Source organism: Vigna unguiculata, chromosome 11 (genome assembly GCF_037176805.1).
Source record: "Vigna unguiculata cultivar grain cowpea cultivar isolate G323 ecotype 2 chromosome 11, ASM3717680v1, whole genome shotgun sequence".
NCBI lineage: Eukaryota > Viridiplantae > Streptophyta > Magnoliopsida > Fabales > Fabaceae > Vigna > Vigna unguiculata.
Genome location: NC_140802.1, coordinates 9048977 through 9121065, shown reverse-complemented (window position 1 = coordinate 9121065; position 72089 = coordinate 9048977). Strand labels below are relative to the sequence as shown.

The 72089-nt window shown below is 30.9% G+C and overlaps 4 protein-coding genes across 5 annotated transcripts; 3 read left to right on the top strand and 1 right to left on the bottom strand.

Annotated features, from left to right (window-relative positions):
* Nucleotides 1–3050: 3050 nt before the first annotated feature.
* On the top strand, nucleotides 3051–4772 carry LOC114168821 (chlorophyll a-b binding protein 13, chloroplastic-like). Its single transcript, XM_028053782.2, has 3 exons — nucleotides 3051–3325; nucleotides 3710–3871; nucleotides 4205–4772. Exons 1-3 carry the CDS (start codon nucleotides 3188–3190, stop codon nucleotides 4712–4714), a joined length of 810 nt encoding a protein of 269 aa, XP_027909583.1. The 5' UTR covers nucleotides 3051–3187; the 3' UTR covers nucleotides 4715–4772.
* A 17768-nt stretch (nucleotides 4773–22540) lies between these two features.
* LOC114168872 (Tetratricopeptide repeat (TPR)-like superfamily protein) lies at nucleotides 22541–26273 on the top strand. The gene has a single exon (XM_028053840.2). It carries the CDS (start codon nucleotides 22729–22731, stop codon nucleotides 25861–25863), a length of 3135 nt encoding a protein of 1044 aa, XP_027909641.1. The 5' UTR covers nucleotides 22541–22728; the 3' UTR covers nucleotides 25864–26273.
* Nucleotides 26274–49101: 22828 nt separating this feature from the next.
* On the top strand, nucleotides 49102–50423 carry LOC114169062 (squamosa promoter-binding-like protein 4). The gene is made up of 2 exons (XM_028054082.2): nucleotides 49102–49532; nucleotides 49895–50423. Exons 1-2 carry the CDS (start codon nucleotides 49168–49170, stop codon nucleotides 50100–50102), a joined length of 573 nt encoding a protein of 190 aa, XP_027909883.1. The 5' UTR covers nucleotides 49102–49167; the 3' UTR covers nucleotides 50103–50423.
* Nucleotides 50424–51894: 1471 nt separating this feature from the next.
* On the bottom strand, nucleotides 51895–56109 carry LOC114169482 (putative protein phosphatase 2C 39). 2 transcript variants are annotated; one of them, XM_028054645.2, is made up of 5 exons: nucleotides 55829–56109; nucleotides 53927–54172; nucleotides 53368–53644; nucleotides 52351–52505; nucleotides 51895–52219 (listed from the first exon to the last, which is right to left on the bottom strand). In XM_028054645.2, exons 1-5 carry the CDS (start codon nucleotides 55859–55861, stop codon nucleotides 52082–52084), a joined length of 849 nt encoding a protein of 282 aa, XP_027910446.1. In that variant the 5' UTR covers nucleotides 55862–56109; the 3' UTR covers nucleotides 51895–52081. The 2 variants fall into 2 exon arrangements, with proteins under 2 accessions (XP_027910446.1, XP_085525227.1); XM_085669101.1 differs by lacking the exon at nucleotides 55829–56109 and adding an exon at nucleotides 55627–55721 and having other exon boundaries at nucleotides 53927–54173.
* Between the last annotated feature and the right edge of the window lie 15980 nt (nucleotides 56110–72089).

The window sequence follows — 72089 nt, the reverse complement described above, 5'->3', positions numbered from 1 at the left end:
AAGTGATTAGGTAGTATAATAATTATTTCCTTCTCAAGAATATTAGCCATTCATCAGTCCATAAAAGAGATATATACTCACTATCTAACCTTGGTGATACCGAGTAAGTATTGAATAATCCCAAGTTTTGCCTATGAATATCCTAGTCCAACACGTTATTCTGAACTATCCAAATATTCATCTACTTAATAAAATTTCCTTAGACCCTACCATGGTCCTTGCCTTTCATCTTGTAGTGTACCAAGTTGTGACTTCCCAAGTACAAACACTCTAACATTGGTTTGATCTCAACTCATTAAAATCATACTTAACTCTTTCTTAACTGACATACTCTTGGACATTTTCAAAGATCATAAATTGTGATGACTATCAAAATATGTTATTCTTGACCAATAATGCAAACATCATCCACAAATAATATAAAATGTCTATAAAACTTATAGGTAACTTTCTTTTATCCATATTCATTGAATAAAATAATATTTACTTTACTTTATTTTTATATTTTTTGAATTATAAAATAATGATACAATAAAATAAGAATCAAAGCAAAAAATTTAAATAAATAACTATATATGAATTGGAATGTTATAAACAAATATAATAAAAAAATATAAATTAATATAAGGACCCGTGCATAACTAGAGATAAATGAAATTAAATGAATAAATATGACCAATATGTAACTCGATCAGTGCATAATTGGAATAAATTGAATAAAATAAATAAACATAATAAATGCATAATTAGAGATAAATTAAAAGAAATAAGTAAGTAGGTGTGTAACTAGAGATAAAATAAAATAAAATAAAATAAAATAAATAAAGTGGACAAATGTGTAACTGAAGGGTAAATTAAATATATAAATAACATTAGTATGTAACTAAAGGTAAAATTAAATAAGTAAAGAAGATAACAATTGAATGGAAACAAATAAAATAATATATAATTCAAAATAAACAAAAGATAAATATATAATTGAAGGGGCGCACCGAGAATAGTTTTAAAAGGTTGAGATTTCTTCATATATATATATATATATATATATATATATATATATATATATATATATATATATATATTATTCCAAAGTTTCTTTATCTCTCTTTCTCTTTCTCTCTCCTCCTTTCTCACCTAACTCACATTTTCTTCATTTTTTCACTTCATTTAGCTTTTCAATTATCCATATTTATAAGCCATGCACATGTGTCAACTTCTCCTAAGTAATGAATGCATGCATTAAATGTAGTACATGTGCATTAAGTCATCTCATCTTTCCTTTATCATCCTTTTTATTCATTTATTTACAAGTCATGCATGTGTCATTGTCCTCCAAGCTCAAGTCAAAGTCATTATGCTTTCATTTAATAAAGAGATAAGCCTTATATCTTCTTCATCTATTAAGAAGTGAACTTTAAGACTAACTCAACCCCCATAAAACTGGCTTGTAAGGTCACCACTATATGTCCAACAAACACAAATCTCGCTAGAATAGGTTTTAACCATGACTTTAATACCATATTAAGAAGTGAACTTTAAGTCTAACTCAATCACATAAAACTGGCTTGAAGGTGAGATTTTTACCCACTTATATATATTATGAAATTGCCTTATCTCTAATCGATGTAAGACTTCCAACATCATTTAATCTTATCTCATTCTTTCTTTTTTTCTACCTAACTTTCTCTCTTCTTTCGTTTGCACCTTTCTATCACATTCATACATATTTACAAGTTAAAGTTTTAACATTATAAGAAAATATCTCATTAGCAACCAATTTTAATGTCCAAAAGTTGTTAGTCACTATAATGACCAATTTAGATACAAATTTATAAAATAAAAAGTTATTAATTATTAAAATAATCACTATTATGAATAAAAAATTATAATACGTCATTAAATTAATATTAATTATGAAATAATTTCTTTTGTCTAATCATAATCTATTAAAATTAAATCTTGTTTAGGTTAATATATCTCATATGGTATTAGTTCACATGAGCGATTTCATCCTGACAAGCACATAAGTATAATATCGGTTTATACGACCAATGTCACCTCAGTTCATCCAATACATATTTCTAGTGCAATAATAATTACTCAAGATAGAAATTATACCAAAATTCTAGGATTGTGAAAAAACATTATCAAACAAATAAAAACCCAAACAAAAAATGAACAATTTGATAGAACAATTTCTCTTCAAGAGAACTAATAAAGTTGCCAAGTGCTCACACATAATAGAGAAGGAATTAAGAGATGCATAAAATAAGACACTCACTCTAGATTTAATTATTATCTGTTCAAACTTATTCAGGACTTGTTGTCCTTTATATTGTTGAATCTGTTCTTGAAAAATGAAAAACGGGATTAAAAATTTAAAGAGAAGCGGAGAAGATTGCAGAGAGAAAAAGAAGTGAAAATTTTAAAGACGTTTACAGCATAAAATGAAGAAATTGGAAAAAAAAAATGGAATTGGCCAAGGCCCGTGGACTTCACATTTTATGTTTGTCTAATTTATTTATTTATTTAAAAAAAAAAAAGAAGAAGAAGCTGTTTCTTTAACAAACAAATATTGACAGCATCTAAGCTAAACATTAAAAAAAAACATTTATTTGTAATACATTATTATTAAAAATTGTTTATGTTTTGATATTATATTTTTATTTCATATCACAAGTGCTAAAGAGAAACTTCAGCTAAACATGTCATCTGTGATTTCGTATACAGAAAGTTTAAAATCATTTTGATAAAAACACAAATATATATGTTCCTGTAGAAAGTGACAGAATATCTGAATATTTTTGACAGCATATTCTCTGACTTATTAAGAAATTACTCGCATAAAATATATTTTCCAAATATACATGTACAAACAAGACAAGTATTTTTTTTCAATATTATTATTAAGCAAAAGATAAAATGTGGATGGAAAGATGAGTTGGAGATTCTACAAATCTTTTGAAGCTTTCTCATTGGTTGCTCCAAACAACACAGTCCCACCACAAACATGTTGTCTTCATAACCACTCATGTCCCTCAGATTTTCTTTCCCCACACATATACTTCATGCACACATCCTCTTCCTAGTTTCTACCATCTTCTGTTGAACCATTCTTGGAGTCTTATTCTATTTAACCAAGTTAAAGGTTTCAACTTTCAGCTGAAGAAAAAAGTACTCGGAAGCCATGGCAGCAACATTAATGGCAGCCTCAGCAAGCACCGGCACTGTCCTTAAACCAACACCTTTCCTTGGCCAAAGTAGAGCAACCAATGCCAACCCTCTTAGAGATTTTGTCTCCATGGGACATGGGAAATACACCATGGTACTTTCCAATTCACACACATATTCATATATTGCAGTTGTTTTCTGTTAAGAGTTTATTACCAAGTTGGAATGTGAATGTTACTTGTAGAAGATTTGTAAAATAATATCTGTAGTTAGATTTGTTAATTTATCAAGATGTAATTTTAATATGTGGGAGTATATTAGTTATCACTGTGTTAGTCATCACTATACTATTTACAGTTTAGAAGAATTTTTCTAACAAGTTATAATTTAGATTTGTTTAGATATTCTGGTATGAAACTATAATAACTTTCTAGCATGGTTGTTAGAAGAAAAGGAGGAATTTTTTCATACTTTTTCATACTTTTGGGTTGTGTAGTGTGGCTTATATGTAGTGTTATCTGTGTTGATGAATGAGCAGGGAAATGAACTGTGGTATGGACCAGACAGAGTGAAATACTTGGGACCCTTTTCAGCTCAGACTCCTTCATATTTGACAGGAGAATTCCCAGGGGACTATGGATGGGACACTGCTGGATTGTCTGCTGATCCTGAAGCATTTGCCAAGAACAGGGCTCTTGAGGTCACTCATTTTTTCTTACACTACTATGAAAATATTTCATAAGGTTTCATGTCAGCACAAACAAAACCATTCATCAAGTTTCTTTAACATGAAAAATACTTGCTTTTCTGACAAAGCATTGTAGGCTCTAACCGGTTTTTCATCTAAACAAAGAAGCAATATCAGTAATGTTCCTTCATACACACCATAAACTGCTCTCTGCAATAAAACTCATATTTCTTAACTGAATCCGTCCCCAAATTTTTTAGTTTTGGATTCAAGCCTTTTGTTTGATGGAGAAATGATTAAAAACATGGCATGTTGAGACATACTGAAATTGTTATCTGAAACAAGGTGATCCATGGGCGTTGGGCCATGCTTGGAGCACTAGGATGCATCACTCCAGAAGTGCTTGAGAAGTGGGTGAGAGTGGATTTCAAGGAGCCAGTTTGGTTCAAAGCAGGAGCACAAATATTCTCAGAAGGAGGCCTAGACTATCTGGGGAACCCTAACCTTGTGCATGCACAGAGCATTTTGGCAGTGCTAGGGTTCCAAGTTGTGCTGATGGGTCTTGTTGAAGGGTTTCGCATCAATGGGCTTCCTGGTGTGGGAGAGGGCAATGATCTGTACCCTGGTGGCCAATACTTTGACCCTCTTGGACTTGCTGATGATCCTGTGGCTTTTGCTGAGCTTAAGGTTAAGGAGATAAAGAATGGAAGGTTGGCCATGTTCTCCATGTTTGGGTTCTTTGTGCAAGCCATTGTCACTGGGAAAGGACCTCTTGAGAACCTTTTGGATCACCTTGACAACCCTGTGGCTAACAATGCTTGGGTCTATGCCACCAAGTTTGTGCCTGGCTCTTAGATTGCTTTTTCCTTTGTTTGGTTTTATATGAATGACATGATGTGGAAGTTTCCTTGTAGATTAGTACACTTTTTATGGTTCATTTTTTAACCCTTTTGTTCATTCATTTGAATAAATGAATGAGATGACACATCGATCTTAAATCAACATAGAAAGTGATTTTTTATAATCTGTAACAAACTTGGAATTGGAAAAAAGAATGCCAAAGTGCATCTGCATCAGCTAGTTTTGAACAGCTTGAAGGTGGTTCCTTGTACTGTGGTTAATCCAGATAAACAGAAACTTTGTTGAATATCTTAAGCCCAGAAGAAGCCCAGAATAACTTCGTCCAAATATATTCATCAATAATAATTTTTGTACTTTAAGACTTTAGAATAGAAAACTTTTACCAATTCCTGGAAAGTGAATCCTTCACTCCTAAAGAAGTCAAGAAGAATAAACAAGAACATTCAATCAAACAAGAACATTCAACCAAAAAAATGACTTTTGGAAACCGAAGCATATTGGCGAACTAAATTTGCTTAAAACCTATTAGTTTCTGTATGCCGTCTTTTTATACAATAGAAGCAGGTTCTTTTTTATGTGTATGATAGTTTTCCGAAATCTGTAACAACTTTTGTTGGTTCTTTGGATGGAATAAAACTAGAAAAATGATATTTTGACAAAAGAATTTTTGACAATTTTTGACAAACTTTCTAATAAAATATTATTTTATTATTTTATTTTGATTAAAAATAAAAAATTAATTAATTTTATTTTATTTATAAAAACTTTGTCAAAAAGAACCTTTGTCAAAAAATTGTTTCCCATAAAACTAAGATCAATTTTATCATTCCTTTCCCTTTGACAATTGTTTGCCATAAAACTAAGATCAATTTTATCATTCCTTTCTCTTTGAGAATCTAGGATGACACATTTAGGTTATATTTTCCAATTTTAATCTTGCAATTTCACATTCAAGAAACATTACTTTTCCTTCTAAATATTTTCAAGATCGACACCCACAGGATTTCCCTTTCAAACAAGCCTTACAATCATAAGAGGAGTTTATAAATCATTTCAAGACCTTCCACATTAATTTTAAGGTTTGTGTTTCTCTCTTTCAATTACTTAAGAGTATTCTCAAGCCACTTATTTTCTCCCTTCATTTGATAAGAAGAGTGTTTTTGCTTCTTCATGCATTTCATTAAAAGCATTAACAAGTTGAGCATTATTTACATGTTTAGAAAAAATTGAGTTACTTACACTTCTTGATTTTAAATGTTGACCCACAAGTAAATATAAATTTTGCTTCTTTTCCACGGTCACTAGATGAAAATGAGGAAGATGCACTATCCTCCTAAACAATGCATCCTTTCTTCTTCTTATAACCCTTGTTTTTTGTCATCAACAAGGTTAGTGTATAGAGATTTTATATTCAATTCTTCAGTGTAAAATTACTTACCTAAAGCCATGACATGGTTGATGATGTATGTGTTGGGAAAACACATTGTCAGCGAAGAACATCACTATCTTTACTCCCAAGAATTACCTTACTAACAAAGAAATATACCAAAGAAAAAATCATGACAGTAGTCTAAAAACAACCAGAGAATAATGCTATGTGAAATTTTGTACAACAAATAGACTAGTCTTTCGTGTCTTTTGACCCTAAGTACACTCACACTCTCCAAAACAAGAATTTAATCCAAACCTCACAACACTCTACTACAAGAGTATAAAAAAAAGTTAAATACAAACTTAAAGTTTTTTTGACTGGGCCAAGGAACACCATAGACTTAGAGTCTATTATATAGTCACCAACACCCACTCCCTAGCTTATCCTAGGTGATGTAGGACTTACCAAGGCGTATTGTTTTCATCAATCCAATAGTATGTGAATCTTTTCTACACATCACATATGGTTTTATCCTACATCATTTTGAACATTTCGTACTCTTGAATCAAATTGTTCTTTCTTGCCCTCTTCACCTCTTTTGTTCCTTCATGAGTGACCTCATAGACTTGTCACATTTCTTTTGTAATTTTTCATATAGAGATCCCATAAAACTTGTCCAAGGTGAGTGCAAAAGCTATTATGTTTCTTGCCTTGACCATGATGAAACTTCAGAAAATATTTTGGAAGTGTCAAGATAAAAGTATATAAAAGATTTGAGAATGTCAAATACATAAAATATACTACAAATTAAAAATATATATATTTATATATTAATTTACATATATAGTAAAAATAATTGGGAGAGAAAGGGGTTTATAAACCTTAGACTTCTAAGCTCTCATTGGACTTACACTGGCCTTGACAATTTATTGTGCTTCCTTGTTCCATTTGTTGTTCAATGTGAAAATTCTTTTTCCTCGTGCATATTGTTAATTACATGTATAGGAGTAAAAGGTCAATTTATAACAACATCACAAATTCCTTTATTAGTGAATTCCTAAAGCATTTGCATTATAGCTTTCTAAAAGTGAGATGATTTTTCGGACATACTTCCGCAAATGTTTGATTTTGTAAAGCCATATCAAAATATCAGGATCTTTATTTTGATTAACTTTTAAAAGCGAATTCTAACAATTGTTAGAAATAAATTGATGGTTTAGCTAAACTAAGAAGGGAGTGAATTAGTTTTGGAACATTTTCAAAATATTTTCCCTTTCTTCAAGTTCTTTTAAAACTAATCTAATTTGAAAAATTGAAGGCAATAAAAATTAAGATTGATAAAATAATTCTTAAAAACAATATAGAGAAGACAAAGGAAGAGAAAGATTGAACAAGTCATTTATGCTAGTTTAGATCACAAATGATCATACATCCCGTCTTAGTTATTCAACCTTAGAATAACTAGATTTCACTAACTTCAAAAGTTTGCACAAGCAATTTTCTAGTGAACTCCATGGCTAAAATATAGTCTTCATGTCATAAAGATTCTCTATGTTATTGGTTTAATCTGACACACCAAAGCCATAGTAGATTCATTCCTTAATGAAGATCTAGTTCTAATATTTATACAACCCAAAAATAACATTCAACACACTATCTAGTGATAGTCAGATAATCATATCAGTGTAGAGATTTAACATAAGTTCATAATATTATGTATAATACTCCATTCTTTTCACAAAATAAAGTAAAGAGTAGTTCCAAAAGATAAAGAAAAAAGTATTTGTTTGCATAATACTATATACTATAGCTATAATAAACTATCTCTAGATTGCCATCCCTCCATGAAACTCTTAGTGTTGCTCCTTCTCCGATCCTACAGTATTCTCTGTTATGTTGAAAATCACGGTCATAGAAAACATATAACAATAATACATAAGAACACACGACGCAAGCTAAAGATAATTTAGAACTTATAAGTTTTAAATAAAAAGAGAATATATTAGCAAATTCCACAGTTACTACATAGTTGTCAAATTCATACAATCATTCATTGTATACCAAGACTCTCACAACCCACTCATGAACTAATAAAAGACACATCCTCTAGAGGACCGATGTATTGACTAGCACCTAAAGACCCTGCATTTGTTTATGCTCTATCACTCCTGTCGCACAAAATCCATAATTATAACATATATGAGCGCCCTGATCCACAAAGCGTGGCAAGGTGAATTCTATATCTCACGAGTTCGACAATTATCGACACCCTTGATTTGAAGGTCCCTCAGACTCTCACAACTAGTTCTTTTCATCTATATGGTTCCAAGTACTAGTAGACTCAAGATGGTCTCTTTTCAGTTCCTATTGCCAATATACCCCACACAAAACTCGTTCAAGATAGTATTCCCTCCCTAGGAATACATGCCTCATCAATTCATCCATATACATCATGATTCACATCAATTATCACCAAAATAGCAACATAGTCACAAGGGAAAATATAGAAAAACACAAAATATGGTAGTAACCGATAGTAATGTAGGACGCCCAACGTTCTCAATTCAGGGGCTCACTAGCAAGGGAGTGTTCAGTAGTATCCTACCTACGCCCAACACTGAGGACCCTTAGAGCTCATTAGAAGATGAGCTCCCAATGGTGCTCAAGTAGCACTTAACATTATGGACCCCTAAGCCTCACTATGAAGTGAGCACCCATCGATGCTAATGTAGCGCCTAACTCCCTGGACCCTAGAGTTCTTTAACTTAATGTTTGGAAGTAGCACCCAACTCCCACTCCTCACCGCCTAAACCCTAAACCACTTAAGATAACGGTGAGAAACGCATAATTCAATATGTGTAATTCATTACAATCATACCTCTATGCATTATAAAATACCTTAGTAAATACTTATTCAAGTTTAACAAGTACCATTATAGTCCATTATTCAAACACAAATATTCATTCTCCGTTCAAAGTCTCAAATCACAAATCAACATTTACAATTTAGTTCTATCCTAAACTAAAAACACATTGAATTTCTGTTGACAAATTCAATTCATCAATTCAACACTCAAACTACAAACACCAAGCAATTAGTTGAAGCCATATAATTCAAAAGGCAAATATCACAACTAGTTTCCCTTACCTCTTTCAGAGCTTTTTACTTAGAGTTTCTTTTTAAGCTCTACATCCTACAAGATGCTCTAAAAACACAACAAAATCTTAGATTAATGATCCAAGCACATCCTTAGGATCACAACAAGACAAGGATTGCTAAATAATATCCTAGGGTCACATGCAAGACCATAAAATCCACGTGCAATCTAATAAAAAATGACTCTAAAATAGGGCATAGATTAAACTTACCCTTAGGAAATTGATCGGCTAAAAATGTTGCCTTTGTTGTTAGGATCACAGAGGTATGTTTGAATCTTGAAAACGATGAGAGGTTGAGTCAAAACTTTAGAGAGAGGGTAGAAAGATTCTATAGAACATCCTCTAGAGAGATAGAGGCACTTTATAAAATGAACTAGTTTCTAATAGAATCCTATTTATATATATTTTCATTTAATAATAAAATATTATAGTGTTCATTTTAAAAAGCCTTTTTTCTACTCTTAACCATTTTCTAGGACTTCAAAACATAATCTTCTCTCTCTTCTAGAATTTAAGAATGAGGTTATGTTGGAGAAAAATTTAGATGGAAAACAAATCACAAAAGATGCAAGTGTTTTTTACTTCAGATGATACAACACTGTGTAGTATGAATTTACGTTTGATATAGCATAAATGATCTCAGATGATAAAACACATAGAAGTAAGCTAATCTCATATCACATGAAAATCTTATAAATGTTAATTCTATGTTGCAAAGAGTGTGTTCCCCTTTCATTTGTTAAAGAAATGCGTTGGTCGAATGACAAATCACATCAGAAGATCTCTCGAGTAAAGGCCTAATGTTTATTTTCTTCACCAAATCCATGAACAAAGCATTTTCAAATTTGGAAGAATTGTCAACTTTGTACAACATTGCAGTTTAAGATGAATAAAGTAAATGCACATTACCCAAGAAGGAAGAGATAAACACATAGCTTTTGAGATGTTGAGAAAATGAAGGAAAAACATTAATTGCTACATGGAGCGCATTAAATGCACCCATAATTATTAAGGTAGTCAGATAAAGAAAGATGTTCATAGGAGTTGAAGTTGCTCAAGAACCATAAAGTATTCCACAATAGGTACTTTCTTTTGTAGATTGTATAAATCCTTTTAAGAAGAAGAAAGATAGAGAGACAACGCCTATAGTGCAAAAATATTACCAAAATTTTCTAGGTCGACAAAAGCTTCGAAAAGTGGACATTACTAATGTTCATCTTAACAACCTATAAGGAAGAGTACTTCAATCTCTTACACATTATTCTATAAAGAGTGATTATTCGGTAAAACAAAGTAAATTAATCAAAGCTTAACTCTTTTTCTGATACACTTCATCAAATAGAATTATCATAAACTGATTGTTTAATATGTAAAATTATTGCCTAAATATTTCCTATCATATGATATTTAAAAAAGTGTAAAAATATTTTAAGAACATAATTCAACCATTCATGTTTGTGTTTTTCCTGTTTTCACATAGGTAAAAAGAATTTGGTGTATATTTGAATTGTTGAAAGGAAATGGTGATATTAAGTATAAGTTGTTACCTATATTCAATTCCATGGCTGATTATAAATATTGTTATGCATAAGAATGATTTATGTGGATTCAAATGTGTTCCATACAAATTGTCATACTATATTATAGTGGTTACCTTTGTGACAATGTGTGGTTACTTATGTGTGGTTTGTGCATGAGTTATTCATGTGAATTAAAACCAACATTGTTGCTTGACGTGTTGACATTATATCGAATTATTTATACTCATATCCATTGGTGAATACTGATTAATGCTTTGATGGTTGATTAAAAGATGTTCAATGTTAATCATAATTGGTTTCCCTTAATTAATCATGTGTTAGCTTTTTGTGTGAATTTATGTACATGCATCCAAATTCTATGGCAAATGAGTGGAAACTTATTAGGTAAAATATGTGGGAAATATGCTTGGAAAAGATTGTGACGTTTTTTATAAAATAAACCCATGGAAAATTACCAACTGAGACAATATAACATTTTTCATAAAAAAATCTTTGTCCAAAATTACCCACAAAAAGTAAAATCGGTGGCAAAGTTTTCCCACGAGTATATTACCCACAAATGTTTTACCATGAGAAATTTATGGAAATAAATTATAACTCATGAATTTTGACAAAAGAAAATTAGATTTTTCTTGTAATGAATTCAAGGTTGAATTTCTTGAAGAAGGAGTGTATGATGACATCATGGATAAGACCTTTTCAAGGACCACAAAGGAAGCTCAAAGTTAGAATTTAATTTTTATATTTTTGTGTAAGTTTTTGTTTAAGGTATTTTTTAGGTCTTATAGTTGTTATTTCTCTCTATTTGTTTGTATGGAATATTTATTAGGCTTCTATATGTTTCTAGTTTTCTTGTAATTAGAGAGTTTCTACTCTAGTTTTAAGATATTGTTGGATGGGTCTTACTAGTGTTTGAATCCATGAATAGGTTCATAATAGACACAAAATTTCTCGTAGTATGAAACATTATCATATAAGACTTGATAAGTTTGGTATGTTTTATAGTGAGGTTGTTTTTGTTTTTATACCTTGGTCATCTATAATCATTGCTTGATAAATCATTTCCTAATATAGTTTTTCGTAATGCTCATATAATCTTCATGATGGTTTTTGCAAGATTACTTTTATTTGCTTTATTTGTTGTGTTTATGTGTTTTAATAGAATGTTGTATTTTCTTTTTCGACATGAGCTATATAAATATAAACAATTTACTATCTATATGATAAATATTGCTGTTTGTTTCCTTTTATTTTTTTCATTGTAAAACACTACAAGAAATTATGATTTACCTACAGATAATTACATACAGATTTAGATTTCTAGGTAATTAAGTATTACATAAAAACTTTACCTATAAATATATAAATTTGTGTTATGTACGGATTTTTTCGTAGGTAACACAATTTTTCTCTATCGAAGTTTTGTAAGTAAATTTTGTACGTAAATTTAGCACATTAAGGCAAAAAATTTTGCGAAGGATATAACCTGTAGGTAATGGTAATAGGATCCATACCTAAGTAAAGAAATTTTTACTTACTGATCTGAGAAGTGCTTGTTTGCTTTCCTATACTCGCTCACACAGTAAGTTCACTCACCTGAGTCTTCATGTTAGTTTCACTATTAACATCAAGTTAAACCTAACTTACCCAATTCTCCATCTTCCTTTGCCCTTACTCATTCGTTCACGATCGTTTGTTGAACTATATATAATGTTCAATCGAACCTTTCGAAAGTGGTTTTACGTTTAAAGATGAGAAATTTATTGCTTTTGTTTAAAATGTATAACTTTTGTTTTAAAATTTGAATGAAAGCCTAATTTTTGTGTTTGGTTTAAGGGGATTTGAAGTTGGGGAGAAATGGACTTACATTGAAACTAAGGAGGGGCATAATGGATTTAGAGTTGTTGTGAAAGGGATTTAAAAACCCTAGGTTCAAGCTCCAATCATTTCTCTACAAGGTAAGAATTTGTAATGTATTTAAGCCGATGTCTTAACGTATTTAGTTTAGTTTGAGCATTATTATTGGTTTCTTTGTTTTACTTCTTTATTAAATATGTTGATGAAATTTGGGGTATGTTTGACTATTAAAAAGGGGAGGTGAGTAGACAAAATTGATTTGTGGTTAGTGTTAATATCGAATCTGATTTTTATATTAAAATTAGTCACTTATATAAATATTGTTAATATTACATTTGGTGAGAATTACGGGGAAAGCAATGAAGGGGCGTAGTGTATAATTATCTCTTAGCATTCGTATTCATTAAAAGCCTTTGTTTCTTTTGATTTGTTAGTTGTGGGAGATTGCTAAAGAGATTCCATTTTCCAAAGGGCAATGATGAAATTGGAATCATGAGGGAACAATGCACATAGTGAGATTGATTTAATTGCTCACATGGTGAAACCTTTAGGCTTTTATAATAGAATTGTACCCAATTGCTTTTGACCTTGTATTGCATCCTACCATATGAAACATTGTAAATGATAAGGATAATGGACCTATCTTCTAGTTTTCAAAAGCTTATATTAGATCCACATGCATGTGTAGTGTAAAATATAAAACAGGTACATGTTTAAGATTCTCCCATCCTGTCAAATTGTTTCTAGCAGCAAATAATTGATGAAGAACTAAACTCAGCTCATGTTCATGTACCCACTGCAATGAAGTCAAACCATACCTTGAGTAAGCCTCACACAAGATTCTTTTTTCAAAATATTTTATTGATTTTATTAAATTTTCGTTGACCCAATATTATCATACTTGTGGACAACTCCTTCTTACAATCCAATAAAATAACTCAGTCAATTGCTTCTACTCATATACATGTAAATTTTCCATTGTGGTTTCGAGAACAAGTATGTATTATCAAGTTCTTCAAATTACTTTATAAATGTCTTATTTAATCATTCCTTCAATAAGTTCAAACACTTTATATTTATAGGTTCATAAAGATCCTTTAAGTGTGAGGAATCAACATCTTGGAGATTCATCACTTGATCCTTTAAGGTGTGTAAAAGAATGGCAGACCTTCTTTGTTAATGGGTACAAATTTCATACTCATGCATGGAGTTAGGGAAAGAGAACGATAAATAGTGGGGTTCATGTAAAAGGGCTTACAAAAAGGGGTGAAGATGATTTCTATGGTGTGCTTCAACACATGTATGAGGTGGAGTACAATTCTTCAACCTTTGAAAAGAAAATTGTATTATCTTATTGTGATAGGTTTGATCTATCAAAAAAAGGTACATGAGTGGATTTGAAATATGGAATTGTGGATATTCAAATGGATAAAACATATGACTTATTTGATCTTTTTATCATTGCACATAATGTACGATAAGTGTATTACGTACCATATCCAGCATCATGCACATACAAACATGGTTGGTGTGTTGCAATAAAGACAAAGCCATAAGTTGTATAGATTCATATGATGTAATAGTTTAAGTGCCATAACAAGTGGAGGAAATATCACATGTTAATGAAGTCATTAAAGTTGAACAAGTTTTCATATTACAAGATTTAAAAATGGATCCTGAAGAAGTGGACCTCATCAATGTAAACTCAATTGAAGATTATATGAATGAAGAAACAAATGAATGAGAGGAAGGCAATAAGGAAGGAGAAAGAGAAAGTGAAGATGACTATAGAGATGAATTTGACATCTCTAGCTCTGAATAGATGTAGGCATGTTAAGTACATGTATGTTAGATTCATTTGTTGTAAAGAACTTGTACCACACAATTAATGTTGAATGTACTTTGATAACATATATTTGTTTGTTTTATTGTTTGTTTGCTCTATCTAAAATATAAATGGTAAAATTTACTTTTTACATGTAGATGTCATCAGGAGGTTTTGACCATCCTCTTCCTTTTCACCATGTGCCAATGAGGGGAAGAGAAATAGGAAACAATAATATCGGTAAAGCTTTTATCTTGTATAAACAACTATCGCAACCGGAATCGCGACAGGAAGGCGAACCGAAAAGGAAAACGGGTTTAAAAAGAGATTTGGAGTCGCCACCATAGTTATTCTGGAAAACTATGGAAAACCATAAAAATAAAACAAGTCTGCGGAAAACCAGATTTTGGATCCGGGAGTCAGTTACGCGTAGGGAAGGTGTTAGCACCCTACCGCGCCCGCCCGAGGGCGGTATCTTTAATTAAAAATGCAAAGTTGATGTGATTTTCAAAATATTAATTTTCCCCAAAAATAACAAGACAAAAATGTTAAAAGAAACAAAAATATTTTTTTTAATTTTTTGGGCCCGACAAGGATTGACCTTGGTCCTACGTATTCTCATTAAAAGATGAGAAATCAGGGTTATGTGGTTCTTTAAAGATATTTGGAAAGCAATTGAGCAAATGATTTAATTTTTTGGAGGTGAACCTGACAAGGACTAACCTTTCTCCTACATATCTCACAATGGAGAATCAAGGATCACGTAGTTCTTAAAAAAGACTTTTTGCTTGAAAATGTTATTTTTGTATTTTGAAAATTTTGTATTTTTTTTGTATTTTTGAATTACTTGAAAATATGTGTCACACAATGCGAGCGGTCGGACAGACATTAAAAGGGAAAGAAAATTATTTTTGGTATTTTTCAGAAAATAAGTGTCACACAGTGCGGGCAACCGGACAGACACTAAAAGAGAAAGAAAACTATTTTTGGTTTTTTGAAAATGAGTGTCACACGGTGCGGGCGACCGGACAGGCACAATAAAGCAAAAGAGAATATTTTAATTTTTTAGATTTTTTTCTATAATTTAAAATATTTTTTTTTATTTTTGTCTTTTTTTTTAGAAAATTATAAAAGTAGAATTTAATAAAAAGGATAAAAATGGAAGAAACAAAATGTGAGGATGTCTGAATAATGTGTGAGGTGCATGAAGTAAACACAACAATAGACCCAAAATTAATAAACAAAGATACGGGGGTATAGGACTATCATATATGGGGTAGATGGAGCAAACAGGTGGCGTGAGAAGATTGAAAGTGGGGCTGCGCGGAGCAAAGGTGGGCTGAGCCCAACCCCAAATCAACCCCCACTCTTTTCAGATTAGAAAAAACACCTAGAAGGGGTTACTCCTCCTTCTCTCACGCGTGACCCTCTCCCTCGTCACCATCCACTGGATCGCCGTCGCTTCATCGCACCACCGCATGGCCGGCCAGAACTCGTGTCGACGACGCTGACCACCGCGAGTCGACCACCGAGAAGGAGTTGTCGACGTTCAGACTGCTTTTTCTTCTCCATTCTCCCTCGCGTGCGTGGCAGGGGCCGTTTCTCTCTGAGGACACCGTCGACGCAGCCTCTGTGACCACCACTGTGAACGCCGCAGTTGTCGTGACCAGAGCGTGTTACCGGTGATTCCAAGCTTCCCGAATCGCCTCCCTTTCTTCTTGTTTCTTCTTCCCGTGAGAGAGAAAGGCGTCGTAGCCTCAGCGACTCGTCACCACCGCGCCAGCCAGCGCGATTGGGTCCGCAACCGTCACGCAACCACGCTTCACCGTCGAACCGTTGACTCGCCGGCGGCAATGCTGTCGGCGATTGTTTTTCCTATTCTAATCTCTGTGTTCCGATTTGTGTTGGGTTGTTAAGGTGAATTTGGGGGTTTCGCTACATCAGTGGCTCAAGGGTGATGGATGATGGTGTCGATAGAAGGGTGTTTTGTTTATTGTGTATGCAGATTCAGATGAATTGGAGGCAAGTGTGTGCGCATGAATATGATGGTGATGGAAAAAAATGAGGAAGAAAAGTTTGGTGTTATTATGTGTAGGTTCAAGATGAAGGCGATGATAGGGAAAGGAAATAATGATGGTGATGAACTTTGTCAAAGGCTGGAGGTGAGTAGAGTGGCGAGGGGATGATGTTGATGGTGGTGACAAAGATTGAGGGTGAAAAGCCTCGTTCTGTTTATTTTTGCTTTGTGAAATGGTGTGGAGACATTAGAGGGAGGAAACAAGATGTTTCGTTTTCAAACATCACTCAAGCGCATTTGATCATGAACAATCCAACAGACAACAAAGTTATCCCCACCACATCGTAAGGTTTCCTGTATATATTTTTCAATTTGATTCTCCTTTGTGTGGTTCATCATGAATTTCCCAGGCAGAGGCCAAACAAAATCCAACTTAAAGTCTCTGATGCTTGTATTTCTTGAGCCGTGCGAGAAGTGGAAAGGGTGGTTGCTTCATGCAACTTGGCCATCCTATCTCGTGTCCATCATAGACACTACTTTCCATTGATATCTACAATCTTCTCTCTCTTATTTTTTTTAATCTTTTTTCTTAAATAATAAAAAGTAAAAAAGGAAGAAAATTGTAAATAAAATAAGATTAAAAAAAATAATAATAATAAAATAAAACAAAAAAATAAAAATAAAAAAAAGAATAATAATAAAAATAAAAATAAAAAATAAAATAAAAGTAAAATAAGATGAAAAGAAAAAACAAAATAAAAGTAAAATAAGATTATGAGAAAAAAAAGTAAAATACATTATAACCCGGACAAAATTGGGTGTTGACAACAACCTAAACCCACCATCCTTTCATCCTCTTACACCTACTTCAACATCCATCACTACATCCAGATCATCAGTGAATGTTGTTGGGTTGACACCAACTCCACCACCTATTGTAGGATAAAGTTGACTAGTAGCCCATGTTGGCCCATTTACGGTATCACCAACCAATCAATGCACCTCACCCCATTTTTGGTTCTAATACATCAATTCCTACAACAGATGTTGCACCATCACCTTCAACACATATCCTAAGGACACATTCAAGTTTAACAATTAATGATACTAATGTGCAAGAGGAGGTTGGTGATCGTCCTATGATACGTCTTGTTGGAGGAGGGTACGAATATAATAAATTTTTGTACATATAATTTATTTTTTGGTACATCAACATACTACATTCTAATGTTGTTTGAATTTCTTTTTTCATGTAGGTTTTATCCATAACAAATTGCATCAAAGGCCATTACAACCACCATTAAGCAACAATTTGATGAGCCATGGTTAACATAGGGAGCAATCCCTAATAGAGAGAGAGGTATTTTCATCTAGCAATTTAAGGTATCCATGAAGTTAGTTTAGGACAATTTATGCATTGATTAATTTGCAACCATTTGTAACATGTTTTTGATTTTGTAACAGATTTCCACAATTCTAAGGAGTTTTACAATTAATAGCTTTGGACAAAAATTTCATAAACAATTTAGGAAAGATTAAAGATTAATCATGACTAGAACATGCAAAGTGATTTTTGTTCTGTGCAATGTCATCTGAGTGACTAAATTGTATAACCTTACTCTCTAAAATGGGTAAGAACTGAAATCTGATATTAAAACTGAACGTGACTAATAAGCTTTATGTGTTTTCGACTTCATCTTTCCTTTGTTCTAAGAAATCATTAGAAGAAGTGAGTTAAACATCATGACTAACATCTTTGTTGTCATTATTAGATGACTCAACATTTTCCTGCATTCCTTCTTAGACAGAACTATTGCTTGGGTTTTCATTCTAAGCAAATTACTTCTTGTGTCCTTGTATTCACCATCATTTGCATTACTATCACATGTTTACGCTTTCTTCCACACTTCTTTTAAGTTAGAAGAAAAATCTTTGATTTTTGGTGTTGCATTCTACATGTTAGTGTCCTTTACTTTAAAGTTGTTTTCATTTTCTTATGCTTTAGTATTATGAGATGATGTGTCAATCCCATTCTGCAATGATGAATCTAGAGTATCCTCACCATCCTTCGTGGAGTCATTTATCTCTTGATGCGACCATTTTGATTTTGACATAAATATTTTATGTGACTCATTCTCTAATTGCGCCTGATTTTTAGCATCACTTTCATTTCCTTGGCTATTTGTTGTGACACTAGAGTCAACTCGTTCCTTTTTATCATATTCTTCTCTTGTCTTAGAATTTTCATTTGTCTCATTGTTTATGGTCTACAACTCTAAAAGCATTATCTGCAACATAGTTTTCTAGTCTATGCTTCTCCTCATTTTTTCCCACGTCCTAAACTTGATCTGTAGATGTAGTTTCTTCTTGAATTTTTCTTGCTCTTCTCCCCCAGTTTTTCCATGATTGTTCTCATATTCATTTCTTTAATATCTTGCTAATGATCTCTCTCAACATAATTAATAACCATGTGTTATATGCAATGCAATATGAATGACTAATAAGCTTGCCAATTTAGAAGGACATTGTACTAATATATCAAAAGACTTGAGCATGTGCATTATCCCTTTACAAAAAACTAAGTAGTTTTACAAGTACCTTTAAGTACAAATTTTAAGATCAATTTAGATAAGATTAAGGACTAAAACATTAGATTAAACACTCATAAAACAATGTAGGTAAGAATAAACAATGAAAGTCAATGTAGAAAGATTGGAACATGATTAAATAAATGGAAAAATGAAAGAATTGGTTAGAAAACTACAAAACATGCCTAAAACAACAACTTCAAACTAAAAACCAAGAATATAGAGCAACTTGGCCCCAAAACAATGAGCAATGCAATTTGTATCTCTATTCTCTACAATGCAATTTGAGTAACTAATGCAGCAATTTTGTGGAATTAATAATTATTTTATCTTTTCTCTTTTAGTTTTTTTTTTTTTTGTTCATTTAGTGTCACAATAACTTATTAATTATGTTCTATGATGCACAGATACGACACGTATCCGATACATCGGTACATTTTTTTAAAAAAATAATAGGATATGATATGTAATATATGCATATTGAAAAGTGTACCATAATTCTTAGAAACGGGATAAATATATAATTGTTATCGTGTGAATCCAAATTAGAATCATAGAATACTATTGCTTTATAGATAAGATATTTTATTGATAAGTATCGATAATTTATTAGACACGGATACGTGACCCAGACTGAAGTAGTGGTGCTTCACATAGAAATTTGTCATGGATGGTTGGGATTGTGAAAAATTTTCACTACAGAGCATCTCATAGACTCTCAGAGATGTTTAAAAAAGCTAGAAAAGAAGGTGAGAAGCCTGGTTGGATTGGAACTTTTATTTGGAACAATTTACTGGAAAAGTAGAGCATTCTCGTGTATCGAGAAAAATGTGATACAACTAAGAAAAATCGTGCATCAAAAAAATGTGGAAGCTAGAACATTAGGGGATATAGTAACATGCATGATCATGTTATTCGTTTGGTATGGCATATTTAATATACTTTTATACTGATTTATGATGTAACAACAATTGCTTACTTTATAATTTTTTGTGTTTATAGAGAATAGTGCTTGGTTGCTCAGTTCATGTTAATGAAATCTTTCAACAAACACATATACAAAAGACTAGAAGGGATTTTGTCAATAATAGATCTAGGCGAACGCATGTTAGTTTCTTCCAAGTTTATTACAAGTTTACACATCAACTATTTATTTAATATTTGAATACAAACATATCTCGCAATGCACTCCCCTAAACCCTATTAAGGATGAGAGATTGAGGAATAGGTACAAGGGACGAGTATATGGGGTTAGACATGTCGATTCTTGAGAAGATTGTATTCAAAGTTACTTACAACATACATAAACATGTTCTAGTCAACAAGTTCATTAGGAGGAGAATAATGAACTTTGACGGCGACTAACAACTATTAAGGATCGAATGTCCGAGTGTGAAATGAGTTCCCAATTTCAAAAACAAATGCAAACCCAATTTCAAATCTTCCATAATTTTATTGGTACACTCATTCAGTATCTCCCACCTCTAGTAGCAGATACTGCACAAAATATTCTTCAACCACTAAACACTCAACAACAAAGAAATTAAGAGTAGGACAATCAACATGTGCAACAAGATGATGAAAGACAACATAATTCACCTCGTTCTTATAGTGATTATTATTGTTAGGGAACTTTAGACATTATGTTATGTTAGGAACTTTTGTTATATTGTGGTTGGATGTTATTTTATTAAGATGGTAGAATTTTAAAAAGTTTGGATTTCTGGTAGTTTTAAATTTAGATAAAGAATATTGTATGTTAATTATTTGTTACTCTTACTACATACTATAAATTCTTTGCATTTGAGTTAATTTAATAATTATTTTGAACTTTATGAGAAATTTCAATATGTCCAAGATTGTATAACTATTGCAGGAAAACCAATATAACAAAAGCTATAAATTTTCTTTTTTTTATATATATTTGTAGGTAATAACATTCTAGTATATTCGTAGGTAATTGCCTATGGATTTATCCATATGTAATTTATAGGTAAGCATTGCTACAATCAATTTACCTACGAATTTTTGTGTGTAGGTAATTAGTAAGTAAATTAGTTTTTCCTACAGATTTGAACATTACCTACAGATTTTTGCAAGAACTAATATCACTTTTTCGTGAGAGTTTAGATTGATTTTGTATAAATTATGGATATATATAATTGTTGGAAAATTTATCATATTTTTTTATTGAAATTATGATCTTATTGGATGTTATTGAGTAATTTAACTTCATTTAGCTAGTGCATTTTACCCCTACATACAACACCCAAAAGAAATATCTTATACCAAACAAAAACATAAATATGACATTATATTTTATTGTAATAAATGTTATAATACATTATTTACAACATTAGAATATATATTCTAGCATATATTTACAACATATTTTAAAAGAAAAAATTAAATATTAAAGGTTAAAATACCTTTTTATCTCCATTTTCGTTAAGTTTTGTCAAATCACTCTACTTTTGTTTTTTATTCAAATAGGTTCCAATTTTCGTCAATTTTGTTCAATTTGGTTCATTTTTTCTAATACTGTTTAAATCATTAACGGTAATGAATAGTGACTGCCATGTGTCACTTTGTGATTTTTTTTGTTTTTTTTTTATTTTTTTTAAATGTCCACGTGTCAATCCAACGACGTGTCACGTGTCAGATTCAATGTTTTATCTTTCATTTGATCCTTATATTCGTTATTTTTGTTCAATTTAGTAATCATTTTTTTTACCATAAAGCAATTTTGTCCCTCTCCAAATTGAAACCAAATTTAATTTTTATATTAAAATTCACATTTTTATTAAATATTTTTGTTTAGAGTTATAATTAGTTTAAAATTAGAACGAAAATTTGAAAGATAAAGACTAATTTTCAAATTTTAAATCAATAATATTAGTTTTCATCCTTCAAATTTTCATTTTAATTTTAAACCAGTTGTAACCTTAAACCAAAAATATTTAATAAAAATATGAATTTTAACAAAAACATCATTATAACTTTTAAACATGGCTCAATTTTAAATATAAAAATTAAATTTGGTTCCAATTTCGAAAGGGACTAAATGACTCAATTTTAAACAAAATTGAGACAAAATTGAACAAAAATAATAAATATAGAGACTAAATTGAATATAAAATATTAATTATGACACATGGTACGCTGGTTGACACATGAATATTTAAAAAAAATTAAAAAGTTTAAAAAAATTATAAAAAAAGTCAAAATAATCACGAAGTGACACGTGTCCATGATTTAAACGATGTTAATAAAAAAGATCAAATTAAACAAAATTGATAAAAATTTAAATTAATTTGAACACAACACAAAAATTAGGACTGACTTGTATTTTAACCAAAATTAAAATAGAGATTAAAAATCCAAAAGAAAAATCCTGATGGACGTAAAACTAAACATTTCTCTACATTTTGTTATAGTATCGCCATAACATTACACAAAAACTATGACACAAGTATTGCATAACAAACCTCCGTCATTTTTCAATTTTCCATATTTAAATGTTGTCACGTTTGGGTTGAACTTGCTCAAACACATCTAAGGATAGTGTCCACGTAAATGATGCCTTTTTTTAAACACCTTCATTTTCACTGTTAATTCATTTAACCGTTACCTGATTCTGCTATGTTGGATGAATACTACGAAAAGTTTGGCTTTGCACTCCTTTGCAAGTGTTGATTATTTGCTTTGTGGTGTTCCACTTCGCATTCGATTATCAGAACAATGCAGAAAGCTGTATACTCTTGCCATTGCGGAAACCCCACTCATTACACAATTCAAAACATGCGCGAACGAAAACGAAACTTTGAGCATCGGCAACCACCCTAACCCGCAAGTTTCATGTTTTCCTCAAAAGGGGTTTTCAATAATCACTGACTTCATTCTCGGGAAAGCACTGCACGCGTTTTGTGTGAAGGGTGTCCTTCAACTAGGCACATTCCACGCAAACACCTTGATCAACATGTACTGTAAGTTTGGTAGCCTCAAACACGCACAGCATGTGTTTGATAAAATGCCACAGACTAATGAAGCTTCTTGGAACAACATGATGTCGGGGTTTGTTCGAGTTGGGTGGTACCGTGAAGCAATGAAATTCTTCTGCCACATGCTTGAGCATGATTTCAGGCCAAATAGTTATGTAGCTGCTAGTTTGGTGACTGCGTGTGATAGGTCAGGGTGCATGGCTGAAGGGGCACTTCAGGCACATGCCCTTGTGGTCAAATGTGGTTTGGTGAATGACGTGTTTGTTGGCACGAGTTTGCTGCACTTTTATGGTACATGTGGTCGGGTTTCTGAGGTTGACAAACTCTTTCAAGAGATTGAGGAACCTAATATAGTGTCTTGGACTGCTTTGATGGTTGCTTATGCTTATAATGGGTGTTTAAAGGACGTTCTGACTGTTTATCAGTTTTTGAGACACAATGGGGTGTACTGTAATGAAAATGCTATGGCTACAGTTATTAGGTCTTGTGGGGTGCTCGGAGATAAGAAGTTGGGTTATCAGGTGCTTGGTAGTGTGATCAAATCTGGACTGGATATTACTATGTCTGTGGCGAACTCCCTTGTTTCTATGTTTGGTAATTTTGATAGCATAGAAGAAGCGTCTTGTGTGTTTGATAACATGAATGAACGTGACACTATTTCATGGAATTCGATAATTACTGCAAGTGTACATAATGGTTATTGTGAAGAATCTCTAGAATATTTTTCTCAGATGCGTTATACTCACAAAGAAACAGATTATATTACTATCTCAGCCATGTTACCAGTGTGCGGCTCTGCTCAAAATTTGAGGTGGGGAAGAGGGCTTCACGGTATAGTAGTAAAATCTGGACTGGAATCGGATGTCTGTGTATGCAATAGTCTTCTAAGTATGTATTCCCAGGCTGGAAAATCGAAGGATGCAGAGCTTGTATTTCATAGAATGCCTGAGAGGGATATAATTTCATGGAATTCCATGATGGCAAGTTTTGTAGAGAATGGAAAGTATCCACGTGCCCTACAACTTTTAATTGAGATGCTCCAAACAAGAAAGGAGACGAACTATGTAACTTTCACCACTGCATTATCTGCCAGTTATAATTTAGAAAAATTAAAGACGGTTCATGCCTTGGTGATTCTTCTTGGTCTCCAGCCCAATTTGATCATAGGTAATGCATTGGTAACCATGTATGGGAAATTTGGTTCGATGGCTGAAGCACAACGGGTGTGCAAAATTATGCATGAGAAAGATGAAGTAACGTGGAATGCACTAATAGGTGGACATGCAGATAACAAGGAAACTAATGCGGCAATTGAAGCCTTTAATTTATTGAGAGAAGAAGATGTACCTGTAAGCTATATCACCATTGTTAATCTTCTCAGTGCTTGTTTGTCTCCCGATAACCTTTTGGTACACGGAATGCCCATTCATGCACATATAGTAGTAGCAGGCTTTGAATTAGATACATTTGTCCAAAGCTCCCTAATTACAATGTATGCCCAATGTGGTGATCTTAATACAAGTAACTATATTTTTGATGAATTAGCTAACAAGAATTCTAGTACTTGGAATGCCATTGTGTCTGCGAATGCTCATTATGGACCTGGTGAAGAGGCACTAAAGCTTATAGTAATGATGAGGAATGATGGGATTCATTTAGATCAGTTTAGCTTCTCCGTAGCTCTTGCCATTATTGGTAACTTAACTTTACTGGATGAAGGTCAGCAGCTTCACAGTTTGATTATCAAACACGGGTTTGAGACCAATGATTATGTGTTAAATGCAACAATGGATATGTATGGAAAATGTGGGGAAATTGATGATGTTTTTAGGATCCTTCCCCAACCAAGAAGCAGGTCACAGAGATCTTGGAACATTTTAATATCAGCATTAGCCAGGCATGGTTTTTTCCAACTGGCTAGGGAAGCCTTTCATGAGATGCTTGATCTAGGACTGAGACCAGACCATGTCACTTTTGTTTCACTTTTGTCTGCATGCAGCCATGGGGGTTTAGTGGACGAGGGCCTTGCATACTTCTCTTCAATGTCTACTGAATTCTGTGTCCCCATTGGAATAGAGCATTGTGTATGCATAATTGACCTTCTTGGGCGAGCAGGAAGGCTTGCTGAGGCTGAAAGTTTCATTAATAAGATGTCAGTTCCACCAAATGATCTTGTGTGGCGTACCTTGTTGGCTTCTTGCAAAATACATGGTAATTTAGAACTTGCAAGGAAAGCTGCTGACCATCTTTTCCAACTTGACTCATCAGATGATTCAGCCTATGTTCTTTATTCAAATGTGTGTGCATCTACGAGAAGGTGGAGAGATATGGAGAATGTAAGAAAGCAAATGGAATCACACAACATAAAGAAGAAACCTGCCTGTAGTTGGATCAAGTTGAAAAACCAGGTTACTACTTTCGGAATGGGGGACCAGTATCATCCACAAAATGCACAAATCTATGCAAAGTTGGAAGAACTCAAAAAGATGATTACAGAGGCAGGATATGTGCCTGATACTAGCTATTCATTGCAAGATACAGATGAAGAACAAAAGGAGCATAACCTTTGGAACCATAGTGAGAGAATTGCCCTTGCATTTGGGTTGATCAATAGTCCAGAAGGCTCACCTCTTAGAATTTTTAAGAATCTCCGTGTCTGTGGTGATTGCCACTCTGTTTTCAAGATGGTTAGTCAAACAATTGGTAGGAAAATCATATTAAGGGATGCATACCGGTTTCACCATTTCAGCAATGGCGTGTGTTCCTGTTTGGACTACTGGTAAGGCATTGGATTTTTTTTGGATGAAGTAGTTGAAATATGTTTGACTTATAAATTAAATAGATAGATGAAAATTGGGGGATTTTCAAGTATTTGGGTTCATCCTAGCGACAAAAGCTTGTGAAAATACATGGTTTGCAGTTTCAGGAATTTATTTTACATTCTGTGTTGCAGCTGTGCATTACAAAAGAAAAAAGAGATACACTTTTTCTTACAAAGCTTCAAGTTTTCATGATGAAAAACGTATAGCTAGCTGCAATAAGGAATCGAGGTGTTCATTATTGATCAGTTTCATCCGATTCTAGTTCACTATATTGAAATGGCACCATGATTGTTTATTCTTGGTTATTTATTTTGTCTGTTTGTTCATGTTTGAACTAAGAATTGTTTTAACTGATTCATAATTTTACTTAATTTGACTTGTGTGACAAAGATCACCTTAGTTTACGTTGAAAACAGAGAAAAATCCATCATTATTTTTCTCCTAAAAAAGTTACTAACGAGAGCGATTGAAAGACGGAAATGTGAATGATAATAAACTATAAGAAGTGTCTAACATTTTCTTTTAGGAAACTTGTGAGTTAGTGTCTGTATTTTTAAGAATAAAAATGATATGTACATTTATTTTATCTTTTAATAATTCTAATTTAAATGACAATACCTGTTAACACGTACATAACACTTATTTGAGGAGGTGGATATAAGTTAACCAGCTTATTAATAAAAAGACTGACTTTCTAATAAAAGAAAACTTCAGAAATATCATAAATTTATCTACGATTATTATTTCGTATAATTCTAAAATAAAATTTCACCGTTTCTTGTATTACATTTCATATTTTTCTCTATCTTTTCTTTTTACTCTTTCATTTAGGATCGATTACATTTCATGTTTTACCCTTTCATATAATTGTTTTTGTTGTTAAGTTCTTCGGGTTTTTTAACCAACCTATTCCCTACTTACATGAGACAAGGCCAAACAATGGGAACACTTAATGACCAAGCTAGCATCCCTCAAGTTGGTCTTGAAAACAACAAGAAATCTTTTGATATCTTACATAATCATTGATACGTATATTAGGTACAAGAAATTTTCCACAGGCATTATAAGGTGCACATAAAATTCAAACACCAGTGTTTCATTTGATAGAAGCATCACAAGGTTCTTGGTGGAAGAGATGATCAACCTAAGGGAGGTTCATCCAACTTGATAATTTGTTGTCAAACTATAAGAGAGGTGGTGCAATTGTGAGAAATCTTGAAACTTTATTTACTCTCCTTTCTCCTTGCTAGATGAAAATACTCTCGTTGCAATTTCAGCACAAACATTAATTACCGTATAAGTTGAATGAAGTTAATAAATCCTACAAAAATTTATTAGTTAACACACTATGATCCATAAATTTGCCTCAATCTTACAATCATGACTAATCACTCACCTTCTCATATTTCTTGTTGAATATCAAAACAATACCCCTAGTTTCTCATTAGTCGATATTGGAGCTTTCATTCTTAATATTCAACTAGTTATATATATATATATATATATATATATATATATATATATATATATATATATATATATATATATATATATATATATATATATATATATATGATATTGGTGCTAAAAGTGCCCCTAAACTCAATGTCTATCACAAATTGTTTGTTGATGAATTTGTTTCATAGATAGACAGAAAAATGAAAGAGAATTTTGAGGAAAAAAAGAAGGAAAGAAAAGAACAAGCTAAGGTATAGAGATAAAAAGAAAATGTTTGATGAATATTACAAAAGACATGATCATACTATGATGAAAGAAAGAGAAATGGAGAAAAAGAAAATTAGTGAAGAAAAAGAAATAAAAGAGGTGTTGAGAGAGAAAAAGAAAATAAAAGAGGAGAAGTTGAGAGAGAAAAAAATAAAGAGGAGTGGGGAGAAAAAGAAAACGAAGAGGAGTTGAGAGAAAAAGAAACTAGAGAGATGAAGTTCAAAGAAAAGGAAATTCAAGAAAAAAATATAGAAGAAAAAAAAAGAGAGAAATAAACAAAAAGGAAGTAACAAGCACATTTTTATGCGGATATTGTTAGGTTTATCGAGGAGGTTTCAATGGAGAGACACAATACTAACGAGACCTGAGTTGAATCACATAAAGTATTGACACCACTCTCAACTCAAAACTTTAAGCCAATCAATTTATGGGTCTTTATTCTTATATAGTGTTCTACCCTTTCATTTATAGCCAATGTGAGATTTAGACTCACACTTGGATTCCTAACAATCTCCCCTTCAAGTGTGAGTCCCTTCAACCACATTGGTACACTCCTTCTCCAGCGGAAGGATTCCCAACCACGAGCACTTCTTTTCTGTTTTTTCTGTACCATCGTTCTTCTTAACGGGACATGCTTACCTGAAACCCTTGCCAGGAAGACTTTCGATAGAAGGATCATATTGCACTCGTCTGAGCCGGTTTTAACCATCGACTCTGATACCACTTGTTAGGTTTACAGAGAGGGTTTTATTGGGGAGATACAACATCAATGAGTCACTTCAACCACATTGGTACACTACCCTTTCAGGGAAAGCATTCACAACCACGAGTATCCCTTCTCGTAATGTCGTTCATCTTAACAGATATTATTGTTTTGTTCATTAAAAAATTTGAAGAGCTTTTAGTGAAATGTTGCAACAACCTAATATTTGATCTCAATCAATTAATATTACCTGTACAAATTCTAATTCTGAATTGGAAAGTTAAGAGGAGAGAATGATATGATCTTGAAGGATCTTTTATTTTTGTTTTACTAATTTTTATTTTTTAATTATATATAAAAAACAATAATTCTTATGAATTAAATGTAATCTTAGTGAATATTAAATATTAGTCATTGAGAATTAATTTGGAACGTAAAGAGTCTTATTTTATACGATACATTTAATACATTTGACATATATAAATTCTATCATAAAATTGAGTTTTTTTGGGGAGAGTTCGTAGAGTTCTGAGTGTGGGGTCAATATTCATTCCTAAACTAAATATTACAAGTTTACGACCATCCCCTTGGTTTCTCATTTCAAGATTGATCAAAGCAATGTTCCAATTGTAATACACTTAAATACATAAGAAATCCATGTCCTAATAATCTTAACTTTTGAAGCTTAATTTTCCATCAATAATTATGTTATATTTTTGTAATATGTTATTTGTCTCATAATAAAATAATTCTTTTACTTATGCATATTGTTTGAATTCAAATGTATCAAAGCGATGACAATTTTCTTTTTTGTTGTATTTGTTTTTTTCATTTCTTCCATTTCTATTTTATTTAATTCTATGTAAATTATTAATTTAAATTTAACACAAATTTATACAATTTTTCTAGTTAATTTTTATATTTACAATATTTTTTCAAAAAATAACAATAAATCTTCTAATCTCTTCCACCATATTTATTAAACAAAAATTTTAATTATCCACGTTTTCATATGTTACAAATATCACTAAATAAAAAAATATTATTTAATCATTTATTTATTTATTTATTTATAAACTACAAAATTAATTTTATTATTTAATATATTTTTAAATATCATTTATGCTTTTTTTAATTTTAATTACTTAATTTATTTATTTCTGGCTTTTCACCATTTTCTGTTTTTGAATTAAAAATAAAATTAATATTGATATTAAATTATTTAATTTGACCCAAAAATTTAATGAAATGTTTTTTATAATAATTATTACATTTCTTTACATTATAATTATTATATGTATTATTTTATATATTTTACAAGGAAAACAGATTCGATACCGAAAATTGGTCTTTTAGAAAATCGAATTCCAAAAAGTAAAAACATCTGACTTTCTTCTGCATATCGAATTTCGATCGTAAAGAGGAAATCATGCTACTTTTTAATTCTTTTTTGCCTACTTCGAACAGGGAAAAAAAAAAAACAAAACAAAACAGATGAGTGAAAAATTTCAATATTTTTCATCAAACAATACTACTCTTTGAACGTTTCAAGAAGTTATAAACTCTAGGCACGAATATCTGGAAAAAAAACAAAAAACATTGAAAACGTTTATTCTGTTTAATTAAAATAACACTTTACGAAATAACAGTCAATCATGTCAATAAAAGTAAACTTAACTAAGTTTTTATTTCTACATAAATTTGATATTGTTAATTGTGTATCTAATAAATACTTTTGGTTAGATAGATGTTCAAAAATTTTATATTTTTCAATTGACAAATTTTTATTTAATTTTTTATTAATAGAATAATATAGATATTATTTTATTCTGAAATTTTGCTTAATTATTATCTTCAATTAAAAGTTATGAAATTTTGTGATTGATAAAACAATGATAGGATCAATGAAAAACATAAGCAACTTTTTTTAATTTTAATTGTAAATATATTGGATAACGAAACTATCATGCTTTTTTATTATTTGTAAGTTATTTTTTATTGTGATCAAGGAAATGTAGTCGTTTCTAGCAATAATCTAGGTAACAACAACAAATCCTTATTATCCAATACATTTTTAATGACATAAAGTAAAATGAGATTATTTAATATGTTATCCACTTATAAAAATAAATAAATAAACGATACAAAACCCACCAAAAAATGTAAAATTTGAGTATTGAATATCGAAACTATGTTTATTAAAAAATCAATTGAAAATAATAAATTTCATAAGAAGCTTGAAATTTAATTAAACTTCAAATGAAAAGTAAATTAAAGATATAAAAAAGTTAACAGATTCTGAAACTCAACTTGGCTCTGGAATGATCCTAACAAAAAAACAAGTCAGCTATCATTCTTAGACTTATGTGTGTGACACTTAAGAGAATCTAATACCTGTGTCTGTTTCTTAGCGTAGATAAAGTGGAAAAAACACGACAAGCCACAAATCAAAGAAAAACAAAAGTAGGTACTAATCACTAGTTTTTCTGTGTATGCCACAAAACTTATGAATCATAGCTAACTTTCACTTCTTTAAAAATACGTTATTATAACTTCAATCTAAATTCGTGTGAATGAAAAAATATATATTGAAAAACTCAACCCCTTAGATAACTTCAACTTTAACAAATTAATAGCTACAAAAAAAAAATCTTGTTATAGGTAGAACATATATCTTCCTTATAAAGATAAAAATATATTCGGTTATTATTTATGATTTAGAAAATAAAAATTGAGAGACTATAAATATTTGATATTTTTTAGTCTTTATATATAGGTAGAGTATATTTAACGTATGGTTGTTAAAAGAAATATGGGAGAAAAGTGTGGCGTGAAAACAAGTGTATGATTTAAGAGTTTATTGATGGGTTGCCAAACCTTGGGGACCAACATCACCTTCCATGCTATTGAATCATATAATGATTTATATTCTTCTTATCTTATGAAGCATGCAGCTGTATGCACTACAACACTTTTGTCTATTCATATCATATCAAATTCTTCACAACTGTCCTACACATTGTTTTCCAGAAAACAAGAAAAAGGGCCTTTAGAACAACTACAATATCTTCACACACTCATCCCACATATCTTATATATTTTACTCTTCATTCTCCATTTCTTGTTACAAATACAAAATTGTATTTTCAAAGATTAAATATGTTTTCATCTTTAAAAATTGAGGTCTTTTGACTGAATGATGATTTTGAAAGAGTCAAAATAATACATTCAAAATTTATGTATTTAATTATTCTCATTAACATAATAAATATTAATGCCTAATTTAGTATAATTGGAACAAGAAAAGAAATTACACATATTTATAGAAGTGTCCTTCTTTCCTTTGTATTCTTGAACCCATCAATAATTGAATTAGAACTAAATATTTTTCAATGTAAATAAATCATATTGTCGGCAAAAAATTCATCTTCACACGTAACTTCCCTTTTATCACTTTTAAAAAATGAATCTCTAATAAAAAATTTAGTGACATAATTACTAAAAGAAAAATCTATGATAGTCCAGTCACAATTAAAAAGTAGTTATGAAAAAATACATAGTATATTATTTTTTCTTCTATATTTGTAAAACATGAATATACAAATGCTCGTGACATAACAAAAAATAATGCCAAATATTAAACTAATAAATATTGTAACTTTCTTCTTTCGTCAAAAACAAAAAGAAAATAGGTGAGAGTCGGAGATGAGTACAATAGGTGAGAATGTCGAAGCACAGTAGAAAATAAAATAAAAAATATCTTAATAAATACTTTTATTCTTTATTATATTTAATTTTATGTTTTATTATTTATTAATATTAAATGTTATGCTTTATAAAAGAAATAAAAAGATATCTAATTTAATTTTCATCAATTCCAAATGTACACTACATATAATTTAAAAAATTTTAAAAACTTTAAAAATTTCTAATATATAAATTTTATAAATTTTAAAAAAGTTGGGGGGCCATGTCACCCGCTATTAGGAGTGTCAAAGTAAGTGAACTCAGCTCACACGGATTGACTCATCACGGGTTGAGCTAAAAGAGGGTCTGCTCAACTCAGTTCACTTCTTAGTGAGTTAGAAATTTTGCAATCCGGTCCAACCCACCACAGGGTTGGTAGGTTAGTGGGTTAATTCACTTATGAGTTTTTTTTTCCGATGTATTTTATATATTTATTGCATTACAATGAGAGTGAATTAACTTAATTTATTTTTTATAATAATGAAATCAAAGTATTCACCTAATTTTTGAAATATTATTATAAAGATAATAATTAAAGATAAAAGTATCAACACATATAACTTCACAAACAAATTAATTAAATTCAAACTATTCAAATATTATTTAGCAATATTCTAGCATTTTAAAATATGAAATTGTAGACCTATATAATTAAAAGTAGTAAATAGTAATAACATTTTTAAAAAAAAATTGTAAAAAAATGTTAGTAGGTTTAAGTGGATCAACCCACCTTCAATCCGACTCGAATTCGTTTAACCCGTAGGTTAAGTGAGTCGAGTTCAATTCAACCCACCTTTTAAAAAAATGAATTTTTCTTAACTCAACCCAGCTCGAACCAGTAATAAGTTGGATTGGTTCATAGGTTAAAACTCATTTTAATATCTTTACCTACTGTGCATGAGAAAATATGCTAGTGTCTTTTGGATTTAGTTGGAACTAAAACATAAACTCTTTTATTAGACTTCCGTTATTTTCAAAACCGAAATATAAAACAATCAATAAAATATGAAAAAGAAAAACAAAAGTCGAAGCCTAATTCTTTTCTAATTTTAAAAATAATTTAAATTTAAGGAGCCAACCAAAATCTAAATATTCTCAATAATTTTAAAAATGTCACCAAGTTTTTTTTTTTTTTAAATAGACCTTAGACATATTAGACAAAATCAAATGTGTGCACTCTGAAACTTTATTTATCACATGTTTACAAATTTTTATAAAGTACATAAACTATCTACTTTATAATATATTTTAGGGACGAAACACAATCTTTTATAAAAAAAAAAAGTACATTTAACTTTTTTTAATAATCATATCACCCACAAAGGTGAGTTGTGAAATAGTTGATAAGAGTATTAAAACATATTTGTCTTGCAAGAAACAAAGAGTATATATGTTGTGCACACTTGTGCGTGTGGAAGTCATAAGTGGTGCTAATGGGCTATTAGGTAGTGAGGCTTTATGGGAATGGTGCATCAAGTTCACTTCATAACAAGCAAAGAGGGGAAGAAGAATAAAAGGGCAATGCATGGAGTGGGGGACCAAACCCAAGTCAATACATGAGTGAGAGTGATGGGCATGATATTTTTGTGGTGAAGTGTGAAATTCTTATTCTCATACCCACCAAGGAAAGTGGAAAACAGAAAACGAAACAACACAAATACAAAATATATTCAGGTGAATGTAAAATACGGATGGTTGTACATTTATGGCCAAGCATCACTTATGCCTCTCAATTTTTTTTTTTTTTCCATGCCCATGTTTTTTACATCCCTCTTTTCACTTTTCCACTTATACACCACCGATCATTGTTTGTAACTCACATATCTTCAGTTCTATAGTGTAGAAAAAAAAATTAAGATTTATAAGAATTTTTTTATTAATTAGTTTCTACTTAAATCCCTGATTCTTGTTTTTCTTTAATATGTTTGGAGGAAGTTTGCTTTTGTATGTTTCATAACATGACTTTTAGCTGTCTTTGTGAATTTATTATTATTATTATTATTATTATTATCATATTATATATATATATATATATATATATATATATATATATATATATATATATATATATACACACTACGTAAATACATGCACTATCATGTTTATGTATACATTTTTTTAAATATTTATAATATTATATTAATAATGGATGGTATTGTAATATTATTAAGTTAATAAACAATATATTTATAAAAAATAAAGTGAAATGTACGGAGAAAATGTGAGAAAATAATTGTTGATGAGGAAGGAGATAAGTAAATAGTTTTATAAAAATTTGTAAAAATAATCGTTAATTTTTAAAATTCTTACAAATAATTACATTATAAATGGTAAAATTAGAATTATGAAAGGTGGACACAAAAAAGAAATCATCTTTATTTATTTATTTATTTATTTATTTATTTATATATATATATATATATATATATATATTTCGATACATTGAGTAAAGATTGACATTGTATAAAATAAACATATAAATTCATTATTTGAAGTTTTGGATTGAATATAAATGGTAATTCCTCGTGTAAGTTTGGATTTATGATTAATTGATATTATTTTTTTTATGAATCTTTTCTTGAAATACTCATTTATTATATATATATATATATATATATATATAATTGATAAATTTTAAGGTGTCAATAATATAATTCAGATGTGAAGATTTATAGTGATATTTAATATTAATTTTTATAAAACAAAAATAATTATATATCTAAAAATTAATTTAAATTTTTCTCTTCTTTATATGCATATATTAAGAGGGAATATTGTATGACTAGAGCTTTCTAGTTATTATTGATTTTACAATATTGATATTTTGTTTTATTTATAAGTTTCTATTTTTATTTCTTTCTTAATCAAAAATTTTTCTAAATAAAATATTTATATTTCTCTAGTTTAATTATTTATTTCATATATTTTTGAATAAAAAATTATATTTTTTCAAATAAAAAATAAAAAAGTTGCGTCAAAACAATAAAATATGTTAGTTAAGGAATATAATGCACGTAGGTCCAGTAGTATTTATAAAGATGTAAAAAAGTCTACAGCCCTGAAAAGTCATGTGAATGTGTATTTTTAATGGGGAGAGCTTTTCTAACTATTATGTTATTGTATTCCTTTCTTCTTGTAATAGACAGATTTATTTTTTATTACTGGTTACTTAATTTTATATTCCTTTAAATTTTCTATGTTAATTCGTATTAACTTTATTAAATTACTAATATTTTCTTGTCAAGTTTTTCTCAAATACCAACTTTATTTATCCGTAATATCAGTCACTTATATTCTCAAATTAATTCTTTCCATTTTTTTTTCAAAACTTAATTTTTATCCTTAAACATAAATGGTTTCTACTGGTTTATTTTTTCTTTTTCCTAGTTATTCAAATTAAGATATTTAAGAAAATTTATACTTATATATAATTCGATCATTTTTCATGTATTAGTTATCTACAATTTTAGACTTTTATCTTATTTTAAAATTTTCTTTGAATACGAAATACTCATAAAATGCACCCTCTATTAGTTTGTACGGCAGACAATTTCATTTAAATACACAAAATGATGGTTAATTTCTTGTTCAGAAAATGTAATAATAGGTGATCTTTAATAAAATACTTTAGTTAGTTACTTTTTTTCAAATAGAATTCAAATTCAAAATTTTATTTTAAAATATTATGTTATTCCATTTTCTTAATGAAGATATAACTCCACTTAACTTAAACCAATTATTTGGTGATAAATCTTAAGTATTTAAAATAACAAAAGAAAAATTCTAACTAAAACAGAGTTTTAAAGTTTTTTTCACAGTACCAACCAAAAAACACTCAGTATATTCGTAGTTGTAGTGTTTTTCGTTAGTCAATTAAGTGCTATCAAATCAGAAATAGTCTCTAAAAATTGACTTCCAACATAACAGTGTTGAAATTTTTTAAAGCTTATGCTAAAACCTTGTCTAAATAAAAGAACAATCATATTTTACCATCCATTAAAATAAAAAGAAAAAATCTTTGATAACTTTATTTTAATAATATAACAACATTACTAATTTAAGTTAGGGTTAAGAATGTTTTTAATTCCTAAATTTTAATTTAAAATTAAAATTTGTATCTGTTTGAAACTTCGATATATTTTGGTCTCTAAATTTTAAAAATGAAAAAATATAATTATTTTAAATCAAATAAGTTAACTTTTTTTTTATGAGTCGAACACGTTTAATATAGTATTGAAGTTGTTTACACTGTTTGACACATTCTCTTCTCAACATTAATGTATCGAAATTTTGAGAAAAATTCCAATTTTAATTAAAATTATAAACTAAAAACATATTTAATCTTTTAATTTAAGTAATGATTAAAATTAGGGATGGCAACGGGGCGGGGCGGGGACGGGTTTCGCTATCCCATACCCATCCCCGCATAAAAAATTCATCCCCATCCCTATACCCAAACCCAACGGGTATCAAACTTTTTTCCCATCCCCATCCCCACCGGGTAACGGGTATAATCTCATACTCATACCTGTACCCGTGTTCTAACTACTTCAATATTAATTTTTATAAAAGAAAAAAAATTACGGTAAAGAAAACATAATATTATGAAATATTCAATATTAGGAGGATTTTCTTCGATGCCAAATACCTTAAAATAAATTATAATTGTTTACATTTTATATTAGAATACCAGATAAAATTTCATGTGAACCAAAACATTTGTTAAATTTGCAAACTACAACATTGATGAACTTAGTTGATAAAATTAAAAAATATTTCAAAAAAATATAAAAGGAAAACAAATATTTAAATTAAAATATATTTTAAATGTTTGTTTACTTCAATTTTTTAAATTCTAATGAATATCTTTTTTATACACTAATAAAAGTTATAATATATCACTTGATCAAAATGACACAAAGAATAAATAATAAATATAATAATAAAAGGAAAACAAATATTCAAATTAAAATATATTTTAAATGTTTGTTTACTTCAATTTTTTAAATTATAATGAATCTCTTTTTTATACACTAATAAAAGTTATAATACATCACTTGATCAAAATGACACAAAGAACAAATAATAAACATAATAATAAAATTTTGACATAGATTTTGTATCTTTTGAACTTCAATATATGTTGGATAGTGACAAAAAAATATTCATAGCAATTACATTAAATTTTTATATTGTAGTAAATAAAAGTTATTTATACAATTAAAGTAGAAAAAATTACAGTATGATTAATAGTGAGTTATAAAATAACAAATAATTAGATAGAATATATCGAAATATTATTCTACATGATGAAAATAAACAATAAATAAAAATATTAAAAGACTAACAAATGTGTGTTTTAGAAATAATTTGAGAGACTATCGAAATAAATCGCACAAAGGAAATCAAATGTATAATTAAAGTATGATAAAATGAAAAATACCTTACAGAACTAATTATTAAATTATGTTTGAAGTGGTTAAAATTAAATAGAAATATCATTAGTGACAAAAAAATTTGTCATTAAATTACATATAAATTAGTAATTAAATTGGTCACTAAATCAAGTACAGATTCGATCATTGAATCGGTCACTAATTTAGTCATTGATTCAGACAATAAATCAACTACTACCACCAATGACGAAAAATAGTGACTGATATGGGTTACTGACTAAATCAGTCACCATTTCATGTTTTTCTTGTAGTGAATTATCATATACTATTCCTAAATATCATTATATATATATATATATAAAATTTTAACCACTTCAAACAGAATTTAAAGTGAAAAAATTACATTATGATTAATAATGAGTTATAAAATAAAAAATAATTAGATAGAATATATCGAAATATTATTCTACATGATGAAAATAAAAAAAATAAATAAAAATATTAAAAAACTAACAAATGTGTGTTTTAGAAATAATTTGAGAGACTATCGAAAAAAATCACACAAAGGAAATCAAATGTATAACTAAGGTATGATAAGACGAAAAATATCTTAGAGAATTAAGAAAACTTTTCAAATATTAACATATAATTAATGGTTGAAAAATAACGAAAATTATTTTAATGAAACAAAAGAGTTCTTCAAATTAAACAAAAATTAATAATAATAATAAGTAAAGAATTTTTTTTATATTATCTTAAATTGAGAGTATAAACATTCTCATGTGAAAGAAAAATTTATAATAAATAAAAATATTAAAAAATAATATAAATATTCAAATGTGAGGCATAATTTTTTTTTAATTAACATACATCATTTTAACATAATTACATAAAGGTTATGATAAGATAAAAAATATACTGGAGATGAGAATGAGTTTCATGACAAATGAAATAATTAAAAGAAATAAAAAATAGAAAAAAAAAAAATATATATATATATAGGGGTTACTTGATTAATTGTGAATATTTTAATAATTTAAACGAGAATGGAGATATGGCGGGGATGGGTATTATGACGGATATATGTACATCCCCATACTCATCCCCATACCCAACTGAAAAAGTCGGGGATTCCCCATACCCATACCCAGTCAATGCAGGGATTCCCCGTCAAAACGGGGACGAGTTCGGGCAATACCCAGGGGGACGGATTTATTTGCCATCTCTAATTAAAATATTAATATAATATATGATTGTTTTGTTTTAATGGATTGTCAAACTATTATTGTTGTAACTAAAAATAGAAATAAAACTTAAAAACCTAGGATATGTGAAAAAGTGGGAAAATTGTGAATTTCCCCATAATTGCACTGTTCTTCTTTTTAATTCATCCAAAGAGTAAATTTTACATATATTATTTAATTATTTATTTATTATTTACAAGCATGACTGTTTATAGCTGGAATTGAATCTTTGGATAGTTAAATCCTGATCGTGATTTTCGTGTTCCGAGCTGTTAAATTAGTTAAATTCGATTTTATGGAAACCAAATTGTAATCTAAAATTTTGGCTTTTTTTCTTTCTAAAACGTTAAAATATATAATAAATAAAATATAAATGTATGTGATAATTATTTTAAAAATTAATATTTAGTTATGTGTTGAATTAGTTATTTAATATTAATATTGATTTATTTATACTAAGAAAACAGAAAATGAGAAAATTTAGAAATAAGTAAGTAAGTAAGTAATTAAATGTAAAAAACAAAATCATATTTCAAAATTTATTATATAATAAAATTGAGTTCATACTTCCACAAGTTAATAAGAAATTGATTAAATAATAAAGTTAATTTCTTTATATTCTGTGGTAATAATTAAAATTAGTCTTCAATAATGATGATCATAATATTATTGAATTTGTCTATCCTTTCTTTTAAATGGTATGAATTTTGCCTCATCTCCAACTTTACTAAACATGGAGAACAAGTTTTAGGGTGTGTTCTTATGTGGGTGATAATTTGAGAGAGAGGAAGAAGATTGATTTGGATTGATTAGAAGGTAATATTTACGTTCTTCTTTTTTATGGATTTGGGGATAATAGTAGAGTAGATTTGAGAATAATTTTTGTAAAAGTTTGTAAAGGATTTGACTGATGTGACTAAAAAAATTAAATTTAATAGATAAAAATGTAAAATGACTTAATTGTCTTTGGTGTTAAAAAAGTATAATAAAATGATATTTAGATAAGTTATAATTAATTTTTCATATATTATTATCATAAATAAAAATATTATAAATATTTATTAATTTGGTCACAGTTAAATTGTAGCCCAGAAATATCTCAAAACAAATATTACAGTTGAAAAAAAGCAATAACACTAGATGAAAAAATGTTCTCCATGTGACTAAGAAGGGTAATTTTGTCAAATAACAAAAGTCGCTTACAAATCTCTTCATAACCGGCGTGATGGATTAAAGCACGAATCTCGCATTTTCTCGCTTTCAATTCAGAGTAAAAGAACACAACAATTGTTATAAATCCACGCTTTCAATTCTGTATAAACAATACATTACTTCTAACAAACACACGCTTAAAGATGGATAATGATCATGTAGATATCAAAAATCAAATTCAAACATTGCTTGTCTAAATTGTTCGTAAACAAGACGTTTCTGAACATTTTCTTGCAATGATAGTTGGTTTGCTACGTCCATATGCGAGATATTGTTTACTTAAAAAATTATTTTAATTTAATTTCTTGTTGTTTTTGTTTATTTGAATAAAAATTAAATGTTAACCATTTATATTCTTTATTTATTATCATACACTAATAATTTTGTAAGAATCAAAATAATATATTCAAAATTTATTAATTAACTAATTATCATTAAAATAAAAAAACACATAATTTAGTATAATTATAACTATAATATAAAATAAAACATATCTAAATGATGGTTTTTTACTCTTTCAAATTATTGAATTTATCAGTAACTAAATTAAAATTAAAATTTTTAATTACTTCTTTTTAAATGTATATAATCATCACTAGTGTAAGAAGGATTTTCCATAACATCGATTAACAATGTTTAACAAGCCATCATAGTGAAAAAATATGTGTGGTGACAAAATTGCAATTTTTTGCAAACTTTTTAGCAACAGTTTTCTAAATAATTGTTGTTAAAAGTAGAAGAGACAACAATTATATAAAGATTCGTCATTAAAACTATTTCGGGATGGAGAAACGATGATGGTTATATAGAAAATCGTTGTCGAATATGTAGTAGTTTCATAAAACAAAGACACGTTTCTTTTTCCTGCGTGACTTTCATTTGAGTGTTTCCTTTTTCCCCTGCACTTTCATTTTCTCTTCCCCTTGCACATTCACAACACCTCTACTGTCCGTGGTGAACCTTCGCGTGCCTGTGCCACTCGCAAAACACAACTGAACTCATCGAACATTGCAAGTTTTTATCGTATTGTGCGGTAAAACCCACTCCGCGAAGCTCTCTACATCACACTATAAAACCCATGCCGAGAGTCTTATCCTCACCTATGGTTGGTACTTTACATTTATTCATGGATTTTCTTACTTGTTTCTGATATATCTCTACAAGCTTCACAAGCAAGCAAATCGTGAACCAAAGAAAAACTTATATGCCTTTTTACTCTCAGAGGGAAATGCTTTTATATCTACTCTAGTAGGTTTGTCTTTGTTAATCTCGTCGTGATATGCAATATATTATTATTTTTTTCTTTTTTTGGATGACTGTTAATGATGGTTCAAGAACAACCATCGACATTTGAGACTTTTAACAGCGATTATTTTAATTGCCATCATTTTTATCAAAAATTTAACGAGGTCGACATCTACGATGGTTTGAAGTCCACCATTGGAGGGAGGGTTATTTTAACTGTCGTGAAAAACCCATTCTACAATAGTGCATATTGTTTACATGAAATTTTATATTCCATTTTATTTCACAATCTTATTTTGATATTTTTATTGCAAAAAACGATCTTCTTAGTAGTGATGGAAACATAAAAAGTTAAAATAAGAGAAATTAAGTGATTAATCAAAACATGTAAAAAATGAGAATAAAAATAATGAATAAATTTGTGTTTAATTTTTTTCTTACAAAAGAAAGAAAACATGAGAGAGAATGCGAGATTAAGAGAAACATCACTAACAAAAAGCAAAGAGAGAATTTTTTTTCATTATTATTTTAACAATTTTATATTTTGGAACAACGAGAAATGTATTTTTTTAGTACTTGGTGAATAAAGATGTTTTCTGTTTATGTTAATCAGTAGTATCATAGTTTTAAATTTCTTATATTTTCTTATGATTGAGAGATAATATTTTTTTAGTATCATCCTAGCCATGATGTTACAATTTCCATTTTAGTCCTAATTCTAGCAGATTTTAGACTACTTTTGAAACTTCTTTTTCTTGTAGGAGTGGAACATACTTGTGGATCTTCATTGGTTAATAATTTTTTAGTCTAAGTTACCAAAATAAATTGTCATAAACTTTATTTATTTCACCCAACCAAAGTACATAAGATTGATGTACATGTCAAAATGGTTGGTTGCATGCATTAAGGACATGAGAAAAAGACATGTAAATTTATAGAACTTTTCATAATCACACCATCTTTCGTTTAGCCTGGTGACAAATTTTTCATTTGGTCAAACATCTCTTGGGTAGATCTTCTCCAACACCAAAAATCTTGTGTTGCTTTTAATAAATTCAAGCATGTTATTAGTTTTTAATTTTGAATGGTCATCTTCTAGTGCATTTAGTGCATCTTCAAAATATACCAACATTAAATAATGTGGTCACTTCCCTCCCTCTTTGTGTAAATAATTTTGTGAAAACTAGCCAAATACAAAAGAAGAAAGAGTTGAATTGTGTATTGAATATTTTTGTGAATTTTTTTAGAACAACATTAAATAAACTTAAATAGACGAAGTTTAAGATATGAAGATGCATTGTCAAATTGTTTCACGTAAGAGATATGTTTGACAAAACTCATCAACCATAATTTCAATCAAACATACATATGTCAAAATCTCTTTCTAAAACTTGTGTTCATAAAGCTCTTCCTCTTCAATTAGTTTCAAATAAATAAAGTGATATGTAAAAGGATAAGAGATTAAAGAGATTTTCATAACTTATTTTATATTGTTTCGTCTGAGTACTTTTAAGTTTTCACTAAATCGAGCTAATCTACAAGGTACAAAACAAGTATTACTTCTAGATAAATGAAAATGAAAAGTATTCTCTGGACACAACCACACCATGCTAAAATCACAAGTTTTCTTTGGATAAAAGCATTTTTGGGTAAGTATGAGTATTTTTTTTCGACCAAACCACTCTTAGCTAAAATACTTTGATAAACAAAGTTTGCGATCTAAATGATCATGAGTTTCACTCACTAAATGAGGTAACATCCCAAGATGAATACTAGATTAAATTCATTGTTCTAGATTGCTATGAACACAAACAATGCTCTTTTTACAAACTGGAACCTAAGGGATTGTTTGAAAACATGAGAGCATTAAGAGCTTTTTTGTAGGCATCATTGTTAACCATTCTTCTTGATAAAAATATTTTATATAGATGGTGAGAAGAAAATAGTCATTACAATTCCTTTTAGAGACATTTGTGATTATACACCTTTCATCTTTTTTGTCTTACACCTGACCACGTTCAAGCACATAGACGTATTAAAGGTTCCTCATTCAACATTAAATGTGTGTAGTTTCTTTATGCATTGTTAAGTCACATATTCACCATTGTTAAGTCACACAACTTGCATCTGTTGGGTTAAATTGGATATTTTGTGTCTAACATAATCTGATATACTTAAAAAATGTGTTATACATGGTTGTTTAAGCACACAATAAAATTAAATAAAAAATGGTTTATTAAACTTAGATCTAACAACCTTTCTCTCTTCAATAAAGCTTCCTCTTAGCTTAAACTTCTCTTCTTTCTTCATTTTTCTGATATTCACCCACATTAAGTTTTTTTCTCTTCTTAGTTAAGCTCTCCCTTGGATTACATTCTTTAAACATTATTCTTTCTTCCCCTTAAGCATCATTAACAAGCAGGTTATAACCCAATGGGGTTTGCACTTTAAGCTTTGTTGCACTACCCCTTAAAGATTTCATTTCACCAAAGAATGAATGCTTTCCGATTTCTTCCCTTTAATTGAGACTTTCTTCTTACCCAATAAAGTGTACATGTTGTATTTGATAACTATCATTTGCTACTTTTAGTTGCACAAACTGAATAGACCATGGTAGTTGAATCGTGAATCATATCGTGTATCGGAGAGCTTAAATTTTGAATCGTGAATCGTATCGTGAATCGTACGATTTATAAACATTTTATACACATTAAAAGAATGCAGTTTATACTTAAATATATAAGATATATAAATATGTAAATAAAAAATTAATAACAAAACAATCTCATAATCAAATAGAGTGGTTGTATCTATGTGTATCTACCATAGAGTTTCACAATTTCAGCAACATGACCTTCAAAACACAATGTGGTTGCTGCATAAGATTCCTTCAACTATAGTTATATGCTACTAAACAAATTATGCATTATAGCCATCCAAAAAATAAGTGTTTGCTCCTTGTATCCTAAACAACCTAAAAAAAAATTATATTCTAATCATTCATAGTTCATCCTCACCATCTCTAAGATTTACCACCATGTGACCACTGTAATACAAATGCAGAAGCTCAAACCCACTGAACAAACAAACAGAGGCATGCACGAGATGACACGCAACCACCACCGCAACACCGCGCAACCAACACTGCACCATTGTGCGACCACCGCAACAAACAGAGATGACGTGATCACGAGAGGCAAGGAGGAGAACGTGTTTTCGAGCACACTAATGTTAATAAGTAACGTTAATAAGTTTCAATGTACGAAAAATAAAGGGGGAAAAATTAGGGTTACAATTTGGGGGTAAATCTGTAGAGGGAAAAACTAGGATTTCAAATTGGGGTAAATTTGTATCATGAATTGAATCATGATTCGCACGATTCAGACTCGTATCGTACGATATGGGAATAAAAACGATACAACTCACAATTCGTATCGTCGAGGACCTGAATCATTTCGTATCGTACAATTCGTATCATGAATTGTACGATACTTATTACATTGGAATAGACACATAAGGACTACACAAACAATCACATTGCCTCTTCAAATTGCATGAACAAAAGCATTCATATTTACTTTAATAACATTGAAGAATCATGTTTAATTTAAATATAAATCGTTCTTCGGTGCATAATTGAAATTTAAATCATGTTTGATTATTATACTTCAGTAAATATATAAAAAATATTAATTAACTATTTTATGACAATTTTAATTTTCTGATGTTTACAATTTTAAAATTTCATTTTTCCACTATATTATCCAAAATACTATTAATTGAGCATGCACTATATAGACCCCTAATAATTTACTAGATAAATTGATAAGTCGAACATTCCCGATCTACCAAGCAAAACCAGTAATTTTCTAGTCATGATCAGTTAAAACTAAAATTCAATTAGAGAATGTTTCCACGTGGTAGAACTTCCTCGTATAATATCATATAATATAAGACTTTCATGAAACATTTTTTACTTTTATCACTGACATAAAATATTTTTTAATACTTATTTCAAATTTATTATCACCATTTTATCTTTAATAATTTTTTCTCATTTAAAAAATAATTATCAGAGTACACATAATTAATAAAACATTTATAATAACAATTATATTTTACATTTACTTACCAAACCAAAGTTAATATTTATTTAATTTAAACTACTTTATTCTATTATTTATTTCATCATTTCAACCTATTTTTCTGTAACTGAAATTAGTGTCTAAAACTCATAATTCGGTCTCCCGATACTCCGATCTTGAACTTCCACCTTAAAAAATTTGTCATCATCTATAACAATATATCTATAACAATATATAAAGAGAATTTCCTCTTTTGTGTCCACATTTCATAATACCAATTATACACTTTAAAATATAATTATTTATTAAAGTTTTTAAAATTAATGGTTATTTTTACCTATTTTCTATAAAACTATTTATCTTTTTTTCTCTTTTTTTATTCATCAACAATTATTTTTTCTATTCATTTCACTTTATTTTTAACATTTCACTTCATTTTTAATAAATATTAATTTATTTTACATATTAACTTAATAATATTACACTATTATCACCTAATAAGATATTATCATTTATATTTAAAAAATGTATATACACAATAGCACCTGTGTGTATATTAGTATAAATAATGTGTGTACTATCTTAGTGCGGAAAATTAAAAAGAGAATCAATGATACAAAGTGAAAAATTCGAAAATTGTCTAATTGTACGGATATCTTTTGGACAAAAGTGATGAAAATTGTAATCCATTAGTGTTGTATGATTTCTGTTAAGTCCTTTTCTTTTTTAACCAGTACAAAGTAGACACCTTCTTTTGTTCTTTATTTCGTACAAATCTTAGTAACATATGCTATTCCAAACAATAAAAATAAAATAATACTATAATTATTATCATTATTTGTAGGGGTTTGAGATTCAGGTCACTAAATATCATTTTAATTTAAAGTATACATAAATTATAATAAATTTTATTTTATTGAGTCAATTTTGTAAGATAAATTAGATTTAAAATCATTTTCTAATATGGTATAAGAGTTATTTAAAATCTAATTTTATTAAAATTTATGTTTATGTTGTCACTTTTATTAATATCTCAATTCTCACATTCTATATCTTACATCGATTACTTATTCTAGTAATACTTGTGCATTTAAACGAATTCGATTTGGAAATTCATAGAAACAAAAGAGATATTAAAATACCAAAGTTGGAAGATATGTTTACACATTATCTACCAAGTCGACTATAAGAGTTAAAATCGCATCCTTACGAAATATGGATCCTTTTCACCAATTTGTCCAACCTTCTTTCCATTTTTTCTCACATTATAACGTGAATTATATATATAAAAGTTTTGGATAAGATCAACACAATCTTAAATCTATAATTACCATTTAAAGTCGACACATTTTTGTGACTTGTATTTTTCACAAACAAAATGTGGATATTAGTCTTCAAATTCTAAACCTTTTCTTAAGAATTTTATGTAAATTTCAACCATTCATTTAAAATTAGCTATAAAAGTGAGGTCTGTAGCTAATTATATAATATAAATTTGTAAATATGAAAGATTTCATCAAAATTTAATAACAAATAATTTAATAGGTCTAATAAATAATAAATTTAGTTAATATAAGTTTACAATCAATTATATAATGTAAATTTGTTTTATTTTTAATTGATATGAAATTTTCAATTTTATAAATTCTAAATATAAGACTAAATAGAGGTTTTATTACAATTTAATAGCGATAATACGATAGATCTAATAAACGACAAATAGATTTTCAAATGACTCCGCATATATACTAAAAAATGAATTTTAAACATTAATGGATCATTTAAAACCAAATTTTAAAATGGGATTTTGAGTTTGTTTTATCAGCGTGTGCTTATGTAGATTAAGCATGGAGTGAATTAAAAGTTGGGTGACATGAGAGGCGAAATCCTCAATGATTGAACGTAGATAAGGTTGAACCGTTTGTTTTTGTCCACTATATCTAGATACCGTCCATGGTGAAAACTGGCATCAAGTACTGAGTACGATGGCATCTTGTGAAACCATGGTACTAGCGTGCTAGGTCATGTCAGCACCACATGTTGTGGCCATAACAGTACTATTACAACTTGTTATCATTTATACCACAAAGATTCTACCACAATAATTGCTTTCATCATGTTAAACACTTTCACTGCTTAATCCCACAATAAACATCATCGATTACTCACACAAAATTCAACAAAACATCACAAAGGACAAGGGAACAGTTTGCCACTGCTCGTGTCTGTTGGAAAGGTGAATTTTCCTCTTCCATATGAAAATTAAAAAAAAATTATGTCTCTGCTGTCTAGGGTCTAGCCTTGGCTAGTGCAGTCACTACTTTACACCATGGGGATAACATATATAAAATGCAATGGACCAGTAGTTCTCACACTATGCATTTAAATCAATGCTCAATCTTACTGCAACAATCTATAAAGCTAACTACAACACAGACACAGACAACAACTACCTAATTCTACTCAACATCTTTTGCTTATGTAGTTATGTTTCGTCTGCACCTCTCTGTGCGTATAATTGTTTTGCTGGCAGTGATAAATAAGAGCTCCTCTTTGTCTTCTTTAGATTAGTTATGAAACAAATACAAGGGATTCCTCCACAAAAACTTCTTATTCTCATTGAACCTTTCAATATCAACCCTCCTTTTGGAAATTATAATACATTATTAACATATAGATATGTATTTAGTAGGTAAAGAAACAATGGTTAAAACTTAACTTTAAATCTAATTCAATCTCATAAAACTCTACAAAATCAGTTTGTAAGATAAAATTTGCATACCACTTATATACTATGAAATTGCCTTATCGATATAAGACTTCTAACAACAATTTATTGAAAATAAGATCAATTCATGATAAATTTTTCAGAGAAATTATTGAAGAAACACAATATTAATGAGATATGAGTTCACCTTATATAAAAAATTTGATATCATTTTTAACTAAACCTTAAATTTATTGATCATATTTCAGAACATGTTCAATTTTCTTAATTCTATCAAATTTAAAACTTAAATTCATAGTTAGATTCCTAATAATTCACGCTACATGAAAACCATTCTCATTTTACTATTCGATTCGATTTTGCGAATGAGTTAAACTTAAATTTACCTTCTAATACATTTATTTCAAATATATCTTTTGAAGTAGTGAGGAGATGTTAACATGTTAGTTAAATGATTAATGGTGGATTCATTTTTAAAAGGTTTTCTGGATTTCAATATTGCAAAGGAAAAGGCACACAAAAGAGAAGAGACATCCTAAAAGAAACTAACTAGATTCTTCAATGAAAATTTATCATCGACAATCAAAATAGATATGTTTTTAAAGTTAAGTCCAGCTCTATAGAACAGAAGTTTTTTAATCTATGCATGTATTTTAATTAAATTCTTTTTTTTTATTATTAAGGAAAGGATTGGGTAGGCATGTGATATGGGTCCTTGATGAGCATGGTATCAGAGATCAGAAATAAGAAGAAGAAGAAGAAGTAATAAGAAGAAAGAAAACAAAAGCAAAATCCTGTTGTTCCGATTTGTAATTCCTTGAGTACCAATGGTTATGCGTTTGTGATTGACGCGCGATGAGCACTATCACTTTCAACACAACATTCATTAAAAAAAAAGAAAAATGAATAGCAACTTGGGAGTTCTCTCACTTCACTGCAAGAACTGAGATTTAACCTTTTCCTCTATTAGGTTATCATTAAAGACAAAAACATTTCCAACTCCCTTCTCTGTGCACTATTCCTCTACCTTTATGCTTACACAAGCACACAATTAACAAAATATGGAGCCTGTGGTCCACACCCTTCTTTTCTTCCTTTCTGCTTCCTATAAACTCCCTCTTTCACTTCATTGCTCCAAAAAAAGTTCTTTCTCACATCCTTCACCACCCTTTTGCACACAATGGAGGCTAGGACTGTGGAGAGGAAGAGATCACTGGTTGAGAGGGTGAGGAAGAATGTGGAAGAGGAAGTGGAGAATGAGGTGGAGGAGGAGGATGAAAGTGGAGCTAGTTTCACTGAAGAAGAGAAAAAGAGAGGGTTTGGTAGCAGCAATAGTGGTGGTGGCAGAAGAGGCTCAAGTGGTGGTGCTGCCGCTGGTGGTGGTGGTGGTGTTTCTCCACCTTCATGTCAGGCAGAGAGGTGTGGTGCTGATTTGACTGATGCAAAAAGGTACCATCGCCGCCACAAGGTCTGTGAGTTTCACTCCAAAGCACCTGTTGTGGTGGTTGCAGGGCTGAGACAGAGGTTTTGCCAGCAATGTAGCAGGTTATTTCTTTCTTCAATTAACACTCTTTCATCTTCACCATTTTCTTCTACTGTCTATAGCCTTTTACCATGCATGCTTACTTTTGAAGCTATACCAAAGGAATAATCATTACCATTTGCAACAGACACCAATGCAAATTTTCAACTGCATAAATTTAGTTTCTAAGCTTTTGTTTAACTGTTGTTCACTAACTGCAATTTAAAACCTTTAAGGGACCCTTTTGAAATCCTTGATCAATGAGATGCTCCTAAACAATCTGTATGCAAAGAAACACTCTTTTAAGTGATTGAATTTGAACATCATTCTTTTAAGTGAAACAGTTAAAAGTTGAAGCTTTTGTTCCTGTGATGAGTTTGTGCAGGTTCCATGATCTGGCGGAGTTTGATGAGTCTAAGAGAAGCTGCCGGAGGCGGTTGGCCGGACACAACGAACGGCGCCGGAAAAGCAACCCTGAAGCTGCCGGTGAGGGGAGCAAAGGGCATCACCACCCTAAGGAAACAACACAGTGCAGAATTCAGATGAACCTTCCAGGGAGTTCTTCTGGCTACAAGTCTTTCAACATCAGATGAAGCAAAAGTGTTCACCAAGCTCTCTCTCTTCTGTCACCCTTTGGTTTCTTACAAGCCAAGTCATATAATAAAAAGGACCACTTTGTTTGTTCACATCAACAAGAACCAAACCAAACCAAACTTCTAACATCCAAAGCTTGTCTGCTATGTATGCAATGCGAGCCATTTTCCTTAGCTCTATGTTCTCTTATTTAGATACTGCCTTTAGTTTCTGTTTTTCCCTACCATTGTTATCCTATTGAAGCACCATTGCATGGTGAGATCTTATCTCTTATCTTCCATTGGATTAAAATAAAACACTATTGCATCTTTGTATTTCGATTATCTCTTTTCATAAACAAACCATTTAAGTTCTACATTTTGTTTGAAATTTCAGGAAGATACATTTTATATTTAAAAAAAAAAAAAAACTATTTTGGGTGTCATTTTATTTCCATTTTCTCATATCAAACTTTAACCTTGAGGAAGTCACAAAGTGAATTAGTAACTGAAAAGGGGACCAAACACTGAAAGAAAATAGATATATACGATGATTGGGTCTTTACAAGACGTTATGTGAGCAAATTAAAGTTTTGAAAATGTTAATCGTGATAAGAAAGACTAATGTGTTGGGTTAAGCGGCGAAGAAACGTTTAGTTTTGAGAGATTATGTAAGATGGGGTTGGTTCATTACGGGACAAAATTGTAATTTGAGTTTTCTGTTGTGTCGTGATCAAGTGTTTTGGCTTTGCCTACCCTCTATCCTTTTAGGTCGAGGGATGTTGGCAACAGTCATGTCCGGTTTGTTCAGAAAAGGTTTCACAGGTACAACAAAATGTATAATGTTGCCAAGAAAAAAACTATAATGTAGTGATACAATACACTTGTATTCGAGGTATGCTTTTGAGATTGAAATTTTTTCATGGTTTTATTCTCTTAAAAAGTGTATTTACAAGATTAGGAAAGAAAGATGTATTCTCTATTCTCACATCAGTTGAGGAGCTATAGGAAAAGAGAATTTATTTTTAGATCCATTTTTCTATTTTGTTGAGAAATGAATTAATGTCTATTGAGATAAAAAGAAAAGAATATCGTTATGTTAAATTTCATTATCGTTATTGTCCTTAATTTTAGAATCTAAAATTCCTTCAAAATTTTATCTTTAAAACTTTTTTAAAATATCAGAAAAAAAATTGTATATTTAAATCTAAACCTCTTTCACAATTCAATTTTATCTTGTTATATATCTAAATCGTCGTTAATCTCAAATATTAAACTATGAAAAGAAAAATGTACGACAACATAAAGTAAATTAAATTTATAAAAGTTCATGCAAATAATAAAAAAAATCAATACTTTATCTCAACTTCATTTTAACCCATATATCATATTGGAAATACATATGAATTCCTGCGGAGAAATAATATATTTGCTTAAAAAAAGTAATATGTATGATAGATAATATCAATAATTTAAGAGTTAAATTGGATAACTTTATATAAAAATTAGATGTATACATACATTAAAAAATAATACATTTTTTATAAGATAAAATTGAACTTATATATAAATTAAAAAGTTAAAAAATAGATCTTATTAAGAAAAAACTTTTTCAATTTTCTTTAATTTAAAAAATCATAAATTAAAATTAATGTATGCGATCCTAAATTATTTCATACAAACTCTGGATACTCTCAATTCCCTAAATTTAATTTTTAAGCTAAATTTAATCTTAGTGTATGCATGCATGTTTAATAGGCCCAAATGGATGAACCAACAAAATGGCTAGAAATGAAATTTCCAAAAGGAGAGATTTTTGCACAAACTTGATTGCATTCATACAAATTATTTTGGTTACACAATCCAAATCTACATCCTTTTCACATTGTTTCATCAAACATGAACAGAAAATATTGCACACAGAATGCTATAACATGCAATGACACCACAAGGGTATATCATCATTTATCCAAATATACAACTATTTGAGTTATATTTGATCACTGAAGTTTCACAACAACACAAGAGATATCATCTGAGCTTTTCCTGTTACGTGCTTCTTCAGTAAGGATCTTTGCTGCAGAGCGAGCATCCTTAACATCTCTGATTGCATCAACTGCTTCTTGATTTGTCATCACCTACAATAATTTCAATGAACATGATGATGAGTGCAGAAAAATGCATGTATCTTGGAGTGTAGAAAAACAAAAAGACACATTCATTGATTAGTTGTTGTGAATGTTGTCTTGTTTTGTTTATTGAATATTACCTTCCATAACCCATCACTGGCTAAGATAACAAACTCTGCATCATCGCCTATCTTCTCCACCATCACATGTGGTTCTGAGCTCAAGTGCACCTTCAGGCTTTTGTCTCCGAATGCCCTTGACACTGCCAACTGACCATCAACTCGTGGGACGTCCCCTTATTCAATCACAAAACATTGAATCAGAAAAACAGTATCCTTAGCACTGAATTTAGCAAATGAATGTTGGGATTTTTCTACGAAGATAGACCACGAAAAATGAAACATTAATCGATCATAAAAGGGATCAAGACACTACATTTAATCCAAAGATCTGATCTTTTGTTGTTCTTTTTTTGTTATCATTTATATTACATTTAATCCAAAAACCTAAGACTGTGTCTGTTTTTTATTACATTTTATTATATGTTCCTTAACTTTCTTATTTCCATTGCACTGAATTCTTGAAATGAATGCTGGGATTTTTCTAGGAAGATTGATGGGAAAGAATGACATGAGTCAACCATCATGATACCATAAACCTTAGACTTTGTTTGTATGTCTTTATCTATGGACTACTCATTCTTGAATTTCAAAGACTCTTTAACATACTATTACTTTTTCTTTTGAAATGTGTATTTACAAAATATGTCATGATAAAGATAGGAATGTAATAATATAAAAGTAAGATGTTTTTATCGCATGCAAATATAGGAATGTTCAGTTTTATTCTGTCAAACAAAAAATTGCTTTCTTTGGATTCCCTATTTATGGAAATCTTTATTAACAAAAGTTTCTTAAGTGATACTCACTTAAAAAGAAACTAATAAGACACATGACATGTTCTTGAAGAAGATAACCACATCTTTATAAATGAAAGAAAAGCATAAAGAAGACTTTTGTTAGAAACTAAAAGCCAACAATTTTATATTTTTAGAATCTGAACATCAAACCTTAATAAGAAAAATCATTAAGAACCACATGCTAACAAGAAAAACTAAAAACTAAAAAACTATAGAACATTTAAAATGTGATTGGTACCTGGGAAGTTTGACACAAAACCACCTCTGTTTTTTATATCCTCACTTTCTACACTTGGTTCATGATCCACTGATAGTTGTTTGGCCTGGCCATTCTTGCACAAGACAGCCCTGGAATCCCCAATATTGGCCACTACTAACTTCTGGCAGTTGATCAATATTGCAGTAACTGCAGTTGAACCCCCTCTACCCAGTTCACCTGATTTGTCTAAAATAGTAGAATCAGTTATACCATATGCTTTCTTCACAGCATCAGCAGGTTCTGTCCAGAAGTTAGGCTACATCAACAAATCAGGAAAACCAGAGTTATAGACATGCATTCTATTTCAAGAGTTTGATTTTGTCCCTGTACTTTATGCAAGTCAATATAAAATCCTTTGTAACAAACATTCTTATAAAGTCAATGCAAAACATCCTTTGTAACATTTTTCATGTTGATAACTAACTAGAAATTTAAAGTAATTATTACATAGTACATGATAATCTTCAACAGATTATGTTTCAAACCAAGAAGCTCAATGATTAAGTAACAAAAACTAAAGATTATGAATCCAAATTACCTCTTTCAAGATGATATCAAACAAATGACTTTTCAAGTAATCAGGCACACTTTGACCTGAGTGGCCATCGAATATAGCAAATAAGCCCAATTCATTGTTATCAACTTGCTTAAACTGAGCAACAACATAGTCTTCCATGGCATGACCAGATCTTCCCTTTACCAAGTGAAAGCCATGAGTTATGTGCTTCTTCATCTTGCTCTTTCCTTTACCTGAATCAGTATCAGATGGCCCCAGAACTTTTTCCTGTAAGTAACACAATCAGGTTACAACACATTCACAACTGAAAAACTCAAAACTGAGTTATTCATCAAATCAGAATCTCAGGTCCAGGAGAAACATCTAAGTCAAAACTTTTGAACTCATCTTACTCCAAGAAAGACAAACATAAGCATTTTATCTAGCCAAGTTGTATTTCTTGAAATTAATAGCTGAGGGCATCATTTACCAAAGCTTTTTCAAAAGTAAATTCAGGATTATGTGTCTAAAACACATTCTTTTATCTTCTCAAATAACTAACTGTGTACACTACAAAATATTCTTTTTGCAAACAATATCTAGACTTGTAAAGCACAACAAGTCATTGATCATATTGTCATTTTAACTTTTCTGACTTTACTTCTCATACACAACCTTCATTTACCTAAGCCTTTTTTTCTTCTTATTCATCACCAAAAACCATATAATAATGCATTGCATTTCTTAACTCATCAAAGACCATCTTGCTTTTAAACACATAGCATAGCATAAATCTGCTTGATTGATATTGCAGCTAGCTGGATTTAACAACTGGCACAGATGATTCTAAGGGCAACCGTCCCATCATAAGGGCTACAACTGACTTTTCCCTTTCCTCGTGTGTTCCTGTTCAGAAACACAATGTTCAGCAACTGGGGTATTGGACCCGTGATTCACCCTCCAACACTCATTTCATTCTCAAGTTACAGATCACCACATAAAAGTTGATGAAATTTTGTAACCTCTGTGACAAGCAACCTCCCAACCATCACCATTAACCAACCAACTCAACACCTAAAATATGATCATTCATACACAATATCACAATAGATGTTGCAGCAAAATTGACCAATACTCTAAAACTTTGGATTTGTTATGCCACAAAAACCTGCAGTGCAATTACAAAGATTATAAATGGAGCCACCAAGAGGTATTGTAGAGTTTGCAGGAGCTTCTTTGTTGAAAATATAAAGCTTTTTCTGATAGAAAAACTCTCAGAAGTTCTTCTAACTTTGTATCCAGAAAGAATCTTAGTATTTGACTCTTTGCTAAAGGATACTTCAAGTTCATAAGAACAAACTTATGATCACCCATTACACAGGCTATATCATCAATCAACAATGACCCAGTAATAGTCATTTTCCCTTTAAGATGGTCTTAACCTTAAAATCTAAGGTATAGATAGCACATTCCCTATCACTTAAGGGTAAGATAGCTCATCCATATAATTCAACTCTAAAAAAATTAGGACTTTAGGACTTATATTTGTTAAGGGATAGAAAATTAGTAAGAAAATTATCAAGGATAGACTCTGATATCATATATATTAGTGAGTTTAAATCTGTATTATCTCTACATCAGATAAATCTCCAAAACAAAACAAGGCACTGTTGGAGTTAATGAAGAACAGAGGCACAGTAAAACTACATTCCCTGCCACGAAAGGCATGGAATATAATTAGAGGGTTTATCAAAAGCGATCCACTGAACTGATAGACAAAGATCAACACCGACAAATGAACAGAAACCAAATTGTTAGTCATTGTAACGAAACAAAGCCAAAGAGAAAATAGCAAAATGAAAAATAAAATACAATAAAATAAAAGTAGAGCAACGAAAAGAGCGAATTGGGATAACATGAAAGGTGAAGAAAACAAAAGGGTACCTTCATCTTATGAAGGATTTCTTTGCCGGTCATAGTGAAGGGCTTAAATAAAGATTTAAAAGGAAAGTGAGAGTGGCCACGTAGAACAGGGTGTGGTGTTTTTTATGTATATTTTTTTTGTGTTGACGCAATGAAGAATGAGGGAGGGTAAGAAGAAGACAGAGAATTGAAGAGGCGAAGAGGTGAAGAGGCAGCGAAGGAAGAAGGGATTTTGAGGGAAGAGAAAGAAAAAGAAGGAGTGAGATGTGTTGTGTTGTGTTGTGTTGTGTTGTTTTGTGAAAGTTGATGATGTCGCGTTGACACGACTTTCTGTTACTTCTCCCAATACCATGCCGCGTACGTCGCAAATACAATGACGCGTTCGCGCCTACACGTGGCGCCGTCTCCTTGATCGGTTTTCTTCGTAGTGCTTCGCTTTCTCTGCTTTTCAATTAATCATTAATAAAGTACGGTCTTATCAACTTATCGTCAATGGTCTATTTAGTTCAGAAAAGAAAGAAATGGAAAAAATGAATTGAAAAAACAAAATTATATATATATATATATATATATATATATATATGTATAACTATTTATTTCCAGCTTGATAGGATTTCAATATCTTGAAAAAGGAGAATTGATTTTCAACGTAACAATTCAATTTGTTGATAAATTGCCTGAATGACAACAATGTGAAACTAAGAAATAAAAGTATTTTCTTTTCATTGTTTAAGGGAGTTCTGAATACATTTTATCTTTATTCTATCTTATATACTTGAACTTTAAAGAATATTATCACATGAGTTTTCAAGTATGATTATCAAGAATCACATAAAAAAGTTAACATCTTACTATTGTCAATTTGTTTAATATTTTTAATTAAGGTTTTATTAATTTTTATTTATTATGTACTTAAAATACCATATTTTTTAATTAAGTTTATGTTATTTAATTTTTTGTTAATTGACTGACATAATTGTATCTTGTCTCATTATTTTGTTTATTCATAAGTGTGATGGTTAATATTAAATAACTTTTACTGTTTTATTTGAAAACATTTTGGAAAATGAGATTTTCATATTTTAACTGACTTTCATGTTATCATCTACAACAATCAAGAAATTGTTGTCGTCATCATCATTAATGTATTATTATCATTAGTGTAAATGACGTACCTTATTATTTAAGATATTTTCGATTAAAGTTATAAAAGTCATTTATCAATTTACGTTAACGATGACATCTTTTTATATTAACCACAAAATCTTATATCTTTTTTAACATGCGGAGACAGTTAAGTAAGATAAAAAAAGTAAAATAATAGTCATTGCACATCATCTAGCTAATAGAAAAATTAAACCATAAGAATTAAATTGAAAAATAAAAAAAATTAAGTACTCAATATACTAATAAAATTTAATAGAGACTCAATTACAAATACTCACATTTATAAAAAAAAAAAAAACTTGAAACTTATTAAGCATATTATTAATATTATTGAAAATGAGTAATAATAAATAATAAATTTCAAACGTAAATTTTTCTTTTATTTGAGTACTTATCACTATTCTATATTATCTTTTATTTGTTTATTTAAAATTTGATTTTAATTATTATGTTATAATTTTTTTGTTATTATTTTTTACATTTGATAAAATATAACGGAGTTATGCTATTTAGGTGAGACAAGTCAAAAAAACATGTTGATGAGGACATCATTGGCAAGACTTAATTATGAAGTCCATACTTAAGATCAAATGGAAGTCTAAGACCCAAATTCTAATTGGCTTAGGAAACTTTGCAATATGTGTTGGTTAATCTAATGGAGGTGTAATTATATTATGAAACCCAAACATACGGACTGTGATGAAGGAGAGTAATAATAAATAATAAATTTTAATCTTAAATTTTTCTTTTATTTGAGTACTTATCATTATTCTATATTATCTTTTATTTGTTTATTTAAAATTTGATTTTAATTATTATATTATAATTTTTTTGCTATTATTTACTGCATTTGTTAAAATATAACTGAGTTATATTGTTTAAGTGAGGCAAGTCAAAAAACATGGTGATGAGGACATCATTGACAAGACTTAAGTTCTTGACAATTATGAAGTCCATACCGATGATCAAATGGAAGTCCAAGACCCAAATCCTAATTGTCTTAGGAAACTTTGCAAAATATGGTGGTTAATCTAATGGAGGTGTAGTTACATTATGAGACCCAAACATGCGGAGGCCCCCCTGTGATGAAGGAGAGTAATAATAAATAATAAATTTCAATCTTAAATTTTTCTTTTATTTGAGCACTTATCATTATTTTATATTATCTTTTATTTGTTTATTTAAAATTTGATTTTAATTATTATGTTATAATTTTTTTGCTATAATTTTCTACATTTGATAAAATATAACGGAGTTATATTGTTTAAGTGAGACAAGTAAAGAAAAACATGGTGATATGGACATCATTGACAAAACTTAAGTTCTTGACAATTATGAAGTCCATACTGAAGATCAAATGGAAGTCCAAGACCCAAATCCAAATGTACATAGGAAACTTTGCAAAATATGGTGGTTAATCTAATGGAGGTGCAATTACATTATGAGACCCAAACATACGAAGGCCCTCGTGATGAAGGAGTTACCTTTATGTATTGTTTGCTTGAAATGAGAACAAAGGGCGCAATTGTTAAACTTGAAATAAAAGACCAAAAAAACTTATTTATGTTATTCTCTTTTTTCTTTCTTTTGTAAACAGTGCTTTAAATAATTTGGGAATGAAAGGAATACACATAATGTTTTGTTATGATTTGAAGTGAGACGAATTCTCTGCTAGGGTTCCTCCTTGAACCGTTTTGATCTTATCAAGAAGTTTTTATATCTCGTGGCGATCTTCAAGGCTTATCAAATCTCATTGTTTATAGCACCTATTTTGATGTCTTTTTCGTCTGATTGCAATTTTGCATATAAGAATTTTATTCCCCAATTTTGCAAGTTTTATGGTCAATCATTGATAACATCATTCTTTCAATAGCATTTATGTTCATATTTATTCATATAATTTCATTTGTATTGTGAGTTATGTTTAAGCCCTAGTTAGGTCCAAACCTCATTAAGGCTAAGAATAATTCTCATAATTTGGTATTAAGAGCTTGTTACTAAATTTTATTTATTTATTTATCTATTTTTTATATCAATTCGGTGAAGAAGGGATTATGTTGTTGCTGAAAAAAAAGACAAAAAAGCAACATAAAAAAGGAGAGAGAGAGTAGGAAATGAAAAAAAAAATGGTGTTTGTGGCAAGTTCTAGAAATTCTATTGTTATTAAATATAGCAAAAGAAAAATCAAATTTGCTTAATTAAGTGTCCTTGTTCTTGTGTTAATGCATGTTTATCTTGTTTTGCTTCGTTTAGATAGAAGTTGTGTAATAAGTTGGACCTAGCCATAGGTCCAATCAAAGGCCAATCATTATGCTTATCTCACGGGCCTAAGAGCTTCAAAACTACAATGGGCCTAAAGGACGTCAAATGCTTCTCTCATCAACTAAGGAGGACATCAAGCTTCCTAAAAGTCCATTAGTGTAGATTTAAATTGGGTCAAGTGTTAGGTCATGCTTTCAAAATAAATTGTAAAATTCTAAAAAGAAGATTGGATAATTTCTCATCTAACTTTTGAAATTGGATCCAATAAAGCCCAATTTCAAATGCCTAGATCAAGAATGTTGCTAGCTTGTCCATGCATTACACATTTAACACATGGTGTAAATATGGAAAGTGTGACATGTCACATGGCAAGTGATCCATAAAATGTGGATCTAGGAAGTTAGATCTAGATCTAGATCTAGCATTTGCATTTCATTTAGGTGCTAATTTAGCTTACATTTGGTGTTTGCCTTCTACTATAAATGAAAGTCTCTACCTCTTATAAAAACACTCTTGAATGTGCAATGTCATGATGTTGAGATTACTCCACAAACATTCTTTGAGAGTCACCTAGCTAGAGCATTCTTTTAGAATCTCGTCTAGCCTTCCTCTTCTAAGACTAGCCCAGCCTTCTTTGAGTTCCTTCACCACTAATCAATTCTTCCACCACCAAAACAACATACTTCACTTTGCTTCTGTTGAATCACACCATAGAGCCTCCTTCTTCCATCAAGCTCACTCAAGGAGGGTCATCATTGTGTCTTGTCTTCCTACCTTATTAGTTGTGTTGTCTTTTGCTTGTTTGTTGGTAGTAAAATTGTTCCTTGCTACTTCTACTTTTGTTGGTGCCATATTTTTTTCTAAGCCTTTTCAATATCACTTAAATATAATTCTTGATTATAGATTATTTAGTCTTTGTAAGAAATTTAGTGGAGAACAAGTGAAAAAAAGAGAGGAAAAAGTGCTTCGTTATGGAGAAAGCCAAGATGAGTGTAAACACAAGTGGAACCATCCATAGAGTGTAAACATGTGAGAAGAGTGGTGAGGCCCATTATTTTCCTTGACAATTTAATTTGAAGTATGACAAGAACACATGGTGATGGAAGTTCTAAACTTGATGGAGCTCAAAAGTTACTAATTGATGTTATGACTGTAGAAATGCAAAGAATGATGTGACAAAATAATGAATAACTTTTGAAAGAATTGAACAACCTGAGAATCAAGTGAATAACAATGAAATTAGTCCAATTAAGATAGGATGCATGAAAGAAGAAAAATAAGAAGAGATCATGAGAGGGATAGTGGGATGAAAAAATTGAAAGGGTGAAACTTACCGTTCCCACCTTTCAACGAAAGAATGACCCATAAGCTTACTTGGATTGAGTGAAGAAGATTGAACAATTATTTGTTTGTCATGATTATAGTGAACAAAACAAAGTCAAGGTGGCTGCAATGAGATTTTCTAGTTATGCTTTAATTTGGTGGGATCAAGTAAAAGAGATAGAATAAGGTGTGAAGAACCTGAGGTGTATACTTTGATGGAAATGAGAAGGGCTATAAGGAGACGCTTTGTTCCTTCACATTATCATTGTGATGTGTGAGATAAAGAGTGTTGATGAGTATTTTAAAGAGATGAAGATATGCATGATTAAAGCTCATTAAATTGAAGAAAAGGGAATAATTATGGCTCATTTTGTGTAAGGTTTGAATGCTAACATTATAGATGTGGTGGAGTTGCATCTTTGTGTGGAGATGAAGGAAGTGGGCATTTAGCCATTAAGGTAGAGCAATAACTTAAAAAAAAAGGGTGTGAAGAAAAGTTCTTCTAGTTTTAATTCTTCAAGTTGGAAGAAGAGGAATAAGAAAAAAGGGAGGTGTTTCTTCTAGTAGTTCTAATAATGTTTCAAAAAATTATTCCAAGCATCATGATCAACCAAAGAAAGCTAGAAGTAATGTGATAAAATGTTTCAATAGCTAAGGAAGAGGATGTAACATCCCGTCAGGATATTACTGATTTAAATAAATAAAATAATTAAAAACATAAAGTTGTCGCATTTGTGAATAAACCTCATTTCCCAAAAATGAGGGAAATTTAAATTTTATTAACCTCCAAGGATAAAAGCAAAATTCATAGTTAATAAAACTGAAACAACAAAATAAAACCTCTCATAAAAGTTTACAAAATAGTCCAACTCGGAATAATATAAAAATATATAAAACTCCCAAGCTTTTCCCATTCTCCGTGACTAAGCCTTACCGGCTCCACCTACATCAACATTCCTTGCTCACGTGTACCGCGTACACGATCATCGCCAAACACAAGCAGATAGGGTGAGCTTATGAAAACAACATACATCATAACAATAATCAAATAACCAATTATACAATTGTAAACTCTGCAAAGAACCAAGATACCATCTCATACTCAATTCTCTAACGTCTGGCCACAACCAGACCATTCGTGTTCTACCTCTTCTAGTGATTACCTCAAGGTAATTTGCTGCCAAACCTATCAGCCACAACCGACAGAGCACGTTTGGGAACCAATGTCACGGATCATACACCGTAACGTCAGGTGGAGTTCCCAATTACGAACATAGTCCGTAATGTCCCAAGACTACCAAACTCGTCAGCCAACAACTGAGGAGGGCAATCTATCTAGACCCATTTGTACTGGCCACAACCAGCACATTCACACCGGCAACACTCGCCAACCCGAGCTCAACTCAAGGGTTCCTCGTGTTCATCCGCCATCCCGAGCTCAACTCGAGGGATGCCATTCCGAGCTCAACTCGAGGAATGTACGTGCTTAACCCCTATCCCGAGCTCAACTCAAGGGATACGTTCCGAGCTTAACTCAAGGAACCCAACAATCTTACCTTTGAAGCACCACTAAAAGCCTCGTAGAACACCCTACAAAGTCCAATAACTAGGACTTATAGCAGCCAAATTGCCTAGCGGGGGACACGTATCGCTAGGCGCCACAACTTCAAGACTGCCTGGCGCCAAGTGCCTCAGAACTGCAATTTCACTAACCGCCGCCCAGTGGGACAACCCACACCGCCAGGCGGACGTGCTCTAGGAGACTCCTGATTTCACCGCCATCGCTTGGCAGGATACTCCCTTCCGCCAGGCGCCACCAATTCCAGACCCCATTGTTGCCTTGCTATCGCCTGATGGTTATGATCCCACCGCTAGGCGCCACACCAGTAACATACTCTTACTGGTTTTCGAGATTTTTGTTCAAGTTTACCACAAAGGTCTCGTGCAATCATGTTTTCAGATAGTTACACCCCTTACACTTCATGTATAGACCTTTAACTAGATTATCTAATTAGTCATACAAGAGGTTCAACTATTCCAATACTCAATGTGCCCCTATAACTCCTACCTCAATAAGCTCTGTTATTTACTCCACTTAACTGTCCCGATTTCCATCACTTTAAATATTCTTTAACCATCTCCTTACTTTGGATTGACACACTTTCTACAAATTGGTGATTTCGGTGAATCTTATAATCTTTCTTGACTCTAGTCATCATCTAGGACCACTAACACTATAACGGTCTAGACCACTAGTTCCACACTCATGCTAAGATCCTCATTCAACTACACCAGAATTCTTTTTCCCTTCCCCACACTTAACATCAACCCTAACCTTTACCTATTATCATTCTTCCTTACATCGCATTACTCCTTCCAATTGTTCCAGTAGCAAGAACATGGCTCCCCTTCACCCAATATCATCAGCAACACACGCGCTTGGCGGCAAGGCCTGTGCCGCCAGGCGGTTCAAGGATTCCTGGTAGTTTCCTAGAATTTACAGCAGCTACATGATCCCACTCTTATTCCCCAGCACTGTTCTCTGCATTTCCTAATTACTTTCACCCTCGAACCCTTAATCGAGACACAAGACTCTAACCTTAACCCTCTTGGTCTACAACTTGAGTACGTCCAACACACCACTAACATTGATTCATCCAAAACTCCCACTCATAACCCTAAAATCATATTCCCACTGTTTCATCAAATTTTACCTATTGGTTATACTGGTTTCCATAAAATACGACGTTACATCATCCCTAATTCACCGACTCATGGTTTCCTTCTGATCAAAATCCTGTCAAAACACCTCAGAATGACAAAACTACAAATCCCAGCCCCGTGTCGCCTGGCGGAAGTTCATCGCCGCCAGGCAGTGCATCAGGAAAACCCAGAATGGTATAAAACTTTAAGCATCGCCTGGCGACTAGGAGTGTGCCGCCAGGCGATTCCTCTTCTAGGAACCATAAATCACGTATAATTCCTTTTCCAGAAACACAAAGATTCAATCAGACACAAACAAAAATCAATAATTATACATATATCCAGCAATTCGAATACACTTATAAAAATTCTAACGTTTAAACTCCCCTAACCTGGATCCTTTAGCTTAACTTGAAAATTGAGAAGTTCTCCTTTGAACACCAACCCTCCTTTGCTCCTCTCTATTCAGCCCCTCAAGTCTCACTCCAAACTCACAGAATTCCAGATTTTCGTGCTCTCTCTCTCTCTGGTGTATTTTCAGCTTGCCAAAACCCTTCCCTTTACCTCACTTTGGCCTTTTAAAGGTGTCCTGAAAACTAGGTAATAATATAAAACGAACCTAAGACTTAATGGTGATGTTTATTGCCATTCATGGACCCCTTTATGATCCGTTTCCAGCCTCTCTCCCCCCCCCCCTTGGCTGCCATTTCTCCAGGGTTTACGTTAACCCTTCACCTTCATGCCAAAACCAAAAATGACAAAAAATGTTCAATTTAGGTTCACCAAGATTTGAACCCCTCACCATGCCAAAGCTAAATCAATACCAAACCACCAAACCAATTCATATTTCATGCTAACAATCATAATTCAATTATCATATTATTTCACAACATGATTATCATATATTTAAAACAACAATGAATAATAACACAAAATTGACATACCTAAGACTTGAACCCAAGTCCTTTCACACAATTAAAGTACTCTCAACCACTTGAGCTAGTACTTTACCATTACCTACCACTTCTCAATATAAGGATCAATCTGGATATGATAAAGTTACAGGAGAAAGTCAAGGCCTAAATTGAGAAGAAAATGGAAAGGTATGAACATATGCCAATAAAGAGATGGTGGTTAATCAAATTAAAGTGGAACTACATGGTGGGGCCTAACATGTGGATGCCCATATGAGGGGGGAGCTACAAGTTTTAGGGTCAATCATTAATAATATCATTCTCTGAATCTCATTTATGTTCACCTAATTTATTTTTCTTATGAGTTATGTTCAAACCTTAGTTAAGTCCAAATTTCATTGAGACTAAGAATAATCTTCATCAGATGGATTACACAAGGACACTCACTTGCTTAACAAGCTTGAAAAAATGACAAGTGAAACTTGAAGGAGAGACATGCACATGCATACATTTCAAATAAGTCATCATTAGGGTACATATACATTTTTTTCGTCACTATTGTTAATTCTTGTCAAAATGATAAAACTTTGGAGAAAGGGACCTAGCACCCCACACGCCTTACATTTTTCCAAATTTTGATTTTTTTTTACCATGTCCTTCACGTGTGACTCTTCACACTCTTAGGTTGCCTTTATATAATTGTTCTCTATTTTTCTTGTAAGTCTTTTATAGTAATAACAATCAATTTTGTAACGTCTTAGCCAGAAATTACTTATTAAAATAAATAAGAAAATAAATAAAATAATCACCTCATTTATTAATCATCAATTTCCCAAAAACGCGGGAAAATTTAAACATTAAAGTCCAATGCACCAATATAGATAAAATAAATCGCATCAGTATGTGTTACAATTAAAATCGTCTATAAAATTATTACATATATAATCATAGTTCATCATAATGACTAGTGATAAAACCCTAAGATATCCCCACTCCGTCTCTAGGCATCTATCTACTCACCTGCATCAACATCTGCTCCCATGTAACAAGTTACATGATCATCGCCACACACACACAGATAGGGTGAGCTCATTTAAATAAAACCAAACAATATAATATTAAAATACAACATCAACAAATTTAAACCCGGGTTAGTACATTTTCCCCATTTTCTTTTACTTCTTCACTCCCAACACTTGCCTTTAAACGTCTATCATCTTTATACCCTTTAGGTGAAATCAATGATCGATCTTTGCTGTACGAGTGTCTACTCGCCCCTCCGACTATAGGCCACCACCTAATAGTCCACATGTGGGAATAACTTTGCCACAGCATCACACTGTGACACCAAGTGGAGTTCCCCAAAACAAACCTAAGTTTGTAGTTGTTTCCAGACTACCAAATCTCTATCAGAATCCACTAAAGAGGGCAATCATCCGAAACCTCGCCGTACGAGCCACAACCCACACACTCCACTGGACTTCCTAAACCACCAGGCTATAACCTAGAGTGGTCACGTGTTACCCTAATACAAGATGCACTCGTAACTGGGCCCCCAGCCAAAGCATCGCATCATGAATATCCCCTAAACGGTGTAGAAAACTTTCCTCGCGCACCATCGCATCCCACGCCGCTAGGCAGAATTTAGCTCCAGACTGCCTGGCGGGCATCACACACCGCCAGGCGCCACGCCCCTGCAGACTCATCTTTGCACCGTCACCGCCTGGCGGTCACACGTTCTGCCGCCGGGCACCTCGCGGCTCCACCGTCTGGCGCATCTGTCTCGCGCCGCCAGGCGCCACCGAACCTCCAAGGTTTCTGTTGCATTATTCTGCCTGGCGAAACCCCCTCTACCGCCAGGCGCCTTGCGCGCACTGTGACCATTGTCACAGGTTGGTGTTTTGTCCACTTGGCGGCTCGCCCACGCCGCCAGGCGCCATACCAGTAGCGCAATGTTACTGGTTTTTTGGCACTTTAACAGATTCCCCAAAGGATCCAAATCACATCGCATACAAACTTGTACAATTATTGCACTCCAGTCACAATTCTATACTAAATTACAAAACATTCAATCCATCAAATTATAGTACGCTTATGGCATTTCAGGTTTGATTGTATAACTAGCTTACCAACTTCACAAAAGTCAAACAACAAAAATTTGCAATGTATCTCATACCTTAGATGACTCAAATATTGTACATGCAATCCAAACCAACACCAATATCAATTTCAGACATCTAACCATATTTTCCACAATTAAATGCCACATTCTATTTCATGCTCATCATTTTTACCTTTTTGACCAAACCCAAAGTCATCAATTTCATAATATAATGTCCTATTTACCATTTACAATTCACAATTGAAGATGATCCTCGTACCCAAGCATGACCAAGCACCCCAATTCTAGTACATGTTATCATGTTGCGGTAACACCATTATACTCATCATACAAAGATTAACTGCATTCATTTAAACATTATTCATATATACCATATGTCCATAAATTCATCAGTTTGACGCTTACTCACCCCCAACACTAACTTAATCCGAAATTCCCCCTTTTCATCCAAGAATTCAGCAATTCATCACGCATACAGTAATATTCATTATAGTCATCAATCAAACTGAACTCCATCCAGTCCCCAACATAAACCCTAACCCTTATTTCATATAGAATCGATGCATTCAACATAACCATAACTACACAACCAAATAGGATCATCAAGATTTGCATTCCAGTATGAGATCATCACAGCAAAATCACAATTATCACAAAATACTTAAAACAATGAAAAATCCCAAAATCGTGCTCACGTCGCCTGGCGGTTCATGAAGAAAAACACAAAAACTGGGTCTGCAGCTTGTGTCGCTTGGCGGTGCATGCATGACCGCCAAGCGGTTTCTGGAAAATTCCAGAAACCTAACTGAATTCAGATGAAACTAACAACACTCTCTTTCTGGTATAGTCTCAGCTTGGCAAAAGGCTTCCTAATACTCCCATTCATGGTCCCTTTATGGCTGTTTTTCAGCCTCCCTTGGCTGCTAGATCAGTTAGGGTTTCCCCTAACCCTTCGCATTCCACCCAAATCTAGCATTAGCACAAATATATAAAGTTTAATTTAGGTTTTCCCCACCATCATGCCAACTAGTATACCCCAATTGTTATCTTCTTACTTACCTGCACATACATATTAGAAAAAGAAATAAATAAAATTAAATCCTACACAAATGGCATACATAAGACTTGAACCCCAATCCTCTTACATAACCAAGTACTCTCAACCACTTGAGCTAGTACTATTTCATGTGATGAAGGTTAGCATTTAATGTCATAAAGGCTTCTCTCACTCACATTAATTAAATAATTAATTATTTAATTATTTAAATTTAGCGGGTCTTACAAATTTCACATTTCCTCTCCCTTTTTGTGTGTAGACTTTGTTGTTTCATTCCTTTGTTCATGCAAACTCTCATGCATTCTTCCATGGAGTTCTTAATCATCAAAGGTTTCTAAGAGTTCTGCTTGACCAAGAAGGCAATATGTAAGCAAGTCGTGAAAAAATGGCAACTCAAAATGTTATACATTTAGGATTAAACGTCACAACAAATATACACAAACATGCTATAACATATTAACTACAAGCAAAGAAATATGCTCTTAATTAGTCTATTACTAATTTATTTTAGTATATTTAGTGAGGAATCATGATTAAATCAAATATGTGAATCATTAAATTAACTACGTAATTGAAAGTGTTGGATTGGAAGGATAATTGTGTGGAAAAGGTTAGTGAAATCAACCTCCAACATCACTTTTATAATTTTTCATGTTTATCTTTATTCTTATTTTTAAATTAGATTTTCTTGAACAAACCTCCGTTGGTTACCATTTTCTTGAATAACTATTTTCAGTTCTACCAAAACACTCACTTTCATCATACACTTCAAAAAATTTGCAACTTTTAATTTCTCATCAAACAAAAATGAAATTCTATAATCAAATTAGTTTCCTTTACCTCAAAGTAGAGTTATCATCACCCATAGAGATCCCATACAAGGCAATCCTCAAATGCAGGATCAACTTAAGGGTAAATTTGGTGAAACATTCGCTTTAGGCTTCCGAAAAAAAAGGTTCAAAAAATACTTTTTAATACTAATATTTCTCTATTAAATAAATATAAAATTATAGGCTTAAATACATCATTGGTCCCAGTTTTCATAAACTTTGTTTATTTTGGTCCTCATTTTTTTGAAATGCTCAAAATAGTCCTACTTTTTGTAAATTGTGGACAATTTAGTTCTTTTTACTGACGTCCTTTTTATTCTTATTTTCTTAATTGTTTATTTTATTTTTTTTTATTTTAAAAAAAGTTGTCTAGGTGGCAAGCCATAATTGTGACACGTGACAATATTAGTGCCACATGTCAAGCTAGTGTCACGTCATGTGTCAATGTATCGTGTCTTATATTCAATCTAGTCCCTATTTTCGTTAATTTTGTTCAATTTAGTCCCAACGTTCGTAAATTTTATTCAATTTCGTCCTAATTTTGTCATTTTCCAAATTGACCAAATTTAATCTTTATGTGAATGTTATTTTTATTTTTATTCAATTATTTCCCTTTTTTTATTAAAATTTAAATTTACATTAAATATTTCTTTCATTATTTTTAAACCAATGATAATGTTAATTCTTACCATTATCCAAGCTATATTTCATTAGCAAAATCATCTCTTCCAAAGCTTTTAACCTACTTAATTCTCAATTTTACCTTACTTTTGTAAATAAATACATTTTGGGTTACATTGATCTAAATATACCACTAATCCCCATTTTTGTGTCCTTTTTGTAGATTGGAAGCTTTGCTCCAAAAGTCCAGACAAACGAGTGACCTGGAATAGCGAGGAGAAGAACAAAAATGTCAACAGGAAGCGCCCAACGACACAAAGCCAACGCCAGGCGTAACAGGCCGCCAGTGCCAGGTGCCAAACAAGCGCCAGCCAGGCACCACTGCTGCTCACTGCCTGGCGGGACCTAGACACCGCGGGGCGGTAGCTGGATGTTGTGCCCACAGTTTTCTCGCTAGCGCCTGGCGGTGAGAGGCTTCCGCCAGGCACCAGTTTTCACTGATGTGGCAAGTTGGCTCTTTTTCTTCTGTTTTCGCGAGGGGAAACAGATCTTGGACACTTTGGAGCTCGAGCAACACGTCTTGGAGCGCTTGGAGGTTTGCTAGGGCTAGTGGGAACTACCCTTTGTTCCTCTTTGTATCTCCTCCCTCTTCCATTTCATTTTGTAAGCTTGAGCTCTCCATGACAATGGAGAGCAAAACCCATTTTATTGGGGTTAGATGTAGCCACTGAACTTTCATGTATTTTTGAATGATTTGAATATATAAATGCTTCTTCCATTGATTGCTAGTATCTTTGTTTATGTGCTTAAAGCTTGCTTTGTTTTGACTATTCATTGCATGATATTTGGGTCATTAGGTATTGGAAAATATCTCTTGAAACCTAGAATTGGAACAAGATACCTAATGGAACTTGTATCTAGGAATGAAACTTGAACCATTAGTTGTCTTAAACTCTAATTTGTAAAGCGGGTTTGTTTATTTAGGGATTCAAGGAATTGACTCTAAATAAGGAAACCTAAGCTTATTCAACTAAGGGATTAGAGTTTGAGTATACTTGTGGGTTGACATTAGTAATTAATGGAGAAAAGTTTTATTGTGTAATATACATGAGAGTGAAGTAGGTGAAGTCTAACTCCAACAATATCAATCCATTGCATTTCTAGTCTTTACCATTTTCTAGAGTCTTCAAATATCCAAGTTCAATTTTACTTGTTTATGAAATATTTACTTTCTTGCATACAAAATCCCAAATTATGGATTTATTCATTACTTTAAATTATTCATTAATTACGAATTATTTAATATACACGAGTCTCTTGGGAAACGATATCCCGGTCTTACCGGTTACTACTTGCACGACTTGGTACACTTGGCAAAGTCTTAACAACCAGCCAAAATCATATTATTGAAAAGAAATTATTAGTTTATGTTTGATGTTTGCTACATTAAAAAATAGGTTTAGAGTTGGTTTTAAAATAACGAAGAATTTTCCTTCTAATTTTAAAAATAAAGGAGAACTTTCCTTCTAATTTTAAAAATAGTGAAGAACTTTCCTTCTAATTTTAAAAATAATTAAGAATTTTCCTTAGCATTTAAAAGATAATGAAGAATTTTCATTCTAATTTTAAACTATCTTTTTCCCTATTTTTTTACATGTAGAAAAAATCAAACATAAATCTAATAATTCCCTTCAAAAGTATAGTTAGGTTTGGTATAAGAATAATAAAAGAAATATTTAATAAAAATGTGAATTTTAGTGAAAATAAAAATTTCAACATATAAAAATTAAATTTGGTCGATTTGTAGAGGAAAAAATTGGGATAAAATTGAACAAATATGACGAAAATTGGAACTAAATTGAACAAAATTAACGAAAATTGAAACTGGATTGAATATAAGTCACGAGACCCTGACATATGGCAATAATACTAATTTGACACGTGGTAGTACCACTATCTTGACACATGGCACTGACACTAACATTGCCACGTGTCACCATTATGGCTTGTCACATGGACAACTTTTTTAAAATTAAAAAAAATTTGAAAAAAAAAATTCAAAACAACCATAAAGTAACATATGTTAATTACTATTCATCCTCCATCAACAATTTAAACGGCGTCTATAAAAAGGACCAATTTGACCACAATTTACAAAAATTAGAATTATTTTGAATATTTAAAAAAAAATGAGGACCAAAGTGAACAAAGTTTACGAAAATTGGAACCAATGATGTATTTAAGCCTAAAATTATATTTAAGAAAAAAGGCCTGAATTTTTTTAGTAATAATATATCTCTATTAAATTAATTATAAAATTATGTTTAATATGAAAAAGACCTAAAAAAAATATTTGGTACTAATAGACCTTTATTAAATCAATTATAAGTTTATGTTTGAGAATAAAATTAAATTATTATTAGTGTGTGCTAATTTTTATTGGTATTAAAAAGGACATTTAATGAGTTAAAATCATTTTTCAATCAACTATAATTTTGTTTGGGAAAGTGAGAACGATTAATTATCTTTACTCTCTTGTAATTAATTTTTATTTTATTTCCTTCTTTTATCTATCTATGACTTCAATTTTTGATTATATTTTCTTCTTTTATCTCTATGTGACTTTAATTTTGATTCTATTTTCTTCTACTTCACTTTCGATTCTATTTTCTTTTTTATGTCTATGTGACTTCAATTTTGATTCTATTTTCTTCTTTTATCTCCGTGTGACTTCAATTTTGATTTTATTTTCATTTTTTATCTCTCTTGTGACATCTCATCTATTGATTCCACTCTTTGCTTCTCCTTATTTTCTTCTTTTTTAGAGTTTTTCTTTTGAGAGCTTTCACAAATTTCATTCCTTGAATCTTATGTTGTCCGTGTATACCAATCTTTTTATTCTCATTTTTGACTAGTATGTTTTTCTTTCTATTTGTGTTGATGTTGTTTTTATTCTATTTATTGAATTTGTATTAGGATTAAAATTGTTTTTCTTTTGCTTGGTTTTGTTTAAGGATTAAGGTTTAGGGTATTCTAGCTGAGAAAAATAATAATTTTTTTAATTATTTTTATTAATGATTAATCTCAAAACAAAATGTTCAGGTTTATGAAGTTGAGACTTAAGAAAGAGAAAAAGACTTGAGACTTCAAAATACTACATGCCTACGATCGAGTTTACTTTCTTAACAACCAGAAAAAAGTTTTATTGTTTTAACTCGTTATTTTTATATACTTATTTTTTGTAGTGTTTTATATATTATAATTCTTTATTTCATAAAAAAAT

Bases quoted from the DNA above. Each gene is read 5' to 3' on its own strand.
- LOC114168821 (XM_028053782.2), top strand. From the start codon at position 3,188: ATGGCAGCAACATTAATGGCAGCCTCAGCAAGCACCGGCACTGTCCTT. The intron at 3,326-3,709 runs GTACTTTCCAAT...ATGAATGAGCAG, and splicing joins GACATGGGAAATACACCATG to GGAAATGAACTGTGGTATGG. The intron at 3,872-4,204 runs GTCACTCATTTT...ATCTGAAACAAG, and splicing joins CCAAGAACAGGGCTCTTGAG to GTGATCCATGGGCGTTGGGC.
- LOC114168872 (XM_028053840.2), top strand. From the start codon at position 22,729: ATGAATACTACGAAAAGTTTGGCTTTGCACTCCTTTGCAAGTGTTGAT.
- LOC114169062 (XM_028054082.2), top strand. From the start codon at position 49,168: ATGGAGGCTAGGACTGTGGAGAGGAAGAGATCACTGGTTGAGAGGGTG. The intron at 49,533-49,894 runs GTTATTTCTTTC...GAGTTTGTGCAG, and splicing joins TTTTGCCAGCAATGTAGCAG to GTTCCATGATCTGGCGGAGT.
- LOC114169482 (XM_085669101.1), bottom strand. From the start codon at position 55,706: ATGACTAACAATTTGGTTTCTGTTCATTTGTCGGTGTTGATCTTTGTC. The intron at 53,645-53,926 runs GTAATTTGGATT...TTGTTGATGTAG, and splicing joins TTGATATCATCTTGAAAGAG to CCTAACTTCTGGACAGAACC. The intron at 52,220-52,350 runs GTAATATTCAAT...AAATTATTGTAG, and splicing joins CCAGTGATGGGTTATGGAAG to GTGATGACAAATCAAGAAGC.